Genomic DNA, 72,089 nt, shown 5'->3' with positions numbered 1-72,089 from the left:
GGTCTTAAAAGTGCACACCGGTGCATGAGCATACTGACCTAAGGTAGGTGAAAGAAAAGACAGAGTTTAACACAAAGGTTGGTTCACGAGAGTAGGATCCAAATGATCCTAGAACAATTTCGGACTGCAGGATATACCTCCTGCGCGTGCAGCTGCGAGCGCTGCGGCAACTCGCTCGTTGATCAAAGCCGTCAACTGGGCTTGTGTCATGTTAACGCGTCCAGACATGGTTCTTCATAATAAAAGCAATACGTGTGAGAGAGGTTCGCGAAAGCACGATAGTAGGACAGAGTAAGTACGCATGTGTTCAAACAACAGTAGTTATACTAGTCAAGCATACCATGAGCAATGTACTACGCAACTAACAAGTAGGCCATATACATACATTATATTACCTAGAACGTCGAGCCTTGCATGAGGAGCGAAGTGTCGTTGTGGACCGTTGAGCACTAAACCGGTTATAGTCTGGTTTTAACAAAAACGTTTCTCCTTTATTAAAACCAAGTTCACTATAACCAATGGCTCTGATACCAATCTGTCACACCCCCAAAATCCCACCTGCGGAGTACTACCGCTTGGAGGCGTGACTGACCAGGATCCAGCCACCAATCATACTGAACAAGCATATAAGTAATTATAAAAGTTTAACCAATACGATTGGTGTTCCAAAACAAATAAGTTTAAGTTGTAAGCGGAAGCATAAGTTTAAAGTTGTAACATAAGTTCCAAAAGTTTCAAGTTTAACATAGTCTTGTAGCAATCCCTGTCCCACAACGATCCTCCTCCATGCAAGCTCCCACTGAGTACCTATGGTCCTGCAAAGCATGTAGTAACGAGTCAACAACTAGTTGAGTGAGTTCACGGGTGGGCGTTCGTTTTAGTTGTTTCGAAAACAGTTTACATTATCTGGCATCCTGCCGTGGGGGTTACCCCATAGTTTTAAAAACGTGACCAGTTCGTTCCCAGTTACTCCGGCACTCCGGCCGTGGGGGCTACCCCATGTAGTTATCAGGCATTTCGGCCGTGGGGGCTACCCCATGTACATCATCTGGCTCTCCAGCCGTGGGGGCTACCCCATGTGTATACTAGACTCGTTACCGTATCGATTGCTGACTGTAGTCATGTTTATGTGCCCTGAAAACATCAATGTCTATCATCATTGACGTGCCCCAGATCCATTAGTTCACGCCCGTCCTCTGCGGCACGGTGTGAGGCTTGTCAGACCTAAATAGCGCTATCTAACTAATGACCCGCTCGCCATTGGCCCGGCGATTAGTCGATACAAAAAGGAGGGACTTCGTGATAGAGTTTTAGTCTAGTACGTTTATCCGTCCATCCGGACGAGGAATCACATTCCTGAACCACTGACGTCCTACCCAAAGGTAGACGAGGAACCCACGTTCCTGAATCCCGTTCCCAACCCAGGGAATCCCATGCTTTGTAAAGGGTGTGAACTCACCTCGGTTTGCTCGGCAGTTAATCACAGAAAGTCAATCAAGTCGCAAGTAGTCAATAACGTCCTATCACGGTTATCACGTATAATCAGATTCGAACCAAGTAGTGCACAAATGTTCAACACGTATGGCAGACACGTTTAATCAGTAGCAGTTCATAGGTAACAGTTAATCACATGTTCAAAGTCCAAACAGTTGGGCTCGTGATAACAGGCCCAAATAACTCATCAACAGTAGCACAGAAGTTCATAAGTCCGGCCCACTAACTAAGGCCCAAAGTGTGGTCTCGAGTCGCAACCGGACTCGCAAGCATGGTCTCGAGTCATGCTGTGTGTTGATCATGGATGGTTGCGAGTCGCAACCGGTGTCGCAACCGTAGTCTCGGTTCATCATGCTAAGGTCTCGAGTCGCAACCGGACTCGTAACCTGTGGTTTCGGCTTGTCCTGTTATGGTTGCGAGTCGCAACCGCGTGGTCTCGAGTCATCACGCCGTGGTTGCGAGTCGCAACGGGTGATTGCGAGTCGGTAAGCTGTCATTTTCACGTTCACGTGTTGATGCAGATGTAGTCAGATTAGTGGTACAGTATAATCAGGCCCAAATCCGGAAATAACCAATAGAATTCCACTAACATATTTCCTAATCAGGTTATTAGTCAAAGATGGATCAAAATCACAAGGGTTTTCAATCTTCAACTATCATTCAAAGTGTTCTTCCTATGTTCAAACCCATCTTCATCAAGTTCATAACATTTTAACCACTTATTCAATCAACACTATGAACAAGCATCAAAACACTAAGCATAACACATAACCCGGTTTTCATACAAGTCCGATTTCATGAGAAATGCAAATCCGATTTCATGTATCATCAAGATCTAGTAGTTTAACTCTATTTAACACAAGATGTCATGAGTTCTTTAGCAACACATTCCAACACTATAACTTGTTAACATACATAAAACTTCATCTCATTCATGCATCCATTTAAACACAAACATAACATAAACTAATCAATAATCATCAAGAAATACTAACAATAAACATCATCTCATGCATTTTATCATTTAACATGATTAACATAAATCCATAAACATTAAAAGCACTAACCGGTTAATGAAGTGTGTGTGTGTGTCGATCCGAAGTTCCAAGCCCGAGAGTTCTTGTGCTAACCGATTAGATCCGAGAGTCTTGGAGGTGGGTTTGTGTGCTTAAGGCTTAGAGAGAAAAGTAGGAGAGTGTGTGTGTTGTATTGTTCAACAAATGGCAAAAACTAACTAAGGGTAGTTTATATAGTCAAGTTCCAAGAGTGTGCACCCTTAGTGGGTTTCGAGTGGGGGTTCACGGCCCAATGGCCCAACCGGCCACAAAGTTCTCGGCCCAAAGGCCTATTCGGTCACTATTCACTCGAGACCTCTTGGTCTCGAGTCGGGTCCGTTGTTTCGTGTCGGGTTCTCGGTTCACATATAACACGTACACATATATATATAATACACACGCAACAAAGCACTTATCATATAAAAAGGTTCACGTTATCATTTTAACTAGTCACATAACGTACAAGCAAGTTACAACGAAAGGTTCTAAATTTCGAGTTGTCACAGCACGTAGGTTTCTAACACGTATTGATCATGGCAATTCACACATATTTCATAGCAGTCCAATAACAATCAGTTAAACAAGGTCCAAGTGTTCGGCCCAAATCAGTTGGGCTTGCAACAGTGAAAATCCAAAAACATAAAGTCCGTCTCGAGTCGCAACGAGAAGGTCCCGAGTCGCAACGGGACTCGCAACTGGGGTGTTCCCGAGTGGCAACTAATGATCTTGAGTCGCAACCGGGTTACGAGTCGCAACAGGTGGTTACGGCTCATCATGGCCTGGTTACGAGTCGCAACGGGACTCGCAACTGTGATTGCGGCTCGTGCTGTTGTGCCGGTGTGAGGTTTCGAGTCGCAATTGGTGATACCGACTCGCAACCGTGTCCAAACTATCAATTTGTAACTGATTTCCTGATTTCATGCAGAATGGTTATAATCCATTATCCGTTACATAGTTTCCATATTTTGGCAATTATCAATTAACACAATCTCAACTATCCAACTAGCAAACCATCGATCAAACAGGGTTTTTAGCACTAAATCCGTATGAACCCTAATTCACAACCACATGAACAACATATCAAAACCTTGAATAATTATCCTTATTTAACAACATGAAGCCGGTTTAAAAACATCACAACAATCAACATCATATCCAATTCAAGTGACAGAACATATTAGCCGATTAACATCAATTAATCCGATTTACTAAGCACATGAACCCACTAGGATCCGATTAAGTGAACACACACATGGCCGGTTATCATGAGTACTACCAATTAGTATCACATCGTACGATCATGCAAACCATACATCATTCAATCATAATAACCAAACAAACATACTAACCGATTACGAGTAAAGGGGTGACTCGAACTAGGAGGTGATCGCCGGTCGCTTGGTGCCTTTGCCGTCGGGTTTGCGTGAGAAAGAGAGAAGGTCTAGGGTTGTGTGTGTTATGAAAATTGTAACAACAATGAGAAACAAAGCCTCCATACTTGGTTTAGGTGTTTGCGAGTGGGGAGTGGGCCAAGCCCACTCGGTTGCCTAGTGGATCCGATTTCCACGTGTGGCCCAAATGGGCTTGTGTGACCGGTTAGCCTTGTGCGATCGGGTTTTAGTGTGTGGTTTGGGCTCGTGCAACACATAACATACATACACACATAATGCACATAAACATAACGTACCAAGTATTCATTCAATCAATAACGTTCTCGTAAACACGTATCGTTACACAAAGTAAGTCTAAAGTTCGAGTTGTCACAGGTGTTGTTGGGTTGCGTGATCTCCTAGTCCTCCATTGCATTCACACCCGTACCAACCTCGATGTTCCATACCTGCTACTCCGAAACATGCACTTGAACCAACTTGCTACTCCCCCGACTCCTATTCTGTTTGGAGGGTGGATTTACCGCCTTTTCAAACACTTTGTGCCAAGGATGCCGAGGTCCTTTCAAAAGGGACCGTGGTCATTTGCCGCTCCATGAACTTGATCTATGAAGCGGATGACGGGACGGTCAGATTCCAAACGGTTCAAGGGCATGCATGGAACCCTCAAGAAGCTCTCGTCTTACATGCTCCACACATCCATCCTCCTCCCCAGTACCACTACCAGCACCAGGGTGATCCGGGTCAATCCTCCTCTCAAGGAGGTGGTTTTCCTAACTTTCAAAGCTTACATGACTTATTGCAGGAAAACCTTATGTGCACCAGGAACACCTACAACATGGCCAGCAACACATATGTCCGGGTCGGAGTGATAGAGAGAAATATCTCCGACATGCAGGTTATACATTACATGATTTACATCTTGACATAAACATTTTGATATATTATTCAATACATTTGGCAATTGGTTTAAACATAGACATCTTACATTGGTGGTTTGTTTGGGTAAGTGATTTAAGTAACGAGGCGCGTGTAATATGATACAAGCACGGTGGATACGCCGCTGGTACTTCCTATATATAAGTGTTTGTATGATATTACATATCGCAGCGTTGTTTAAATCATTTCAGTTTAGACATATAACATATTTTTCAGAAGACATTGTTTTACAAACAACTTATTTTATACAAACTCATTTTTACTTGGTTATTCATTTAACCTTACATTACTCTTTTACATATCATCTACCTTATCATCGCTTTTCAAATGATTTATAAAACAAAAAACATTTTACAAGGATCATGACTGACTTTTGTTAAACAACTTTTTTTTTCTAAACTTATAAGTCATGAATCCTAAATCAATAAAACTTATGTACTCGCCGGCATTTTTATGCTGACGTACCTATTTTCACATGTGTTTCAGGAGATGATGCATAGGATTGGTCAAGATACACATAGGCGGACTTGGGCCTTAGTGACAATAACAGACGCAAGACTAGTTAATTATGTTATACTTCTTTGTTTGTTAAGACATTGTAACTCATTTAATCAATAAAACAAAATTTCAATTTTTCCATGTGTTATGAAACAATGATTCTGTTACAACACTCCCCGACGATTCCGCCACGTTTTGTTGTTTTACGTGGTCGGGGTGTGACAGAAAAGTTGGTATCAGAGCTCATGGTTATAGGGAATTAGGTTATTAGTAATGCTTTGACCTAGTCTATAACCTTCCTAGGACCCTAAGGCGAGTTTACTTGCGTTTAGTCATAAAACAATACCGTCACCTATCCTTAGGCGACAACCACAACAAGAACATAATTTCAAACCACTTTGAAAAGCAATCATCTCTTCTAGGATGATTGATTATAAGGTTTTGAACCCTCTAAGTCTTCAAATCTCGTCAAAGTTTGGGTCTTATAATGTGAACACGTGCAAACTGGAAGGGTGAACGCCTGTACTCTGAGTTTTCTGTCTAAGGCTAGAGTGTTCGTACAAATCCGCAGTATCGGACCAGTCACTCTTACATGGGAACTCTTGGGGTGAGTGTTCACTTATAGGCAAGCATGTCTTCAGCGATACATTATTATGACCCGCTTGCTTTGATTTGTCACCGTCTCATTTGTTTGCCTTAGGTAACAAACAAATGATTGCAATTTGTATGCATTGCCTTTCTGTTTGTTTATCCGATAACATTTCATTTGTTGCTTCCTATGTCTTTCATTTTCTTCTAGAATGTCTCTTCATCTCAACAACGGTCAAATGTCCGAGCAAACAGCCAAATTTGCCCAGCAAATAGGCGAAGTGATACTGAAGTCTGTGGATCTAGGCATTGCCATGTCTCGTCTCAAAAATGGAGCCACTCAAGAGTCACCGAAGGAAGCAGAAGTCAGGCCTGCACCAAAATCAAGAAAGCGTAAGGCTTCAAAGAAACCCATAGCAGTTACACCTAATCAAGCGGGACCTAGCCAGGTAGTGACGCCACCAGCTAGGAAGCCGTACTTGGGAGCTGCCCCATGGTGCAAGCGATGAAACCGTCATCATTTACACCTCATACCCTGCTCCAAATGTACCTACTGTGGACGGTTGGGACATTTGATTAACATATGCCGCTTTGCTATCCAAAACAAAGCTGTTGCAAACCTTGCTGCTACCCAACTCCAAGTCAACCCTACTCAAGCTCGTTTCCCGTCTGGTACTTGCTATAACTGTGGTGAGACGAGCCATTTCAGGAACAAATGCCCGAAGATTGTCAATGCAAATCCAACCCTTGGATAAGCATTTGGCCGAGCAAAAGATGTTGCTGTCTTATGCCTTTGTTTCTTTTGTTTTCTTGTATTGTGAAACAATCTGTTTTGTTCATAAATGAAAGTCGTTGTTCGCAATTCTGATATACAAATGTAGTTACATGTGTATATGGCATTTCCCTATGATACCTACATCAAGGAACTATGCTCTTTACAAACTACTCTTGTGATTCTCCCTTTCAAGTGATCGCTCATGATTTCCTTGAAAAATTTAAGTACTCGTTTCATTCTAGGAGACAAAGTACAAGAAATAAAGTGAAATTTTGAGTAATCGTGCTTTTTGCGCATCTGTGCCTTTGAATCCTTGGTTAGATAACTAAGGGTATTTTCAAATCTCATACCCATTACGTTCTGATTTATTAACATGCATAACATAAGTTTTCAAAACAACCTTCATGATTTCAAAAACATTTTATATATAGTTAAAAACATTTTTAATATAGTGTATTTACTTAACATATCAAATGCATGATTTCAAAAACATTGCCTATATTTTCAAAAACAACCTTCATGAATTCAAAATGTTATTTGTCAGACCCCCAAAATCCACACGCGGAGTACCACCGCTTGGAGGCGTGACATGACCAGGATCAAGCCATCAATCATATTGAACATGGTGTATAATAATTAATGTAGTTCGTAAAACCCAATTCAATACAATTGATGTTCAAACCAAACTTTGTTTAAGTAGCGGAAGCAAGTAAGTAAACCCAACATAAATAATAGTTTGAGATGTCATAAGTGTTCAACATAGTATTCACGACCCATGTCCCACAACGACCTGCTCCTCCCTGTGCAAGCTCCATATGTACCTAAGGTCCTGCAAGGAATGCAGCAGAGAGTCAACAACTAGTTGAGCAAGTTCACAGTAAGTAAGTTCGTAATAACAAATCGTATATTCATTTAGTGGGGGCTTCCCATGTATGTATGTACTACTAGGGGGGGGGGTTCCCTGATTATATGTACTACTAGAGGGGGGTTTTCCCTAATTATATGTATTACTAGCGGGGGTTTCCCATGATTACATTTATTTCCAGTGGGGGATTCCCACGTTTATCTTTACTATTGGGGGCTTCCCATGTTTATACTTACTAGACTATTTGCAACCATGTGTTCTTCTTAGCCCGAGAACAGGAATACGTACAAGGTCACGTAGGTTTTACGTGAGTGCCCTTCCCCGAGGACAGTGGTACGCGTGGGGTTTACGTAGGTTTTACGTAAGTGTCCTTCCGACCCGGAAGACAGTAGTAGGTATGAGTTTACGTAGGTTTTACGTAAGTGTCCTCCTGACCCGGGAGACAGTGGTAGATACTAATTTACGTAGGTTTTACGTAAGTGTCCTGACTAACCTGAGGACGATGGTATATAGTCTAGCAATAGCGTAAGTACGAGTAATTATCCATTTCAAATCTTCCAACCCATTCCCAACCCGGGAATCCCATGCCTTGGCTGTGTGAACTCACCTTGGTTTGCTCGACAGATACCCAAGAAGGTCACTTGAACTAAGAGTGGTCAACCACGTCCTACCATGGTTACCATACAAGTCAGGTTCTAAATCAAATGGTGCACTTATGTTCTACACGTATTGTACACAAGTAGTGATCATATCATACACGTATAATCATGGCATATCAATCAACATATCATTCACGTAAACAAGTCCGAGTATGCGGCCCAAAAGGTTGGGCTCGTAACAGTGTGCGAAGTCCAAAATAGTGTGCACGTGTTCCCGGTCTCGAGTCGAGACTAGAGATCTCGAGTCGAGACTAGGCGGTCTCGAGTTGTGCTGGCCTCCAGGTCTCGAGTCGCAACAAGGGGGTCTCGGGTCATCATGCACTAGTCGAGACTTCACGGTCTCGAGTCGCAACCGGACCCGCAACCGTGGTCTCGGGTTGTGCTGTTTGTGTCGGTGCTGTGGTCTCGAGTCGAGACTATGAGTTCTCGACTCGCAACCCGTGTCGAGACTATGCATGTGTAACAGATTTCCTTAATTGCAGCACATGATTTCCGTAACAATTGCTAACAGTTTTGGCAGTTTCACAATCAGATCAAATCACAATCATTCAACATTTAAACATGTTCATATCACCGCAAACATCATCAATCCAAGAACAGTAAGACAATATCATAAGGGACACGTAATCTCGGATCATATGATTAATGAATTTGAAGACTATCATGCAACCCTAAGTCATGTGTACAATAAACCAATTAATACCACAAGTCATAACATCACAGCCGATTAACAAGTATTCGGTCCTAGTTCATCATGTAATCAATTCGAAAGCAAGCTATGGTAACCGATTATCATCATCACACACATCCGATTCACAAGAATATAATCATGTAGTACATTATTGTTCATCATACATGCAACCCTAATCATTTAATCAAAGCATAGAATCATAACATCATTCAACAAGAAATCAATAACAAAACACTAACTGATTTGTAGGTGAAACAAGGAAGGCAAATCCGAATGAAAACAAGGTCTTCGATTGCCAAGGAGTGTTGCCGTCGGGTTCGTGAGTGAGAGAAAGAGCTAGGGTTTTGTGTGTGTTGTGATTTTTGATAAAAGTGAGAGGTGGTTACTACCCCTAAGTGTTATGTGAACATCAAGATAGGCCGAGCTCCACTCGGATGCCTATTGGTTTCGGTTACAAGCAATACGGCCCAAATGGGCTTGTGTGATCGAGTGATGGTTGTTGTGCGATCGGATCAAACAAGCATATACACATAACATAACATTCGTACATTACACAATTTACACAAGGCACGTATAACATGTTATTCAAATAAAATTCACATAATCACGTAACGTTACACAAAGTAGGTTCGAATTACGAGTTGTCACATTATCCCCATCTTAAAAGAAATTTCGTCCTGAAATTTGGTACGTACTATCGTTTACTGGTTTTCCTGGGGTGTCACATCCTCCCCCCGTTGATCTGGAATTTCGTCCCGAAATTCCGTGGTAGCTTCAGCCTCAGTAGTGTCTGTACCGTTCGCGAAAAATTGGGGTACTTTTCTTTCATCTGATCTTCGCGTTCCCATGTGAACTCTGGGCCACGACGGGAGTTCCAACGAACTCGAACAAGAGGGATTCTCTTGTTCTTGAGGACCTTGACATCCCGGTCCGTGATTTCAACTGGTTCTTCGACGAAATGCAACTGCTCGTCGATAGTGAGCTCCTTCAGAGGAACTATGAGGGCCTCATCTGACAGGCACTTCTTCAGATTCGACACGTGGAAAACGTTGTGAACTGCACCGAGTTCAGCTGGTAGGTTTAGTCTGTAGGCTACTTTGCCTATTCTTTCTATGATTTCGAACGGTCCGACATACCGCGGATTGAGCTTGCCCCGTTTGCCAAAACGAACCACACCCTTCCAGGGTGAGACTTTGAGTAAAACCCGGTCCCCGACCTGAAATTCCAATGGCTTCCTACGCTTATCAGCGTAACTTTTCTGACGGTTGCGACCTGCCGCCATGCATTGTCGTATTTGTGCAATCTTTTCCGTGGTGTCCACTATAAGTTCTGGACCCGTGATCTGACTATCCCCCACCTCTGCCCAAAAGAGAGGTGACCGGCATTTACGCCCGTACAATGCCTCGAATGGAGCGGCTTGGATGCTGGTGTGGTAACTGTTATTGTATGAGAACTCCACCAAAGGGAGATGCTTTTCCCAGCTGTTGCCGAAATCGATAACACATGCCCGAAGCATGTCTTCTAGAGTTTGAATCGTGCGCTCAGACTGCCCATCCGTCTGAGGGTGATAAGCTGTGCTCATATCTAACCGAGAGCCAAAAGCCTTGTGCATTGCTTGCCATAGTTCTGAAGTGAATCGTGCATCGCGATCCGAAATAATAGAGGTGGGCACCCCGTGCCTCGAGACCACTTCCTTCAAATAGATGTCTGCTAATGTGGAGAACTTGTCCGTTTCTTTGATTTCCAAGAAATGAGCAGACTTGGTGAGTCGATCCACGATCACCCAAATAGTATCGTTCCCACGCTGGGATCTAGGTAGGCTTGTAACAAAATCCATGGAAATTTCCTCCCATTTTCACTGTGGTATCTTTGGTTGCTGAAGTAAGCCTGCTGGTTTCTGATGCTCTGCCTTGACTTTTGCACAAGTCAAGCATTTGCCAACATAAGTGGCAATGTGGGCCTTCATGCTAGGCCACCAATACGTAGTCCTGATGTCGTGGTACATTTTATCCGACCCTGGATGTACCGAGTAGCGAGACTTGTGTGCTTCATCCATCACGAGTTCTCGTAAACCACCATATAATGGGACCCAAATACGCCCCGTTACATAGTAGGTGCCGTCTTCCTTCTGTTCCAATCGTTGCCTCGAGCCACGTAAGGCTTCAGCCCTTACGTTTTCTGGTTTCAGTGCTTCTACCTGAGCATCTCGTATCTGTGCAGGAAGACTGGATTGATAATGTTTAAAGTACCAAATGAAATCCACGGAATGGATTCCTAGTGTGCTTTAAATACTTGTGCGCAATTAGCAAAATGATAACAAATTTAAAATCAAGTTAAACAATTATGTGATTATGTGTTTATGCATTTTGTGTTTTCTTTTATGCATTTTGTGTTTTTATATACTCTGGATATTCGTTATCCAAATCCTCGTAGAACCTTTCATATCTTTATATGAGGGATTCGTAGTAGGATATTCAAAAAGGTACTACCTTAAATCCTTATTGGGCTTCTACGTGATAGTCAAGAGACCCTTCGAGTGGTCTAGTCAAAAGATTGATTCAGAATCTGGTTAAGAATGATATGTGATGATATAAGCTAAAAATACTCCTTGGTGGTCTAGAGATCATTTATTGACTCAATTAAAAAGGACCCCAGTATAGTCTAGTCATACTCATCACAAGTTTGTTCATTTGGTTTCCCCTACACATTATAAAATATACTGTGCAAACTATGCAAGGAATTACGTAATTATGGACGCGTACATAATTATGAAATTCAGTGCACAGAAACCACGGTAAGACTTATTATGTGTAAGAACCGATAGTGACAACCATAACAAAATGTGAACAATGTAATAGAGGTACGGTGGACGCACCAATAACACTTTATATACTTGTATATAAGTGTCCCTCTCACATTTCAAGCATGATGTTATTTAAAGTTACTAGAAGTTCAGGACTCTAACCAGTGTTGTTCGATCTTTTCAACCTCATATTTCAAGCTCTCACAAGTTTCCCCTAAGATAAATTTCGGGACGAAATTTCCTGAAGTAGGGGAGACTGTGACACCTGTGTCACTTCAACCATCAAACAAATACCAAACCAATGAAATATTGTGTTTCATACTTGGGATTTGTATAAATATGTGTATCATTTGCACATATCAATTCTTGTTCGATTTCGGGCTCTAAATCGCTTTCTGGAAGGTTATACGCGCACTGATTCGTAAATACAACTAGTTTAATGCAACAAACACTCGGGAATAGTGACAAAGGCTTAACATACCTCAAATAACCTTTACACAACTTAGAAATAAGTTTTGGAAGGTTTGGTGTGCCGAAATCAAGTTAATTCGCTTACAGGGACTAAAATTGACAAACTGCAAAAGTATGTCGATTCGTACTGTAACGAACATTCCGGAACTTGATCATAAGTTAAACATACCCTAAATATCCTTTACATAGCTTAGAAATAGGCTTTGAGGGGTTCTGTATGCTAAAATAAACTTATTTGATCAATAGAGACTAAAAGCGTCAAAAGTGCATAAGTTTGCATTTTCGCTCATATCTTACGTCCTGAATACATCCGGACATCCAAAAATTTTGGTATGCATTAAAATATTTTATTTTAGTGTTTGTCATAAGAAAAATTCCATTCGTCGCGTAATTTGGATCGTTTTTGTGTTCATTACGATTTCTGTCGTAATTAACCGAACAACACAACCGTACGACCAAACGAACCGACATCCGAGATGTTTTTGAGCATATTTTAAGTTCCCTGTACTTTAAGTTTATTTTAGAGCCTTAAAATGGGGTTAACGGGGCTTAAAAATGCAAAAAAAAATCAAGTTTTACAAGTGCAGGGACCATTTTTGAAATTTCTGGCAGATACATTGAACTTGGTCCACTTTTGAGATTTGATGGTTTTAACCCATGGTTTTGCAATACCATGGGCTAATATTCAATGGTTTTTATTATACCATGGACTCATTCTAGGGGCTCCCATGGTTTTACAAAACCATGGGCACATGTGTACGGTTAAGATTAAAGCACGTTATTCGACGAACGATCTTAACGGTTCCATGAAATCGATAAATACCCCTCCATTCTCATTTGCAAAACCCACATTTGAATCTGATTTTGGCCCTCTAAGTTGGAGTTCATACTTCATACCTGAGGGTAAATCGGATCAAATCTTGTGGGGACCTTCTGTAAGTATTCTTTCGTGCTTTTCTTTCGTTTTAGCGTAAAGTCAAATTGTGTTTGACTTTCTGCATTGACCATTTTATGGTCAATGCGAAGTTCATTTGAACTTCATAACGTGAGCATAATCACGATGGTTATAGTCCCTAGTGACTATACCTACTGATTACCACGTTATCTAGGCTCAGTGACGAGTCGTAGTTTCGGCCAAAATGCGTATTCTTGCGTATTTTGTAACCAAACTACTTTTGGGTATCAAGACCCTTTGTCTTGATACCAAACCTGTTTTTAAAATTTGTTAAACATGTTTTAACATGTTTAACTCGTCACTTTTAGAATTGTGCTTGTCTAGGGTCGTAAAGGTAAGCGATCTAAACAATCGCTTATGCTTTCGAACCCGACCCATTTGGTCGATCATTAGGATCCGACCAAACACTTTAGGTGACCATAGTTGTATAGGGAATAACTTCAGAGGTTATACCTTATGGTCACTTCGTTTAAGTAGTTGTATGATAGGTAGTTTATATGCCTTAGGAAAATTACCAAAATACCCTTTTTGCGCCAAAATTCATTTTGAGCATAAGTAACAAAACTTTTGACATCAAAACTGATTTGGCAACAATATTAAACATGTTAAGGCATATCTTACTTGTCATAGGGCTAGTTAGGCGGTCCAAACGCGTTTTACGCGAACGCCGCGTTAAAGTAGTATAAGCTACCTAAACGGGTCGTAACGGGTCAAAAGCACTTAGGATAGGTTTCGTTTTAGTATATAGGCTTTGTTAAACCATATTACATAAGTTCCCACACTTATTTGGTTTACAAACCCTCGTACTACCCGATCCTCCGATAGGTCCGTTTATTAATGTAGATACCTATATTAGGTGCCGTTTGAATCCGTGATCTTCTAGCTTTGCTTGGTGGATATCTAAAGTCTATTGAGCAATCTCAAGTGAGTACATAGTCCCCTCTTTTACTGTTTTTCAAACGTTTTGGGGTGAAACCCATGTGCCTACTTGTTACTTTCGTGCTTTCCATGTTTTCATATCATATACTTGCTATGTTCATTAGTACACTATTAGTACATGATTTCATTATGTTTTTGCTATGTATGTCCGTTGTGTGTATACTTAGTACATTGTTTTACATGACATTTCACGCTATGTGTGTACATTTGATTACATACTTAGTGCATTGTTTTCACATGCTTACATTTTGGTATGACATTTGGTTTGTTTAAATGGGACTTATATACATTCATTAACTTTGATCACGCCGCTCGTTAGTAGGTAATAGTACCATAGGAATTGACAACTCCCGTTCCTGACATCCTCAGTATGTTTGGATGGAAGGAATGACCGAATTCGATATACATTTACTCAGATAAACTATAATTCGTTAGGGGTTTATCGCCACAGTCGCAAGGCTTGAATGTATGCATTTTCACAACACCGCATAGATGTTTGTATCAGTATAGCATGCATTTCCGCAGAACATAACTTTGATTTAAACCAAGTTTTACTTCAATACTTTGTTTTGTGCATTTTACCTATGGTTTACTTGATGCATTTCACTAGCCATACATCTCATTTTGGTTACACATTACACGATTTACATTTGACACATAAACATTTTTTACATTGGTTATACATTACATGATTTACATCTTGACATAAATATTTTGACATATTATTCAATACATCTGGCAATTCGTTTAAACATAGACATCTTACATTGGTGGTTTGTTTGGGTAAGTGATTTAAGTAACGAGGCGTGTGTAATATGATACAAGCATGGTGGATATGCAACTGGTACTTCCTACATATAAGTGTTTGTATGATATTACATATCGCAGCGTTGTTTAAATCATTTCAGTTTAGACATATAACATATTTTTCACAAGACATTGTTTTACAAACAACTTATTTTATACAAACTCATTTTTACTTGGTTATTCATTTAACCTTACATTACTCTTTTACATATCATCTACCTTATCATCGCTTTTCAAATGATTTATAAAACAAAAACATTTTACAAGGATCATGACTGACTTTTGTTAAACAACTTTTTTTCTAAACTTATAAGTCATGAATCCTAAATCAATAAAACCTATGTACTCGCCGGCATTTTTATGCTGACGTACCTATTTTCACATGTGTTTCAGGAGATGATGCATAGGATTGGTCAAGATACACATAGGCGGACTTGGGCCTTAGTGACAATAACAGACGCAAGACTAGTTAATTATGTTATACTTCTTTGTTCGTTAAGACATTGTAACTCATTTAATCAATAAAACAAAATTTCAATTTTTCCATGTGTTATGAAACAATGATTCTGTTACAACACCCCCCGACGATTCTGCCACGTTTTGTTGTTTTACGTGGTCGGGGTGTGACATAGCGATCTCAAACATTCATAGTACTCAGTTATAGATATGTTTTACAAGTTACATTCAAACATTTATACATTCTACAAGTTACATACCATGTTTTCATTCAATTAATTAAACAATCAACACAAACACTGCATGAATTCACACCAACATTATGTTGACGTTTTTCCAAAACTCACATGTATTTCAGGTAACTAAAAGTGGATACGCGCGCGGTCCTACTCATGCTTTTGGATGTCGTTTATGTTTTTCGTTGAATAAAGTTGTAAACTTTCAGACAATATGTTGCCTCGTGATGTAAACACTTAATCTATGATAAATGTAATGGGTATTTGAAGTTATTTTTTTAAGCATGTAGTATGTTTACCTTTCGTATGCAATGAGAACCTTTCATGATCACACCTCATGCTTCCGCTGCAGAAAGGGGTGTGACACTCAAGGCTAGGGATGATCAAGAGAAGTTTTGAGATGGATAAAAGCAAATGAACAAGGTCCTTGAACTTCCGTAAGCTCCTAGCTCCTTTGTGTAACCTCTAACACACTTGTATATGCTTGGAATGGTTATAAGGTGGATGAATGATGGTGATGATGGTGGTGGTGGTGGTGAGGTCGGCCGAGAGCACAAGGGGAGGAGGGAGGAGTTTGTGTGTGTTTTGGTATGTGTAGAAATGAAGTGATGATCTTTCAAGTTTACTTATAATCCATGTTAAGTGTTTAACTCTTGGTTTCTATGTTTAGGAAAGTATAAACATAATCCATTATAATATTTAAACAAATCAAAGTGTGAGGCTGATGTGTGTAAAATGCAACATTTAAATTACATCAATTGAGGCATAAAACTAACCTTTTTTTAGTACTAATGTTGGAAAAAGTGTGCTTTTGTCTTCCTTTTGTGTTTTCAGGGTTAAAAGAGCTTAAATGAACGAAAGAAGCAAAAACACAGCAAAATCTAACATAAATACAAGAAAAGGAATAAACGTGGCATGCCCGACCCCTCGACGGCATCTTCCCAAGCAAAAACAAGATTTCAGAAGGCTGAAAACGCCCCGCGCCCAGCAGACACGGGGGTGTGCCCAAGTGTCTGCAGAAAGGACAAAAGAGTAGAAGTTCTATTCCCCAACACGGGGGCGTGCCCATGTTGGTGCATCCGTCTGTCGCCTACGTCTTGTATCGAGTCTTACGTGGTATAGGATAGAACAGGGCACGAAAATCAAGAAACTTGTATTAGGAAGTGATTTTGCCCCAAATGACATGTGGTCATTTGGAGCGAAACCTTATGATCATGATTTCGCTCATGTGTGTCCATTGAGTCCTGATTTCGCTTATTTGGTAACTTGTAATTTCGCTTATATGAACAATGTATGTAGGGGCGAAATCTGATCCCTATAAATAGGGTATCATGAGCGAAATCAAACACATAGTTATAGGTGTTTTCTTCCGGTGAACCACGAAGTGCTGCCGAAGTGTTGTCAGAGCTTGTAATTGCATCCGTGATCAATACAACAACAGTTTAAAGTGAATACTGCTGAAATCGCACCAAAGCATTAGTATCCGCCTCTTGTTTTGGATAGGAATTCTTCTGATCGACTCATTCAGGGCCGAAAACGATCCTACAAGTGGTATCAGAGCTCAGGAGGAAGAGTTCTTGCCATTTCAGCTGCATATTCTGATTTTCTACACCTTCTTTGTCATTTTTGAAAATTTTTCTCAGTAAAACCGGCTCAATTTCACACACAACACTCGTAATCATGCATTAATAAACCCTTGAAAGTTTCAAAGCTAAAATCAACTTAAAACTTAGTATTTTTGAGGTTTCGCTCGTAGTGACTCGTGTAAAAAGTGACGTCATGCCTGATTTCACTCATGGAACATAGGTGATTTCGCTTTTAAAGACCAAAAGATCTTATTTCGCTCCTGGAACATAGCTGATTTCGCTTTTGAGAAACAAAAGATCTAATTTCGCTCATAGGAAACTCCCTGATTTCGCTCTTGTGGACCAGTAAATCAGATTTCACTCTTGTGGACATTCAAGTGTGATTTCGCTCCAACGACTAAGTGTGATTTCGCTCATAATTACACACTACATCTGATTTCGCTCAAAGATCGATCTGGGATTTCGCTCCAAGGTCAATTTTGCCTAAGCTTGGAAATTTGTGAATTTTTGATATTTGAACAATGGACAATGAATTTTATAACGCTTTTGCTAGTCCGATTACAATCACACAGAATGCTTTACATGAAAATGAAACCGGGACGTCTCAGAAACCGCCTAAACTCATGGATATTGATGATTACAATGCATGGTCCGAACGGTTTGGAAATTGGGTTGAGGCGTATCATTTGGATACGTGGGAACACACTGAAGAGCCGTATGTTAGGCCCACAAGAAATAATACTCAGTTAACAATTAGAGAAATGAGTAATGAAGATAAAAAGAAATATAGGGATGATAAATTGATGGTGAGTCTGCTTCAGCAAGCGATAAAAGAAGATATCTTGATACTGCTTCAACATGATGGAACTGCTTATTCAATCTAGACAGAATTGGAAGCAAAATTGGTTGGAAGTGATGATATGCTAAAAAACAAAATGTCTCTCATAAAGAAAGAATTTGATTTGTTTCGTGGTTTGAAATCCGAGAACACCAAGCAAATTATCGAGAGATATTGTAACTTGGTGAGAAATATGTCGAAACTTGGTATTAAAAAGGATACTGATGAATTGATTGAAAAACTTGCAGATGCGCTACCTCATGAAATCTGGAGAACATTTCTGATGATGCTGAGATCTAACAGAAAAGACTATAAAAGTATGACACTGGGAGATTTCATCAAACACCTGGAAGCTCAAGAGATGGAACAGAGGAAGATCGCCAGGATGAAGAACTATGATGGAGAACAGGACATCAGCTTGTACTACAAGATTGGTGTTACTGGAACAACAAATCATTCTCCAAAAATTGAAACTGCTTTCAGTGTGAAAGACTCTTCTGAAAAGAAATCTCAGGGATCAAGCAGCACAAGATTTTCATCATTCGATCCAAACATTTCAGCAACAAAGAACGGAAGAACACTTCAATGCAATATTGTATTAAATCTTGAAAGTGATCAAGATTATTCTAAAGAAGTAGCTAAAAATCAAATGTCTTTGTTGGGGATGGTGTTGGAATCCTATAGTAGTTTTGTGGCCGGAAAGATCGGTAATCCAATGCTCACGAAAGAGGATTACGATCAAATCGATGTTGAGGAAATGGAATTGATGGATATTAAATGGTGCATGGCCAGTGTGTTGAGAAGAGCTGAAAAGTTTAAACAAATTACAGGCCGAGATGATTTTCGTGAGGCTCATGTTTCTCCTTTAGGTTTTGATAAATCTAAAGTTACTTGTTTCCGTTGCAGGGAAAAGGGGCATTTCAAGAGGGAGTGCACAAATCGAGAAGCAAGTGGAGCTCAAAACCCTTTCGGAAACAACGGTTATCACAAAAAGGCGATCTATCATCAAATCACACCACAAGCATCGCATCAGGCACAAACTACACACGGGAGAGATGTGATTGAAGGATCAAAAAGAGCATGTCTAGTTAATCAGGGCAAATATGATAATTTTAGCAGGGATAAATATCTTCCAACAAACAGCAAAGTGTGTTTGGCAGAACAAGATGATGAAAAACTGGCTGAAGGTTTCTGTTGGGATAATTTTTGCCCAGATCAAGAATTCATGGTCAAAGAGATGTCCAAAGACACTTCAAATGTTAAAGCTTTCATTGTAAATGCCTACGATCTGAAATGGGCAGAAAAGTGCAGAAAAGTCATGGAAGCTGCAGAGGAAAAACGGAGAAAGCTTGAAGAAGAGGAAGAAGAGGAAGAGAGATTAAAAGCTGAAGCTGAAGCCGAGAAAAAGAGAAGAGCTGAATTTTTACGATCAAACAGAACAGTCAAGGATGTTCCTGAATTTGAAGTCAAAGTTGATGCAGAACCTGTCAAAGTTCCTGAAAAGTGCATGAACTATGATTCTTTAATCAAACAGAACAATGAGTTGCTGCACAACATAAACAGATTGAAAGAATCCTATGATACAATGAATAGAGAAATCAACAAGTATACTGATTCAAACAGTGAACAAGCTGTGGCAATGAATACACTGAAGAGAGCTTACATAGGACAGCTTGATAATGTCAATTTTCACATAAAGAAGTGTGCTGAGCTGGAATTAAAGCTGGAAACAAAAAGAATCGAAACTGAAAGAGTCAACAAGTTATTAGAAAGTTACTCATGTTCTACTTTTGTTGTTGACAGGATTTATCCGGTTGTGGAGAATTTGAAGACTTTTGACGAATTAAAGACTTCAGAAGAAGAGAAATCTGTGATAGAAGACGAAGATAAAGTGAAGATTTCTGGTAAGAAACCAAGTGTGGTCTACAATAGATGTCCACCCCCGGTCGAAAATGGATATTCTCCTCGAAATCCAAATTCCGAAAGAGTCAATAAGGCAATTAACTTACAATGCGAGTCTGGGCCATCAGATAACTTGCCAGAAAATATTGATGTCACGTACACGTCGTCCGACACTGATCATGAGTCAAAGTTGATAAAAAGTGTTGTCGATCAGGTGTTAGATAAAGATGACTGTGAGGAGTCAAAACCGGAGTCCAAATCCAAGTCAAAATCTGAGTCCGATGCGTCAAAGTCAACAGTCAAAAAGGACAAACGGGTTTATGATAAAGAGTTTTTGTTATCAAAATCTAATTTGAATGATGAATCATTCAAAGTGGCATATACTTTGAAAGATTCTGACAAATTATATTCTGATGAAGCTTTTCCAATAAGAAGTGTCAGATTTGAAATGATTCAAAAGGTTTTCAAAATTACGGAAATTAATATTTCTGAAATAAAAGATTTAAATCTTATTGGAAAACCTAAACAATACACTTCAAGAGAACAACAAAGAATTAACAAGAAAATGGGTTACAATTGTGGTTACAGTTTCCAAAAGAAACCAAACCATAATCGTAATTTCAAAAAGAAAGGTCTTGGTTTTATTCAACCGAAAAATTATAAAAATGAAAAAGTTTATAAACCAAAAACTGTGTTTGTTTCAGGGAAAACATCAGAGGCTGAGAAAGAACAAATGTTCAGAAAGCAGACAAATCGAGAATTCCTTGCCAAGAAGCAAGAAGAGTTGAAGAAGAATGATGTTCAGAAAAGGATTGAAAAGAGAACCTGTTTTCAGTGTAAAACTGTTGGTCATGTTGCTAGGAATTGTCCGAAGACTTTCAAACCAAAACAGGAAGTCTCTAGTAAACTGAAAGAGAAAGTAGTTGAGAACACTGAACTGAAAACCCGAAAGTTTACTGGCTTTGAAAATTCAACCTTTGAGAAGGGAGAATGTTCAAAGAGTGATTTAAAAAGAAAAGAAAATGTAATAAATCAAAAATGGGTTGTGAAGGGTTCAGGTAACAATTCTGGTAACGAATCTGATTCCACAAAAGCAGAGGAGCCACGTGTTGAGAAAAAGGTTGAAAAATCAGTTCCAACTATGAACGATGAAAATTTTCCACCTTTGCGTGCTGAAAATTTTATGAAGAAAGTTGGAAAAGTTGAAATTTCAAATCAATTTTATTCTGACAAGAAGAAATTTGATGTTGAAAAGACTTTCAACGGAAATGTGAAACGTATCTTTGGACAAATGGTCAATGGTAAGGCCAAAAGTGTCAAAGAATTTTATGCTTCCAAAAGACGTGTTCACAAGTCTGTTGAAAGAAAAGGTGAAGAAGAAAATGTTGTTACACCCAAGGAAGGTCAGGCTTGGGTGGATATATTTTTCAAAGAGTAAATATCTGACTTGCTGGAGATCCCAAGTTGGTAATCGTGGATCATGAATCGGCATCATTCTTTAAAATGCTTATAAAATATGTTTTTGAAAAGCAGGATTTGCCGGAACTCCCATGTTTGTAAGCGAGGAGTAGGAATCGGCACCTTGAGAATTCAACCAACAGATGGTAATTGGTTGAAAAGCAGGTTTGATATGTTTATGTGTAATTGATACAAATGGTTCAGAGTATGAAACAGGTTGATCCTACAAGTGGTTAATCAAGGTCATTAAATTGAACTTGAGTTAACTATCATTCAAAATATTGGCAAACAAATTGATGATGTGGTCCCCAAACTTTACAAGTGGTAAAATCAACAAAACTTATTTTCCGGAAAAACCATTCTGATTAAAACAAACTTAAGTGTTTTGAAATCTTAATGGAAAAATAGTTTGTTATGAGGGGGAGTTCTGATTGTTTATGCCAAGCGATTGGAGAATTGAGGCAATTCGATATCAGTTGTCATGTTCTGTATAGTTTGTTTTAAATTTCTTTGAATGTTTTTGAATTTTAGGGGGAGTAAGAAATTTTCAGAAAATCCAAAAACATTAGAAAATTTGAAAAAGCCAAAAAACATGATAACATTGAAAAATGAGTTTTTGTTCCATAAAAGAGGAGATGATAGTACATTAGTGGACTATCACAACACGCTAAAGAAATGCAAAGATAAAATATGATAAACAATCTCACTGCGGATGTGTCAGTAGGTTTTTACACATTTAGTAAACTAAGAGGAGATGATAGTACATCAGTGGACTATCACAACACGCTAAAGAAATGCAAAGATAAAATGTGATAAACAATCTCACTGCGGATGTGTCAGTAGGTTTTTACACATTTAGTAAACTGTAACGAGATATAAACCTAAATTCAAACTTGCTTATTCTGTGGGTTAACAACTTCTTGAATATATAGGTAACCCCTGAAATCTTGTTTGAAAGGTCCCGTATTCTGAGATACTAGGTCTTTATGCTCAGTGATATCTGGGGTATTATCCCGGGACTTCTGCTGTATGGAAATACTGACCTAGTCCCCGGATAATGCTTTCTGCAAAAAGCTTTGAAATATAAGTTCGCCCTCAGCAAGCTGATGAAACAATAAAATTGATAGTCGCTGCTGTTGTAGTAAAAGATCCTCTAAAGGGGACACACCGAAAGTCGAAGCCATCATCTCTTTGCGTATACGGAAGTATCGACCTGAGCTCTCACGGCCCTCGCACATAATCCCTTTACAGATATCATCTGTGGTATACTCACCTGTAAGACTGAATTTTGGACCTGGATACGGGAGTATATTCAAGTGGTGGGACACACGAATGAGTTTAAGTAATTAAGACACTAATTGCGTATCTCGAAACAGTTGAACTTTGTGTGAAAATTTAAGTGGACAAACATACTGACAATCTAGGTGAATTGTTTAGAACTTAAAATGAAATCTAGCTTAACGGTGTTGGTGATATGTCTCAAAAACTGATATGATCCTCTTGCACGAACTCACAAAAATATTGTCTGTAAATATTTCGTTTCTGCATTTACTTTCTTTCAAAAAATCCAAAATGATTTTAGTGTATTTTAGCATAAATTTTGAAAAATTCAAAAAGATTTTCGACGAATGATGTTGAGAAGCTGATTATCGAAATTCTAAGGGCTAAACATGAAGAACAGGTTTGGGAGAGAGTGTGAAAATGTTTTATATTTGCAAGTGGTTTTTCAAAGAACAAATCTTTTTATAAGATTGTTTGACATAGTTTTTAAATTGTTAAAAGATTTAATCTTTAAGAAACTTATGTGTTGGGTAGAGATTATGCAGGAGTAAATTTGTGCCAGGTGAAGATTCTGAGCTGGAAAAGAGCCAAGTAAAGATCTTGGAATGAATTTTGAAGCTGTGAATTCCAGACTACGATCCCAGCAGAATGAGAGGGGGAGTCTGAAGACAAAGTTGAGCTGATGAAGTTTAAAGATTCAACATCTGAGGGAGAGGAGTTTGTTGATGATAAAGTTTGAGGAAGGATTCTTGCAATGACTAACACTTCAGAGGAAGATCTAAGACTGATAAAGACAAAAGGTTGACAATCGAAGACTCGACACTGAAGACTCCGTCAACATCCGAGGGGGAGTTTGTTGGTGCATCCGTCTGTCGCCTACGTCTTGTATCGAGTCTTACGTGGTATAGGATAGAACAGGGCACGAAAATCAAGAAACTTGTATTAGGAAGTGATTTCTCCCCAAATGACATGTGGTCATTTGGAGCGAAACCTTATGATCATGATTTCGTTCATGTGTGTCCATTGAGTCGTGATTTCGCTTATTTGGTAACTTGTAATTTCGCTTATATGAACAATGTATGTAGGGGCGAAATCTGATCCCTATAAATAGGGTATCATGAGCGAAATCAAACACATAGTTATAGGTGTTTTCTTCCGGTGAGCCACGAAGTGCTGCTGAAGTGTTGTCAGAGCTTGTAATTGCATCCGTGATCAATACAACAACAGTTTAAAGTGAATACTGCTGAAATCGCACCAAAGCATTAGTTTCCGCCTCTTGTTTTGGATAGGAATTCTTCTGATCGACTCATTCAGGGCCGAAAACGATCCTACAAGTGGTATCAGAGCTCAGGAGGAAGAGTTCTTGCCATTTCAGCTGCATATTCTGATTTTCTACACCTTCTTTGTCATTTTTGAAAATTTTTCTCAGTAAAACCGGCTCAATTTCACACACAATACTCGTAATCATGCATTAATAAACCCTTGAAAGTTTCAAAGCTAAAATCGACCTGAAACTTAGTATTTTTGAGGTTTCGCTCGTAGTGACTCGTGTAAAAAGTGACGTCATGCCTGATTTCGCTTATGGAACATCGGTGATTTCGCTTTTAAAGACCAAAAGATCTTATTTCGCTCCTGGAACATAGCTGATTTCGCTTTTGAGAAACAAAAGATCTAATTTCGCTCATAGGAAACTCCCTGATTTCGCTCTTGTGGACCAGTAAATCAGATTTCGCTCTTGTGGACATTCAAGTGTGATTTCGCTCCAACGACTAAGTGTGATTTCGCTCATAAGTACACACTACATCTGATTTCGCTCAAAGATCGATCTGGGATTTCGCTCCAAGGTCAATTTTGCCTAAGCTTGGAAATTTGTGAATTTTTTATATTTGAACAATGGACAACGAATTTTATAACGCTTTTGCTAGTCCGATTACAATCACACAGAATGCTTTACTTGAAAATGAAACCGGGGCGTCTCAGAAACCGCCTAAACTCATGGATATTGATGATACAATGCATGGTCCGAACGGTTTGGAAATTGGGTTGAGGCGTATCATTTGGATGCGTGGGAATACACTGAAGAGCCGTATGTTAGGCCCACAAGAAATAATACTCAGTTAACAATTAGAGAAATGAGTACTGAAGATAAAAAGAAATATAGGGATGAGAAATTGATGGTGAGTCTGCTTCAGCAAGCGATAAAAGAAGATATCTTGATACTGCTTCAACATGATGGAACTGCTTATTCAATCTGGACAGAATTGGAAGCAAAATTTGTTGGAAGTGATGATATGCTAAAAAACAAAATGTCTCTCATGAAGAAAGAATTTGATTTGTTTCGTGGTTTGAAATCCGAGAACACCAAGCAAGTTATCGAGAGATATTGTAACTTGGTGAGAAATATGTCGAAACTTGGTATTAAAAAGGATACTGATGAATTGATTGAAAAACTTGCAGATGCGCTACCTCATGAAATCTGGAGAACGTTTCTGATGATGCTGAGATCTAACAGAAAAGACTATAAAAGTATGACACTGGGAGATTTCATCAAACACCTGGAAGATCAAGAGATGGAACAAAGGAAGATCGCCAGGATGAAGAACTATGATGGAGAACAGGACATCAGCTTGTACTACAAGAGTGGTGTTACTGGAACAACAAATCATTCTCCAAAATATGAAACTGCTTTCAGTGTGAAAGACTCTTCTGAAAAGAAATCTCAGGGATCAAGAGTGTGTGTAGTAGTCTCGGGATCCATCATAGAGTGTGTGTAGTAGTCTCGGGATCCAAGATTGATAGTAAGAGTTCTTGACAATCAAAGGCCATGTTTGTCTAAGTCTCTTACATCACTTGGTGAAGACAAGCATTTAGTGTAATACTTTTGTTTTTTAATCTTTTCGCACTTTTTATTTGGTTTTGTATTAATGACTTTAATAACTAGTTTCTTATGTTGAAGGTGAAACTTCCTTATCATTTGTCTGTGGTGTCTTGGCGTTATTTTACTGTTTATATAAAATAAAAGATTTACACCATTCATATCTCTACGGTCTATATAGAGATATGTTGGCTACCTGGTCGGGGGTTAAGGGAATGGTTTGGTAAGGTTCTTGCCTTGTTCAGTGTATAGATCCTGCAAGAACCTGGGTTAAGCTTACTAGGACCTCCTTCAATACCCACTGGTATTGGATGGCGGGGGTGCGAATAGCTTGATCCCCTCATATGTAAACTACTATTAATACATTAACCCGGCTACTTGGGATTGTATCCCTGCTGACTCAAACCACTTAGCCGAGGGTAACGTCACCTTCCAAAGAGGGGCCTACCACATTACGCATTAATAACTTAATTAATTATCTTCCAATAATCCAACCCTTTAGGATTGTATCCTTGCTGACTCAAACTACTGGGTTGAGCGTAACGTCACCTTCAAAAGAGGGGCCTACTACTATAACTAAGATAATCTCTTAAAAAGTGCAAAAGTGCGAAAATCATTAAAGGTTACATTAAAGGCGAGTCGGATCCCAGTGATTCATCTTGTCTATCTGTTTTTATTTTATTTTATTTTTCAGCATTTTTAGTTTTTATTTTCATGTTTAAAAACTTTTTTTCTAAGCTTCTGATTTGATTAGACATTGAGAAGAAACTGGTACTAAAAGCTCTTGTGTCCTTGGACGACCTCGGTATCTTACCAACACTATACTACGCTCACGATGGGTGCACTTGCCCATATGTGTGTTTAGTGTTAGTAGAATATCGTGTTTTATAAATTTAAAACTTGACTAAACTGTTAAAAAGGGCTAAAAATATACATAAATATATATACACACCAACACACATCAAGTTTTTGGCGCCGTTGCCGGGGACACAAGGATTTTAAGAAAGCTTAACATCGACGGCCTAATCAGTTTTTCAAAACTTTTTTTAAAAAACGTGCGCACATTATTCTGCATTTTAGTTAGTTTTTAATTTACAGTAAGTTGAACACGGGGCTGTGTTCACTGAACACTGGGCCGTGCTGCACATTTTTTTATTAACTCCCAGATACAGAGTCTGAACACGGGGTCGTGCTCACTGAACACGCCCCCGTGCTGCACAAAACCAGTTACTTTTATTAAAATGCCCAAATACAGAATCTGAACACGGGTCGTGCTCACCGAACACGGGGCCGTGTCCAGCCTCTGTTTCCGTTTAAATTTTGTTTTCTGGTCCCGAGACTCTATTGTGATCTACTGAGTGATTCTTATGGATCAATACTCAGGAGATTACAACTACACCTATGATGAGGATGATTATAGGGAAGACTATTGCACCATTTGTGGTAACCCTCACTCGGTACAATATTGTGATCTCTTCGAACCATCTACTTCATACACCTACTATGAGGAGCCCAGGTACGAGCCATCAACTTCATATACACCCTATGAAGACCAAAGGTATGAACCTTCTCCCTTATACTCATATTTTGATGAACCAAGGTATGAGTCTTCATTCTCATACTTTGAGGAACCAAGATATGAGCCTCCACCTTCATATGCTTATTATGAGGAACCATGGTGTGAACAACCCACCTCATATGAGTATTATGAAGAACAAAGTTACGACCCTTATCCCTCATATACTTACAATGAGGAACAATGGTGTGAACCATCTACCTCATATGAGTATCATGAGGAACCAAGGATCGAACTTCCGAATTCAAGCTTTGAGGATCCAGATCCTTATTCTATCACCCACATAAACGATAAGATAATAGAACACATTAAAACTATCGAACGTTGCATAAAAGAATCCTGCGCAAGGGAAGAGGAGTCCCACGCAAGGGAAGAATTAACTTGTAATAAAGAAGATATAGTTGAAAATGTGAAAATGGAAGAACAAATAAGTGAAAAGCCGACACATGAGTTAAACAACGAAAAAGGTGAGTGCGACAACGTTAAAATTCAAAAAGAGTTTAATTTTAAAGAAACTAATCTCTTGTCACCTTCTTTCGAAAATCATTATTTAGTACCCACTCATGATAAGTTTTTAAAAGAGTTAAACACTAACACTAAAATTGACAAAACGGTAAGCATTAAGTTAACAAATGATCAAACTACGCTAATAAAAGATCCATTTGAAATTAACATTACACCGGTTCCATGTTTTTTTCAAAACTCCTTTATTAGTAATATTACAATTGATAAAGATCTTTGTGTTAATATAATGCCCAATTACATTTTCGAAAAAATTAAGTATTGGCGATTTTTCTCAACTTCAAATACCCATTTTTCTATCTAATCGGAAAGTAATAAAATCAATAGGGGTAGTTGAGGATGTCTTGGTCCAAACAAATCAAATGGTAATCCCAACCGACTTTGTCATCCTTGATGACGCTCCTCTAGTGTTGGGACGACCTTTTGTAAAGACCCACGAAGCTTTGAAAAATTGGAAGTACAACAATCTATCTATTCAACTAGGGGCATTTAAAAAAAGTGTCGATCTTGAGCGTTCACTGAAATATCCATTCGGCAATAATGACCCCCTAATTGAAGATGAAGATGAACCACTCGATACAAGAGAAGAAATTGACCACTTTGTTGAAGAAGAGGTCGCCATAGAACAAACCTTTATGGTTCTTAATCAAAATGAGCAACTAAATAAGGAGTCTCCAAAAGACCCACTTCTTGAGCTCAAAGCACTTCCGAAAGGTTTGAAACATGCTTTTCTAGACAAAGATGGTAAATCACCTGTAATTATTTCATCTAAATTATCTAGTTTAGAAAAAGAAAAATTAATTACACATTTGAAAAAAAACATAAAAATACGATCGCTTGGAAGCTTGTAGATATTAAAGGAATAAGTCCTTCCATGTGCACACACAGAATTTTAATGAATGATGACTACAAATCGGTAACACAACCACAACATAGAGTAAATCCAAATGTCCAAGAAGTGGTTAAAAACGAGGTCATCAAATTACTTAACGCCGGACTTAATTACCCAATCTCCGATAGTCCTTGGGTAAGTCCCGTCCAAGTAGTTCCAAAGAAAGAAGGTATGACGGTAATAACTAACGAGAAAAATGAATTAATACCAACAAGAACAGTCACAGGATGGAGAGTTTGTATAGATTATCGTAGATTAAATGAAGCAACAAGGAAAGATCACTTTCCTTTACCCTTCATTGATCAAATGTTAGAAAGATTATCCGCTCATAAATTTTATTGTTTCTTGGATGGTTTTTCAGGTTACTTTCAAATACCGATAGCACCCGAAGACCAAGAAAAGACAACATTCACATGTCCCTATGGAACTTTTGCTTATCGACGCATGCCATTTGGTCTATGCAATGCCCCCCGCAACCTTCCAACGTTGCATGGTGGCCATCTTCCATGACATGATAGAAAAGACTATGGATGTCTTCATGGATGACTTTTCTATCTTTGGAGATTCATACGACCAATGCCTCGATAACCATGAACGAATGCTATCCCGATGTGAGGAAACCAACCTCGCCCTTAACTGGGAAAAATGCCATTTTATGGTAACGAAGGGAATAGTACTCAGTCACAAAATCTCAAGCGAAGGAATGGAGGTTGATCGAGCAAAAATAGACACTATTTCTCGATTACCACCCCCATCCTCCGTTAGGGCTATCAGAAGTTTCCTAGGGTATGCCGGATTTTATAGGCGATTTATCAAAGACTTTTCAAAAATCTCAAGGCCTCTAACAAAATTACTTGAAAAAGATGCCCCTTTCATCTTTGACAAGGATTGAAATCAAGCATTTCGAACACTAAAGGAAATCTAGTCAATGCACCTATCATGATAGCGCCTGATTGGAAGTTACCTTTCGAAATCATGTGTGATGCAAGTGACTTTGCAGTCGGAGCCGTCTTAGGACAAAGAAAAGAAAAGCATTTTCACCCAATTTATTACGCTAGTAAAACACTTAACGATGCACAAGAAAATTATACAACAATAGAAAAGGAATTACTAGCCGTCGTATTTGCTTTTGATAAATTTCGTTCTTATCTTGTTCTTTCTAAAAAATGGTTTATACAGACCATGCAGCCATTCGATATCTCTTTAAGAAACAGGATGTTAAACCACGTTTGATTCGGTGGATTCTACTCCTCCAAGAATTCGACATTGAAATAAAAGACAAAAGAGGAGCAGAAAACACCGCAGCAGATCATCTTTCCCGCTTGGAAGATCCAGATTTGGAGGCAACCAGGGATGAGCAAATCAATGAAAAATTCCCAACAGAGTCCCTCGAAATGGTGGATAACAGAGAAGAGCCATGGTATGCCGACTATGCCAACTACCTAGCTAGCGATATAGTCGCAAAAGGATGGCCACATCATCAAAGAAAAAAGTTCTTTGCTGATGTGAAGCATTATTTTTGGGAAGATCCTTATCTTTTCAAAATGTGTGTTGATCAACTCATCCGTCGATGCGTACATGGTAGTGAAGCAAGAAGAATTCTCCGCCATTGTCATGAGGGTCCATACGGAGGACATCATGGTGCCACTAGTACCGCACGAAAGGTATTTGATTCAGGATTTTATTGGCCAACCATTTACAAAGACGCACAATGTCTTATAAAGACATGTGACGCTTGCCAAAGATCAGGTAATACTTCTTTCAAAAACGAAATGCCACAAAATGGCATTCCTGTTTGTGAAATTTTTGATGTGTGGGGACTCGACTTTATGGGACCTTTCCCACCGTCAAAAGGAAATAAATATATACTTGTGGCGGTAGATTACTTGTCTAAATGGGCCGAGGCCGAGGCACTTCCAACAAACGATGGAAGAGTCGTGGTAAGATTTCTGAAACAATTTTATTCTCTCGTTTTGGGACACCAAAAGCATTAATAAGTGATAGAGGTACCCATTTTTGTAACCATCAACTTGAAAATTTTTTAACAAGGTATGAGGTCTATCACCGGGTCTCAACGGTATATCACCCTCAAACAAATGGACAAGCCGAAGTGACTAATAGAGGTTTGAAAAGAATACTCGAAAAAATCGTAGGGTTAAATAAGAAAGAATGGGCCGACAAATTAGATGATGCTTTATGGGCTTTTCGAACAACATATAAAACAATCACAGGTACAACCCCATATAAGCTCGTCTATGGAAAAAGTTGTCACTTGCCGGTAGAAATAGCACATAAAGCCTACTGGGCAATTAAAAACGTAAACTTAGACTTAGAAATTGCCGGTAAAAATCGATTTTGCCAGTTAAATGAATTAGACGAATTAAGGAATTATGCATACTATAACTTCGAAATTTATAAGGAAAGAATGAAAATTTTGCATGATAAACACATTAAACCTAATGAATTTCGAGTAGGAGATCAAGTTCTATTATTTAATTCACGACTTCGATTATTTCCTGGTAAACTAAAGTCTAGGTGGTCGGGTCCTTTTTCCATCACCCATATTTTCCCACACGGTGCAGTCGAAATTAAATCTCGGAATGGAATTCCATTCAAAGTCAATGGCCAACGGCTAAAGCTTTATCAAGGATTCATTGAAGACGAAGAGGAAGAAATCTTGCTTCAAACAGTCGAAGAATGAAACAAAGGTTCAAGCATCAACATCGTACCTTGTAAGTTACAAGCATCGGGAAAACATTTGAATCGATAAGTTTTCTAAAACCAAGTTTTGGGAAACAGGGCACTCGCACGAGCACTTAAAAAAATTAATTTTGCCCGCCCACGGGGCCATGTTCGCGCAACTGTCGGGATAAAACCCCTTTTCCAAACAGTTTCTTCGTTCCACACGCCCCGTTTCCCTAAAAACTCTCTGGTTCCGGCGAATTTTTCTACAGATTTTGACGTTTCCCTTCCTTCTAACAACATCAAGGTATGATTCTATCATCATAAGTAGTTAGATTAGGCACTTGCATGTAGTTTAACATCAAAAATTTGGGGAAAAATCTAGGGTTCTTGAACTTGAACCGGATCGAACCTCAATTTTTTGCTTAAATCTGTTAGCTTTAGTATAGATACATGTTATAGGAAGTAAATCAACTTGTATTGTTTGTAGATTTGCCCGATTTCTCACAAAAACCCCAAACCCTTGTTTTTGAACCGAAAAAGATGAAATTGAAGGGGTAAACGGTTTTTTTTGGGAAAAACGGCACTTGGGGTTTCATTTTCGGGGAAAACCGCCCCTACTGGACCAAAAAAAATCATGTTTTCAGGACCGGGTCGAAAAATGGGATTTTTGGGAAACAGACGTTTGGACACGGGGTCGTGCTCAGCGAGCACGGGGGCATGTCCAGCCAAACTCAGGCGAACTCGGGGCGTGTCCACTGAACACGGGTCGTGTTCAGCTGGCTGTTTTCAGTTTTCTTCGAAATTTTCACTGTTTCGTGCTAATTGTTTGGTGTTTTCTTTTAGATGGCCAAGAAAAAGATTCAACGCAAGTGAGTTGGCTGCTCAAGCGCATTATGATTTGCTAAGGACTAGGCCCGAGGAGAATCCCCGACAAGTGTGCATGGACACACTTGAAGCAGTGAACCAAATAGACCGCTTCAACAACATTGTCATCGGCCCACTACGAGCTGCTCTTTGCACTCGGCTTCACTCCGTGCATGAATACAACATGGATTACAGCACGTGATTCTTCAAGACAAGAGCAGAACCGTTTGACAACGAAGGGGTAGAGTTCCGTTGTGGAGGAACCATGTACTCGATCTCAATCGCACAATTCGAGGCACTTGTTGGGTTGTACTCGGAAGATGATGCTGAAGAAGAAGAGAACACTAGAGGACTTCACGAAATTCTGGAAAGCCAACGCCAAGCCGCTTGGGCTCAAATCAGGGAGGGTAACTACAACCCGAGCCGAACCAAGAGCACAATGTTGAGGGATCCTCTCTACCGTTACATCCACCGGGTCCTCAGCTACTCTCTGTGCCAGAGACACGACAGTGGCGGTGTTGTCACACCCCCAAAATCCACACGCGGAGTACCACCGCTTGGGAGCGTGACGTGACCAGGATCAAGCCATCAATCATATCAAACATAGCATTTAATAATAATAAAAGTCATTAAAATAATTCATCATGACATGATCGATGTTTCAAAACCAAGCGTTGTTTAAGTAGCGGAAGCATTGTTGTAAACCCAAGTTGAAAATACTGAAATGTCATAAGTGTCTAACAAAGTAATATGATCCTTGTCCACAACGACCGGCTCCTCTTTGTGCAAGCTCCAAGTACCTAACGATCTGCAAGGCATGAAACAGAATGATCAACAAACTAGTTGAGCGAGTTCACAGTAAGTAAGTGCGTAACAGTAAGTAACGGGTGGCTCTACTGGGCCGATAGTAAGTTGTATAGGTGGGGGCTTCCCATGTTATGTGACCACTAGACTATTCGTATCAACTACTGGTATCATCCCTGTTCTTCTTCCGAGAACAGTAGCGCGTATGGGGTGTACGTAGGTTTTACGCACGTATCCTTCACAACCGAGGATAGGAGACGCGGGGGTGTACGTGGGTTTCACGTACGTATCCTTTGTACCGAGGATAGAAGTAAGTGATGCGTACACGTAGGTTTTACGTGCGTGCCTGACATCCGAGGCAGTAATTGGCATATGACCACGTAGGTGTTATCCTAACCTACGGAACCGTCCTGACATCCGAGGATCATGGTAGGTGATAGTCTAGGAAAAGCATATGTACGTTCTTAGTCAATTGTAACCTTTATCCCATTCCCACGACCCGGGAATCCCATGCCTTAGTAGGAGTGTGAACTCACCTGGGTTTGCTCGGCAGACAATAAAATGCTCAAGTATACAAGTAAGGGATCAACCACGTCCTATCATGGTTACTTATGCAAGTTAGGTTCGTATAAAGCACGTAGGTTTCTAACACGTATTGATCATGGCAATTCACACATATTTCATAGCAGTCCAATAACAATCAGTTAAACAGGGTCCAAGTGTTCGGCCCAAATCAGTTGGGCTTGCAACAGTGAAAATCCAAAAACATAAAGTCCGTCTCGAGTCGCAACGAGAAGGTCCCGAGTCGCAACGGGACTCGCAACTGGGGTGTTCCCGAGTGGCAACTAATGATCTTGAGTCGCAACCGGGTTACGAGTCGCAACAGGTGGTTACGGCTCATCATGGCCTGGTTACGAGTCGCAACGGGACTCGCAACTGTGATTGCGGCTCGTGCTGTTGTGCCGGTGTGAGGTTTCGAGTCGCAATTGGTGATACCGACTCGCAACCGTGTCCAAACTATCAATTTGTAACTGATTTCCTGATTTCATGCAGAATGGTTACAATCCATTATCCGTTACATAGTTTCCATATTTTGGCAATTATCAATTAACACAATCTCAACTATCCAACTAGCAAACCATCGATCAAACAGGGTTTTTAGCACTAAATCCGTATGAACCCTAATTCACAACCACATGAACAACATATCAAAACCTTGAATAATTATCCTTATTTAACAACATGAAGCCGGTTTAAAAACATCACAACAATCAACATCATATCCAATTCAAGTGACAGAACATATTAGCTGATTAACATCAATTAATCCGATTTACTAAGCACATGAACCCACTAGGATCCGATTAAGTGAACACACACATGGCCGGTTATCATGAGTACTACCAATTAGTATCACATCGTACGATCATGCAAACCATACATCATTCAATCATAATAACCAAACAAACATACTAACCGATTACGAGTAAAGGGGTGACTCGAACTAGGAGGTGATCGCCGGTCGCTTGGTGCCTTTGCCGCCGGGTTTGCATGAGAGAGAGAGAAGGTCTAGGGTTGTGTGTGTTATGAAAATTGTAACAACAATGAGAAACAAAGCCTCCATACTTGGTTTAGGTGTTTGCGAGTGGGGAGTGGGCCAAGCCCACTCGGTTGCCTAATGGATCCGATTTCCACGTGTGGCCCAAATGGGCTTGTGTGACCGGTTAGCCTTGTGCGATCGGGTTTTAGTGTGTGGTTTGGGCTCGTGCAACACATAACATACATACACACATAATGCACATAAACATAACGTACCAAGTATTCATTCAATCAATAACGTTCTCGTAAACACGTATCGTTACACAAAGTAAGTCTAAAGTTCGAGTTGTCACATTATCCCCAACTAATTGGAAATTTCGTCCCGAAATTTGGTATACACTCACTAAGGAAGCTAGGTAAGTTATAGCGTTCACTGGTTTTCCTGGGGTGTCACATCCTCCCCCCGTTGATCTGGAATTTCGTCCCGAAATTCCGAAGTAGTAGCTTCAGCCTCAGTAGTGGTAGCATTGGTTTCGAATAACTGGGGGTACTTTTCTGTCATCCTGTCTTCACGTTCCCAGGTGTACTCTGGGCCACGTTTGGAGTTCCAACGAACTCAGACAAGAGGGATTCTCTTGTTTTTGAGGACCTTCACATCCCGGTCCGTGATTTCTACTGGTTCCTCGACGAACTGCAACCGCTCGTCGATAGTGAGTTCCTTAAAAGGAATGATGAGGGTTTCATCTGATAAGCACTTCTTTAGGTTCGACACATGAAAGACATTGTGAACTGCTCCGAGTTCAGCTGGTAGGTTCAGCTTGTAGGCTACCTTGCCAATCTTTTCTAAGATTTCGAATGGTCCGACGTACCGCGGATTCAGTTTGCCCCTTTTTCCAAAACGTACCACACCCTTCCAGGGTGAGACTTTCAATAATACCCGGTCCCCGACCTGAAATTCCAAAGGCTTTCTACGCTTGTCCGCGTAGGCTTTCTGACGGTCGCGTGCTGCCGCCATGCGTTGTCGTATTTGTGCTATCTTTTCTGTGGCGTCCACTACAATCTCTGGACCCGTGATTTGACTATCCCCCACCTCTGCCCAACAGAGAGGTGACCGGCATTTACGCCCGTACAATGCCTCGAATGGAGCGGCTTGAATGCTGGTGTGATAACTGTTATTATACGAGAACTCCACCAAAGGGAGGTGTTTTTCCCAGCCGTTGCCGAAATCGATAACGCATGCCCTAAGCATGTCTTCAAGTGTTTGGATCGTTCGCTCAGACTGCCCATCTGTCTGAGGATGATATGCTGTGCTCATGTCTAATCGTGAGCCGAAAGATTTATGCATTGCTTGCCATAACTCTGACGTGAATCGTGCATCGCGATCCGAAATAATAGAGGTGGGCACTCCGTGCCTCGAAACAACTTCTTTAAGATAGACGTCTGCGAGAGTGGAGAACTTGTCCGTTTCCTTAATCGGCAGGAAGTGTGCAGACTTGGTGAGTCGATCAACTATGACCCATATTGTATCGTTCCCACGCTGAGATCTAGGTAAGCCTGTAACAAAATCCATGGAAATTTCTTCCCATTTCCATTGAGGTATCTTAGGCTGCTGAAGTAGACCAGCTGGCTTCTGATATTCGACCTTGACTCTCGCACAGGTCAAACATTTTCCAACGTACGTAGCGATGTGGGCCTTCATGCTAGGCCACCAATAAGTAGTGCTGATGTCGTGGTACATTTTATCTGACCCTGGATGTACCAAGTAGCGAGACTTGTGAGCTTCATCCATTACAAGTTCGCGTAAACCGCCATAGAGAGGGACCCAAATCCGGCCCGTTACATAGTAGGCGTCGTCTTCCTTTTGTTCCATTTGTTGTCGTGAGCCGCGTAAGGCTTCAGCCTTGACGTTTTCGGGCTTCAATGCTTCTACCTGAGCATTTCGTATCTGTGCAGGAAGACTGGACTGAATCGTAAGCTGTAGCGCTCGCACGCGCTTCGGTAAGGTGTCCTTTCGACTTAGAGCTTTCAGCCACAACATTGGCTTTGCCTGGATGGTACTTGATGGCGCATTGGTAGTCGTTAAGTAACTCGACCCATCGTCGTTGACGCATGTTCAAATCCTTCTGCTTAAGGATATGCTCGAGACTCCTGTGATCGGTGTAAATCGTGCACCTGGTACCGTACAGGTAGTGTCGCCATATCTTAAGCGCGAAAACAACAGCTCCCAGCTCTAAATCGTGCGTCGTGTAGTTTCGTTCGTGAACCTTGAGTTGACGAGAAGCGTAGGCTATCACTTTATCACGTTGCATCAACACACATCCAAGACCCTGGATGGATGCATCACAATATACTACGAAGTCTTCTGTGCCTTCTGGCAATGAAAGAATAGGTGCGCTGCAAAGCCTATCCTTTAGATACTGAAAAGCAGTTTCCTGCGTGTTGCCCCAACGGTAGGTGACACCCTTCTGTGTCAGTAGCGTAAGTGGTTGCGCGATCTTTGAAAAGTCTTTAATAAACCGTCTGTAGTAGCCTGCCAAACCCAAGAATTGGCGTATTTCTGTCGGTGTACGCGGTGCAGGCCAGTTTCTGATCGAATCTACCTTGGATGGATCGACGTGAATCCCATCCTTGTTTACCACGTGGCCTAAGAAGTGGACTTCACGAAGCCAGAAGTTGCATTTTGAAAGCTTGGCGTACAACTGTTCCTTTTGAAGGAGTTCCAAAATGAGGCGTAGATGCTGCTCGTGCTCCTCCTGACTCTTGGAGTAAATCAGGATGTCGTCGATGAAAACAATGACGAACTTGTCGAGATAGGGTTTGCACACCCTGTTCATAAGATCCATGAATACTGCAGGTGCGTTCGTAAGTCCGAACGGCATAACCAAGAACTCGTAGTGACCATAGCGAGTTCTGAATGCTGTCTTAGAGACGTCCTCCTCGCGGACTCTCAGTTGATGATATCCTGACCGTAGGTCGATCTTGGAATAGTAACACGACCCCTGTAACTGGTCGAATAAGTCGTCTATGCGTGGAAGAGGATAACGGTTCTTCACCGTCACCTTGTTTAGTTCACGGTAGTCGATGCACATCCTGAACGTACCGTCTTTCTTTTTCACGAAAAGCACTGGAGCTCCCCAGGGCGAAGAGCTTGGACGAATGAAGCCCTTTTCCAAGAGCTCTTGTAGCTGCTTTGACAATTCTTCCAATTCTGATGGAGCTAGACGATATGGTGCGCGAGCTATGGGTGCTGCTCCTGGAGCGAGCTCGATCTGAAATTCAACCTGACGATGAGGCGGTAAGCCAGGTAAATCTTCAGGAAACACCTGAGGGAAGTCACGTACGACTGGTATATCCTCCAATTTCTTTTCCTTTACTGATGCGTCTGAAACAAGAGCCAAAATGGCTGTGTGACCTTTACATAAGCACTTCTGAGCCTTTAAGAATGAGATGATGCCAACCACAGCACCACTCTTGTCGCCTTGGACTTCGAGAGGTTCTTGACCAGAACGTGGAATACGAATGATCTCCTCACTGCATAAGATTTCTGCCTGGTGTTGGGATAACCAATCCATCCCAATCACGACGTCGAAACTTCCCAAAACTATGGGAATGAGATCAATAGAGAAGGCTTGACCAGCTAGGATAAGATTACAACCCTGAACTACGTGCGTGGCTTCTAGACTTTTACCGTTAGCTAACTCTACTACATGTTTGGTGAGTAAAAGTGTTGGTGCACGTTTTAGCAGTTGACACATTTTCACAGACATATAGCTTGTATCCGCACCCGAATCAAACAAAACAGTAACGTAAATATTGTCGAGGAGAAACTTACCCATAACAACGTTAGGATCGTTCACTGCGTCACCTCGACCTAGCACAAAAGCACGACCCCGAGCTTCGTTGCCGTTGTTATTTCCTCCGTTGTTGTTGCCGTTGCCCTGGTTGTTGTTGTTGTTGTTGTTCTGGTTCCTGTTGAGCTGTGGGCAGTGTCTCTTGATGTGGCCTTCAGCACCACAATTGTAGCATCCTTTGTTGCCCTGTTGTTGGTTAGGCTGAGCGTGAGGCTGCTGCTGATTTTGGTTCGCAGGACGAAGGCTTCTACAGTCTTTGGCCTCGTGACCCATCTTGAGGCATCTTTGACAACGACCCTTGGTACACTGACCGTTGTGGTGCCTGTTGCAGTTGTTGCACTTTGGAAGATTTCCGCGATATCCACCCTGCCTGTGGCTACCTGACGACTGCTGGTTAGGGCTTTGATAGTTGTCAGTCTTTCGCTGCTGATTCTGGGACTGAACCGAAACTGATGCTTTGCTTGAATCCCCCTCCCATTTCCTCTTGTTGTCACTGAGGGTAACGGGAGTAGCTGAAGGAGTGACTGTAGCAGTAGCGCTGACACGCTTAGGCAGTTTATTCTGATCCACTGCCTGATCGGTGATGCGATGAGCGAGACGTTGGATTTCCTGGATGTTGTCGAGGTTAGCCGAGGTAACGTGGCTCTGGATTTCTGGTGCCAACCCCTTGAGATACATCTCGATACGCTTGTATGGAGGGTCTACCATAGTTGGACACAGCACGGCCAGCTCGTTTGACCGCTTGGTATACGCTTCAATCTCCGACCCAACCATTTTCAGATTATACAGCTCGTCTTCTAGCTTGTGAATATCTTCACGCGTACAATACTCTCTCTTGATAAGTTCCTTAAAATCGTTCCAGGGTGTGGCGTTAGCAGCTGCCAACCCCAGAATTTGCACCTGCGCGTTCCACCAGGTTAACGCGATTCCTTCTAAAGTGCCGGTGGCGTATTTCACTCTGCGTGCCTCAGGGCATTCACACATTTCGAATACTGATTCTAGCTTCTCGAACCAGTGGAGGAGTCCAACCGCTCCTTCTGTGCCGCTGAACGTGCCGGGACGGTAGTCCATAAAGTTCTTGAATGTGCAGACAGGCTGCTGCGCGTGTTGACCTATTGTGTATGAATAGGACGAAGTTAAATACGAGAGTTAATGTAGGATCTAAAGATCCTAGTGTGTGCCTATACTGCAGGATATACTACCTGCTTGAGCTGCTGCAACTGCCGCAGCAACTTGGGCTTGAACAAGAGCCTCTAACTGGGCTTGTGTCATGTTGATTCTTCCAGACATGATCTTCATTGTAACAAGTAGCATGGGTAAGAATGGTTCGCGAATAGGGCGATGACAGAAAAGTGTAAGCACGTAAGGGTTCTTAAGCAATAGCAAATAGTGAGCATTGTAGTCTAAGCATACCACGAGCAAAGTTCTAAGTAATTCTAGCAAGTAGGCAATAAACATAAACCTTATTACCTAAAATGTCGAGTCTTGCACGTGGAGCGAAGCGTCGTTGTGGATCGTTGAGAGCACTGTTCGGGTTATAGTCTGGTTTTAATAAAAACGTTTTCCCACATTAAAACCAAGTTCTCTATAACCAATGGCTCTGATACCAATCTGTCACACCCCCAAAATCCACACGCGGAGTACCACCGCTTGGGAGCGTGACGTGACCAGGATCAAGCCATCAATCATATCAAACATAGCATTTAATAATAATAAAAGTCATTAAAATAATTCATCATGACATGATCGATGTTTCAAAACCAAGCGTTGTTTAAGTAGCGGAAGCATTGTTGTAAACCCAAGTTGAAAATACTGAAATGTCATAAGTGTCTAACAAAGTAATATGATCCTTGTCCACAACGACCGGCTCCTCTTTGTGCAAGCTCCAAGTACCTAACGATCTGCAAGGCATGAAACAGAATGATCAACAAACTAGTTGAGCGAGTTCACAGTAAGTAAGTGCGTAACAGTAAGTAACGGGTGGCTCAACTGGGCCGATAGTAAGTTGTATAGGTGGGGGCTTCCCATGTTATGTGACCACTAGACTATTCGTATCAACTACTGGTATCATCCCTGTTCTTCTTCCGAGAACAGTAGCGCGTATGGGGTGTACGTAGGTTTTACGCACGTATCCTTCACAACCGAGGATAGGAGACGCGGGGGTGTACGTGGGTTTCACGTACGTATCCTTTGTACCGAGGATAGAAGTAAGTGATGCGTACACGTAGGTTTTACGTGCGTGCCTGACATCCGAGGCAGTAATTGGCATATGACCACGTAGGTGTTATCCTAACCTACGGAACCGTCCTGACATCCGAGGATCATGGTAGGTGATAGTCTAGGAAAAGCATATGTACGTTCTTAGTCAATTGTAACCTTTATCCCATTCCCATGACTCGGGAATCCCATGCCTTAGTAGGAGTGTGAACTCACCTGGGTTTGCTCGGCAGACAATAAAATGCTCAAGTATACAAGTAAGGGATCAACCACGTCCTATCATGGTTACTTATGCAAGTTAGGTTCGTATAAAGCACGTAGGTTTCTAACACGTATTGATCATGGCAATTCACACATATTTCATAGCAGTCCAATAACAATCAGTTAAACAGGGTCCAAGTGTTCGGCCCAAATCAGTTGGGCTTGCAACAGTGAAAATCCAAAAACATAAAGTCCGTCTCGAGTCGCAACGAGAAGGTCCCGAGTCGCAACGGGACTCGCAACTGGGGTGTTCCCGAGTGGCAACTAATGATCTTGAGTCGCAACCGGGTTACGAGTCGCAACAGGTGGTTACGGCTCATCATGGCCTGGTTACGAGTCGCAACGGGACTCGCAACTGTGATTGCGGCTCGTGCTGTTGTGCCGGTGTGAGGTTTCGAGTCGCAATTGGTGATACCGACTCGCAACCGTGTCCAAACTATCAATTTGTAACTGATTTCCTGATTTCATGCAGAATGGTTATAATCCATTATCCGTTACATAGTTTCCATATTTTGGCAATTATCAATTAACACAATCTCAACTATCCAACTAGCAAACCATCGATCAAACAGGGTTTTTAGCACTAAATCCGTATGAACCCTAATTCACAACCACATGAACAACATATCAAAACCTTGAATAATTATCCTTATTTAACAACATGAAGCCGGTTTAAAAACATCACAACAATCAACATCATATCCAATTCAAGTGACAGAACATATTAGCCGATTAACATCAATTAATCCGATTTACTAAGCACATGAACCCACTAGGATCCGATTAAGTGAACACACACATGGCCGGTTATCATGAGTACTACCAATTAGTATCACATCGTACGATCATGCAAACCATACATCATTCAATCATAATAACCAAACAAACATACTAACCGATTACGAGTAAAGGGGTGACTCGAACTAGGAGGTGATCGCCGGTCGCTTGGTGCCTTTGCCGCCGGGTTTGCGTGAGAAAGAGAGAAGGTCTAGGGTTGTGTGTGTTATGAAAATTGTAACAACAATGAGAAACAAAGCCTCCATACTTGGTTTAGGTGTTTGCGAGTGGGGAGTGGGCCAAGCCCACTCGGTTGCCTAGTGGATCCGATTTCCACGTGTGGCCCAAATGGGCTTGTGTGACCGGTTAGCCTTGTGCGATCGGGTTTTAGTGTGTGGTTTGGGCTCGTGCAACACATAACATACATACACACATAATGCACATAAACATAACGTACCAAGTATTCATTCAATCAATAACGTTCTCGTAAACACGTATCGTTACACAAAGTAAGTCTAAAGTTCGAGTTGTCACAGGTGTTGTTGGGTTGCGTGATCTCCTAGTCCTCCATTGCATTCACACCCGTACCAACCTCGATGTTCCATACCTGCTACTCCGAAACATGCACTTGAACCAACTTGCTACTCCCCCGACTCCTATTCTGTTTGGAGGGTGGATTTACCGCCTTTTCAAACACTTTGTGCCAAGGATGCCGAGGTCCTTTCAAAAGGGACCGTGGTCATTTGCCGCTCCATGAACTTGATCTATGAAGCGGATGACGGGACGGTCAGATTCCAAACGGTTCAAGGGCATGCATGGAACCCTCAAGAAGCTCTCGTCTTACATGCTCCACACATCCATCCTCCTCCCAGTACCACTACCAGCACCAGGGTGATCCGGGTCAATCCTCCTCTCAAGGAGGTGGTTTTCCTAACTTTCAAAGCTTACATGACTTATTGCAGGAAAACCTTATGTGCACCAGGAACACCTACAACATGGCCAGCAACACATATGTCCGGGTCGGAGTGATAGAGAGAAATATCTCCGACATGCAGGATGATATTGGAAACATCCGGGAGTATATGGCGGGCCACGGAGGGGAGGATGATGATGAAGACGAGGACATGGATTGAGCGGGAGAAGTTGGAGGTTGGATCACCCGGTTGAAGGTCTATCAGGTTAACCCTTTTATCTCATGAACAATTGCATGGCATGCGTGCCATTTTTTGAACAATTTACTTATCTTAACACTTTTTACTTTTTTTGCATTTCTTTTCTTTTATTTTGTGATGTGGATGGTTAAACTTTGGTAAATTAGGTTGTTTGTTATTGTTGGTGTGGTATTTATTAGTAAAACAGGTACATACAAGGCTTAAAGTACTAAACATTAGTGCTACCAAAGCCGGGACAGCGGAACCGAAGGCAGAAACCTGTTTTACACTTTTGCTGTTTGTCCACACGGGGTCGTGCCCAGCCGACACGCCCCCGTGCCCATCGCCCAGACCTGCTGTTTGTCTAAATTATGCAGACTTTTGCCAGACACGGGGTCGTGTTCACCGGACACGCCCCCGTGTCCACCTTCTGTAAGGTCTCGTTACTGGCGATCTGACCACGGGGTCGTGTCCAGACGCCCAGTAACATAAATTTTTGTTTTTACACACCTTTTTACACATTCAGTCAACTTAAAAACTTATTTTTGGGACACATGGAGGACAATGTGTAATTTAAGTGTGGGGGGGGGATGCGAAACCTTGAATTTTGCAAGTCCTAATTACAAGCCTTACACAAAACTCTATTGGAACTGCTAAACACCCCAAATTTTTTCAAAAACTTTTTGTTTTTTTTTTACTTGTCTTGGTTTAAATTGGGAATAACAAGTTCTAAAAAGGTTATATTTTTAGAAATTTACAACCGATAGCGTCGTGATAAAAAGAACCAACATAAGAAAATTATGAAACGGCATGACAAACCTAGTTAAAATTTGATTATATACTTGATCACATTAAAAACCCGTTCCCACAAAAAAGTGAGTTTTGAGCCTTTAATTGAGCATATAAATACACATCTTTTAAACTATTGAGCATATAAATACACATCTTTTAAACTAAATGTTCATCTTTCATTTCTTGTGCGAATAGCCGCTTGGTTTCTTACGACTCTAGAACTTGCCATGACGATACATTCCCGGTCCTTACCAACTTAAACCCAAGTAAGTAAATGATGGAGGCATTAGGACTAACCTTTTTTCTTTCAACACCATTATTTTTCTTTTTTTTACCACCTACCCAAAATCCCCCTAGTTAACCCCTTTGAGCCTAAACTTTTTCATTTCTAAACCCACAAAACAAACACCCTTTACCCACCAAAACCCTTTTTATTTTAAACCCTTTTATTTTAGTAAAAAGCTCGGTTTTTTCATGTGACATTCCTTATCAAAAAAAATGCTATGAAGCCTAGCAATAAATAAACAAGTTCATCAAAAAGAAACTTTGTTTGAAAAAAAAGCTTCATTTGAATAAAAATTCACAAAAACAAAAAGTTTTACGAAAACCGATGCTTTTTACGACTTTCGCCATTTTCTACTAACCACTAACCCACAACCACCTACCTTTAACCCAAGCCTAACCCTTCCCCAAAGTCCTCTTGATATTTACGAAGGCTTATAGTTAAAAAGGAGGAGGATTGATTGCTTGGCAAGCATATGGTAGAAGTAAGTTCCATGCCGGTCTCGAGTGTTTCACAAAAATACATATTCGGACGAGTGTTGAGTGATCTCCCGTGAGCTATGTGAACTTGTATATAAATGGAATTTTAAAGAAGCATGTTATGCCCAAATAAGTAATTTCTCTTATGTAACGTTCTAAATAAATCATAACGAATACGATTGTAAATAACATAAAAATAAAGCCTAATAAAAATCTTGGAATCCCGACAGTCAAGACAAGCCCAAAACTTTCTCTTCTACCCATTCAATTTGGGAGTGTAAGCCATATTATAAAGAGTATTGCTTGAGGACAAGCAAAAGATTCAAGTGTGGGGATATTGGATGTGTGCAAAATGCAACATATAAATTACATCAGTTGAGGCATAAAACTAACCTTTTTTAGTACTAATGTTGGAAAAAGTGTGCTTTTGTCTTCCTTTTGTATTTTCAGGGTTAAAAGAGCTTAAATGAACGAAAGAAGCAAAAACACAGCAAAATCTAACATAAATACAAGAAAAGGAATAAACGTGGCATACCCGACCCCTCGACAGCATCTTCCCAAGCAAAAACAAGACTTCAGAAGGCTGAACACGCCCCGTGCCCAGCGGACACGGGGGCGTGCCCAAGTGTCTGCAGAAAGGACAAAAGAGTAGAAGCTTCTATTCCCCGACATGGGGGCGTGCCCAGCTCCACACGGTCGTGGTCAACGCTAAGATTCACAGAATCCAAGTAAATCTTGATAGTACAGATACGCTTCTTCACACGGGGCCGTGCCCAGCGAACACGGGGGTGTGGTCAACTAATGCAGACAAACTGCAATTAATGAAGAAAAGAGAAAGTGGGTGGACACAGGGCCATTCCTAATGGACACGGGGCCGTGTTCGGGCTTCTGTACAGGCTAGAAATAGGGGTGCTTGGTTCACTTCAAAGGCATCCCTTGACAAACCACCTCTCTCCCACTTCACCCACACTCGCCTTGGGAGGAAGGCGCTTACGCAGTTGATCGGATCAGATAGCCCTTCGGGCAACCAACCAAACCCGGCATAGTAGTCTCGGGATCCAAGATTGATAGTAAGGGTTCTTGACAATCAAAGGCCATGTTTGCCTAAGTCTCCTACATCACTTGGTGAAGACAAGCATTTAGTGTAATACTTTTGTTTTTTAATCTTTTCGCACTTTTTATTTGGTTTTGTATTAATGACTTTAATAACTAGTTTCTTATGTTGAAGGTGAAACTTCCTTATCATTTGTCCGTGGTGTCTTGGCGTTATTTTACTGTCTATATAAAATAAAAGATTTACACCATTCATATCTCTACGGTCTATATAGAGATATGTTGGCTACCTGGTCGGGGGTTAAGGGAATGGTTTGGTAAGGTTCTTGCCTTGTTCAGTGTATAGATTCTGCAAAGACCTGGGTCAAGCTTACTAGGACCTCCTTCAATACCCACTGGTATTGGATGGCGGGGGTGCGAATAGCTTGATCCCCTCATATGTAAACTACTATTAATACATTAACCCGGCTACTTGGGATTGTGTCCCTGCTGACTCAAACCATTTAGCCGAGGGTAACGTCACCTTCAAAAGAGGGGCCTACCACATTACGCATTAATAACTTAATTAATTATCTTCCAATAATCCAGCCCTTTAGGATTGTATCCTTGCTGACTCAAACTACTGGGTTGAGGGTAACGTCACCTTCAAAAGAGGGGCCTACTACTATAACTAAGATAATCTCTTAAAAAGTGAAAAAGTGCGGAAACATCAAAGGTTACACTAAAGGCGAGTTGGATCCAAGTGATTCATCTTGTCTATCTGTTTTATTTTTATTTTATTTTTCAGCATTTTTAGTTTTTATTTTCTGTTAAAACCTTTTTCTAAAATTTTGATCTAATTAGACGTTGAGGATAAACCGGTACTAAAAGCTCTTGTGTCCTGGACGACCTCGGTATCTTACCAACACTATACTACGCTCACGATGGGTGCACTTGCCCATATGTGTGTTTAGTTTTAGTAGAATATCGTGTTTTGTAATTAAAACTTGACTAAAGTGTTAAAAAGGGCTAAAAATATACATAAATATATATACACACCAACACACATTAGGGGCCCTTGTTGGGGCCGTAGATGGGGGGGGGGTCTAGACATAGGTTAAGCTAAACTAGTTAGTTACTAGTTGAAATCCAAGTGTAAGTTAAGTGTTCTAGTTATTAGATATTTGTATGGTGTGTTATGATGTTCGAGGACCATAACTAGCTTGTAAATGTTAAAACAGTGCTTCTAGTGTAAGTTTGGTGTTTCGGGTAGTGTCCGATTGTTCGGTTGGTTACCGGTTCGTTAAGGTGCTAAACTATGCAGTTTAGTGTGCTTTATGTACCCTTTTGTGACAATTTTGATTCCCGACACTTAGGAAAGCATTCAGGATCATTTAACCATTTTTCTGCATAATATTAGATTGTTTAAATGCTGATTTTTGCTGAATTCAGCACTTTATGTGAGTTTTAGGCACTTTCCGGCATTAAAACTATCTCTACAAAGGCAGTCTTGTGATCCTTACTTTCCTATACACTATACTAGTGTAAGAATTGGTTTCTAGCTCATTTTGTATCTCAACACACTGTCTGTCTATGTACTGAACTCCGTTAGCATATTTCTGATTTATCTGATAACTGTGCTGTGTTTCGTGCATCATTTGAATCAAATAAGCTTTCATGCAATAATGATATGACATTAAGCAATATGTGATGCACATGTATGTATATGGCAATAATCAGTAAGCAGTTAACTGCAATCAGCACAATCATTAAGCACTAATCATGGTTTAATAATTGTACGGATACCCGAAATTTTGACAGTTGTCAGAGTTTTGCTTATTTGTATTGGAACCAAAACACTTTGAACCAAAACCTTCTTGGTAGATCCAATCGCCACTCCCTTTAACCCACTGTAATCAACATTGAAACCCTAGCCACCACTTGAATTGGGGTTGTTGACCGCCGGTGCAGTGACCGGACAACCCTGTATAACAATCGTTGTTGCAAATTAGGCCGGCACTCCAATTTCTACATCATCTAATAACTCAGATCTGGAATAGGAACCATCTCACTTTGTTTCTCTCTCTAAAATCCCGTCATTGTCTCTCTCTACAAACTACGACCGTGTAGGGTTTGGAACAGGAACAAGTACAGATTCGCCACTGTAGGCGGCTAGGGTTAGAGTTTGGAACAGGAAGGAGGTGGTGGCTGAGTTGATGGTGGCGATGGTGAGAAAGGGGAAGCAGGTGGTGGCTGAGTTGATGGTGGCGGTGGTCAGAAGAGGAGAAGGAGGTGGTGGTGGTGGTGATGAGCTTGAGAGTATGAATCTGGGAATGAAGAATGAACTGATGATGATGATGATGAACTTGATGTAATGGATTTGGTTGATTCTTGATTTTTTATATAATTATAATAAGATAGGGGCAAAAACGACTTTTCACACGTTATTAATAGTCAAACAAACGTTGACTTGACAGAGTTGGGTGCCAGGGGTAAGAGTGCAGCGTTTCCCATTGGTTGGGGGGGGCAAATTGAAATTTTTTACAGGGAGGGGGTCAGAGTGCCAATTGGCTTAAACCCCAGGGGGTAAAATTGCAGTTTACTCTATAAAATAAAACCCATACTTTTTTGGGAAATTGGCCTGTAATAATCTCACTAGACCTTATTGGCCATTAATAATGGGTCGTGTTATTGGCACACCTGGCCTCTTAAATCGACACCCTCAATACGCATCGTATAGGCCTATACGATGCGTATTACTTTTTCAATTTTCAATAAAGACTGATGTGTCAGATTTTGTCTTTTTGACTAGACCTATACGGGTCGTATAGGCCTATACGGGTCGTATTGGTTAAGTTTTTTTTTACAATTTTTTTTATATATTTGTTTATGGTTTTAACAAAGTTTTCTAAAAAAATATTTATTTTTTTTAAATAAAAGCTTCCTCAATTTTTTTTAAGAATACCATGTACAATGTAGTATACTATAGATAAGGTATAGGTCATGTATGAGCATGGGTCGTATTGGTTAAGTCTTTTTTTTTTACAATTTTTTTATACATTTGTTTATGGTTTTAACATAGTTTTCTAAACAATATTTATTTTTTTAAATAAAAACTTCCTTAATTTTTTATAAGAATACCATGTATAATGTAGTATAGTATAGATAGATGAGGTATAAGTCCTGTATGAGCACGGGTCATATTGGTTAAGTCTTTTTTTTTTACAGTTTTTTATACATTTGTTTATGGTTTTAACAAAGTTTTCTAAAAAATATTTATTTTTTTTAAATAAAAACTTTAATTTTTTTTTAAATACCATGTACAATGTAGTATAGTATAGATGAGGTATAGGTCCTATATGAGCATATATAGGTGCAGTAAATGTTCCGTATATTTTTTTTATTTTTTTTTAAAATACCATTTACAACATGTAATCCAGAGATCGGTCTCGGGTGGGCTTAAGATCCATGGAAGATGTGATTAAGGTAAGTGTGCTGTACAGTTGCAGTTACGGCAGTCCAATGACTTGCTTCCCACATGTCTGCACCGTGATCTTCATATTCTTGGTTCAATACCAACTCATCTTTAGTAGTGTTTGTTTGAGAACCTAATTCAGATACACAACGGTTCTCCAATTCCAGATCAGTAAGCAAATACACAACGGCTCTCCAATTATAGATTAGTAATGTAAGGAGAAGCGTTGAGATAACGGACATCCATCATTCTCAAAAACAAAACTTGTGTTTCGCATAGTCACAAATGATTGCGGTTTGTATTTCGCATAGCTACCATTTCCGTAGTAAAAACGGTTACGGTTATCCTTCAACATAAGCTAAAATACTCTAAAATACGAAAAAAAAAACTCTAAAATACGAAAAAATACTCTAAAATACAAAAAATACTCTAAAATACAAAAAATACTCTAAAATACAAAAAATACTCTAAAATACGCAAAAATACGGTAAAATACGATAAAGTACGCTAAAATACGATAAAATACATGAAAATATGCTAAAATACGTTGCAATATGTTAATATACGTCATATTATGAAAAAATACATGAAAATACGTTAAAATACGCCGAAATACCTAAAAATACCCTAAAATAGGTTAAAGTAAGCTAAAATACGTTAGAATACGTTCAAATACGTCAAAAATACTATAAAATAGGCAACAATAAATTAGAATATGTCAAAATACACGACTAATGATATTTCCACACACGTATACATATAACACGACATTATGCAGTACAAGTGGATTTCAAACAAAACTGTACGTAATCATAGAATACGATATTCGCACGCAACCGAGCGGCACCGAAACGACGTATGTTGAAGGTATACATCATAAAACGACAAAATATGCGAAAGTTCGGCAAAAAGACAACACGTATACGCGTCGAACTGAGGGAAACATGATAAAACTAAATTTGAAATTATGACATATACGATCGTATAGGCCTATGTTGTATCGTATATCGGCTTAATACGCATCGTATAGGTCTATACGATGCGCATTAAACTTTAAATTTTCTCAAAAATACCCATGAATTTATCAGAAAAACAGGGGTATTTCAGTAAATTCATCTGTTAATACGTAACGAATAGGCCTATATGATGCGTATTAAACTATAAATTTCTCAAAAACGTGTTTCAAATCAAGGGTTCCATCAACGGGGATGTAATGCAATAATTCCTCTCAATTGAATAGACAAACCCTTGCTTCATAGGACTCACTTGAATCGTCTCGGAAGTACTGAACAACTGAAATAACAGCTTTGGTTTCATCAGCTGCATCGTTTACGATAAAATATGTTAAAATACGCTGAAATACGTTAAAATACGCCAAAATACGCTAAAATAACCTAAAAATATGTTAAAATAAGCTAAAATACGTCAGAATACGCTCAAATATGTCAAAATACTCTAAAATACGCAACAATATGATAAAATACGTCAAAATACGCAAAAATACGTCAAAATACGCAACTAATGATATTTTCACGCGCGTATACATATAACACAGCACTACACAATACAAATGGTTTTCAAACAAAATTGTACGTAATCATAGAATACGATAATCGCACGCAACCGAACGCCACCGAAACGACGCATGTTGAAGGTATACGTCATAAAATGACAAAATATGCGAAAGTTCGACAAAAAACGACACGTATACGCGTCGAACCGAGGAAAACACGATAAAAACAAATTTTCTTATTATGCCATATACGATCGTATAGGCCTATGTTGTATCGTATAGTAGATTAGTAAACATCGTATAGGCCTATATGATGCGTATTAAACTCTGAATTTCTCAAAAATACCCCTGAATTTATCAAAAAAGCAGGGGTATTTCAGTAATTTGGGGGATATAATACACATCGTAGAGGCCTATACGGGTCCTATTGGTTAAGGTTTTTTTTTCACAAATTTTTTTACACCATTGTTTATGGTTTTAACAAAGTTTTCTAAAAAAATTCTTTTTTTAAATAAAAATTTCCTTAATTTTTTTAAGAATACCATTTATAATGTAGTACAGTATAGATAGATGAGGTATAAAAACTTCAAAATTCATATTTTTTTCTGTTTTATAAAGTATAAAAAATGTTTTATATCTTAGTTTTTTAAATGTTTTACTTGTAAGTAGAAATTAAAAAAAGTGTAGTATATAATACGGTTATAACATAGATAGTATAGTATAATAAACATGTACCAAACCTATACGCATGATAAATTTTTAAAAATGTTTTTTGTTTAAAAAATAAAAGAATTCTTTTATTTAACTTTGTTAAAAATATGATTAAATGTTTACAAAAATATGTAAAAAAGTGTAGTATATAATACGGTTATAACATAGATAGTTTAGTATAATAAACATGTACCAAACCTATACGACATGATAAATTTTTAAAAATGTTTTTTTGTTTAAAAACTAAAAGAATTCTTTTAGGGTAAATTACTTTTTGAGTCCCTGTGTTTTAGTGATTTTAACTAGTTGAGTCCAAAAGCAAAAAGTTTAACGACCTGAGTCCCTATAAGCATTTTCATTAACCATTTGAGTCCTTTTGAATCCAAATTTTAACCTTTTGAGTTCAATTTTTTGGACTCAAATCATTATAAAATAAACAAAATTGGACTCAAAACGTTATAAAATAAATGTCTAGGGACTCAGGGCGTTAAACTTTTTGATTTTGGACTCAAGCAGTTAAAACCACTAAAACACAGGGACTCAAAAAGTAATTTACTCATTCTTTTATTAAACTTTACTAAAACTATGATTAAATATATGCAAAAAAATTGTAAAAAAAAGTAAAGCAATACGACCCGTATAGGCCTATACGATGCGTATTGAAAAAGTCAGCCGCCAGACAAGAACTGACACATACAGATTTGACTTTTGACTTTTTAACCAATACGCATCGTATAGGCCTATACGATGCGTATTGAAAAAGACAAGGTGTACAGATAGATAAGAAGGTGTGGGAATAGAATTCCCCTTATTAATCCCACCTCAGAATATTTCCCCCACCAGTCCCACCTTTCACCTATTTTTCCTACAATGGTCCCCCGTTAAAAAAACTTAAGAGTTAAGCTTTTTTCCAAACTACAAACAGATTTTTTAAGGCTTTTGATTAGAACAACGATACGAGTCCATTAATGAAAAACTTGCCTCGTAAAGGTGATCCAAACGATGAAAACGGCGCTTCAATTCGGGTGTTTAAATTTCCAATTAATCAAAATCAAGTCACGTGGAGCACCATTTCGAAGTAAGTATTACATCAATGGACTCGTATCATTGTTCTGATCAAAAGCCCTAAAAGATTTGTTTGTAATTTGGAAAAAAAGCTTAACTCTGTTAAGTTTTTTTAACGGGGGACCATTGTAGGAAAAATATGTGAAAGGTGGGACTGGTGGGGGGAATATTCTGAGGTGGGATTATTAATGGCCAATAGGCCAATTCCCCTACTTTTTTTCCATTACCGGGCTGTTTGGTTGGGCTCTTAGCGGTTCAGACATCTTACTAGTTTGGACTATTTATTTCGCAAGCAGATGTCTGAATGGTTCAGACATTTGCCTCTTAATGGTTAAGCATTATATTGAGTCTAAATGGTTAAAACATATAATCTAAATTGGTCAGACATTTGCATCTGAACGGTTAAGCATTATAGTGGCTCTTAATGGTTCAGACATCTTACTTATTCAGCACTTAATGGTTCAGACCTCTTATTGGTTCAGCACTTAACCATTCAGAAGTTTCCAAACAGCCCCTAATTTTGTTTTGTAATTTACTAATTTTTGCCCCACCCGCGTTGCAGGACACTAAACCGAATATTTCTCTCTCATAACATGTACATCTGTCTTTCGGTTACTTATTGTAGGATCGGGGATTCGATCAAACGAGTCAATCAGAAGAGCTCTCGATCAATACGAAAGGCGGAATCAGACGTATTGATGTTATATCAGCTAGATTCACACTTAGAATCACTTTAACTGTCGATTGTATTGATTTGAAACTGATTACAGATCATTCGACACTTCGGCAGCACTTCGTCTCCGGAATTAGAAAGTTACAAATCAAATCCAAGACTCACCTATTTATAGGAGATCCAGATCGCACGAACCAGTCCACACGATCTGGTCCAGGTTGCGAGGTCGCACGAACTGGTCACTTCGTGTGAAGTGGCTGGTTCAGACCTGTTTCCCGTTTCTCTCGAACAACGTGTCCTGGTTTATCTATTCTATTACATGACTCGATACAAGACGAAGTCAACAGACATATGCACCAACTAACTCCCCCTTGGATGTTGACGAGTCTTCAGTGTATTTGAGTCTTCAGTCTTGATCGGTCTTCTCGTTCTTTCCAAAGTATCTTTCTCTGTAAGCATCCTTCAATCTTTCTCTTCTTCTATCAGAATCTCAACCTAGCTCTATTCTCTCTCTAATTCTCTTTATCAGGTCTCTTGATTCCTTAAACTCATCAGCAATCTGAAATCTTTCAGTCAACAGACTCCCCTTTGCTAACAGACTCCCCCTTAAGTTGTTCTGGGATCGCAATCTGACATAGCACTCGTTCTAAGATCGTGTCCTGGCTCAAACTCTGCTCAGGCTTTAGACACGGGAATCTTGCTCTATAGCTTTCACAAGTTCAAGAACGTCTCCTGGCTCTCCGTAGGAACAGGATCAGAAACCTGGTAACCTGCACAATTCTCTACCCAAAAGTAAATTTCACAATTGTTAAGATTTAACAAATTTAGAATCCTCTTGCAGATATTATTCATCATCAACAATAGTTATATCAAGTTCAAATTAATGACCTTGATCAACTAACAGTAAAATCAGCCTCAAAACATTTCATGTAAGATTATTTTATAACATTTCTCAAATATCTCAAACTTTAACTTCATTTTTCATTTCAAACACATTCTCCCAATCTACTGTTGTTCATCATGTTTGGCACTCTGAATTTTGAAAATCAACTTTTCAACATCAGTTGTTGAAAATAAGATGAAATAAAATCTTTTTGATTTTTCAAAATTTTATGCTAAAACACATTCTTTTTGGGTTTTTTTCTAAGATTTTCAGTGTGTTAAAATGCTATAAAGAAATATTTATAGACATATTTTTGTGAGTTTCTGTAAGAGGATCATATCAGTTTTTGACAAATCACTAGCACCGTTGAGCTATAAACACTTTAAGTTCTAAATGATTCACTTAGATTGTCAGTATACTGATCCATTTAAATTTTCACACAAAGTTCAATTGTTTCGAGATACGAGATTAGTGTTTTAAGCACTTAACTTATTCGAGTGTCCCACCTCTGAATATACTCACGTATCCAGAATCCTATATTCAGTCTTACAGGTGAATGTACACTAATGATATCTGTAGATGGGTAATGCGAGACCATGAGAGCTCAGGTTAGAACTTCCGTTCAGACAAAGAGATGATGGCTCGACTTTTAGGTGTGTCCCATTTGGGGATCTTTTTTTCAACAGCACATGATTAGCATTTTTCAATGTTTCATCATTTTTTATGCTGAGGGTGAGCTTTATGATTAAAGCAGTGCAGAGTATTATACGAGGACTAGGCTATTGCTTCCGCAAAATCAGAAGTCCCGATATAATACCCTAGATATCATCACGCACAAAGACCTAGTATGTCAGAAATAGAAAGCCCTTCAAACAAGATTTCAGGGGTTACCTATATATCCGAGAGATGTTCCCCACGAGATTAGAAAGCTATTCAATATTTAGGTTTATATCTCGAAGTCAATCTACTGAATGTGTAAAAACCTACTGGCATATCATCAGTGAGACCATTTATCACATATTTAACTTTCCAATTCGTTAGCATGTTGTGATTGTTTAATGATGTACTATCATTTCCTCTTTTTCACAACAAAACTCATTTTTAATTTTTCGATGTTTTTGTATTTTTTTTTTATTTTATCATGTTTTTGGCTTTTTAGATTTTATCATGTTTTTTTATTTTTCAAATTTTCAAAATTTCTAAATTTTTTTACTCCCCCTAAAATCAAAAATATGTTTCAATTTTTTATTTTCAGGGAAAATTTGAAAGTAAAAGCAATAAACTGTACAAATAAAATGACAAACTGAAGTGAATTGTTTCAATTCTCCATTCTCTTGGCTCAAACAATCAGAACTCCCCTGGACAACAAACTATTTTCCCATTATGATTTCAAAACACTTAAGTTTGTTTTAATCAAAATGGTTTTTCTGGAAAATTAGTTTTGTTGATTTCACACATCATGGGGTTTAATTCATCATTTTGTTCTTTCAACAGCTTATGAATGAATCCTTTTTTTTTTCTTTTAACCACTTATACAGACTATCACTTGTAGATTTTTCACACAAAAACATTTTTCAAGAATGATGCCGATTCATGCTCCACGATTACCAACTTGGGAGCTCCGGCAAGTCAGGATTTTATTTTTTAAAGAATCTCACCCATGCCTGATCAATCATGGGTGAACCATCCTCATTTGGTTTAACAACTTTTGATCCATAAAATTTTTCACTCCCTTCACCTTCCCATCATCCATCTTTCCAAAAATATGTAGCATTTTACTATTAAATGCCTTTTCAGCATCAAATTCTTCCTTATCAGAGAAGAATTGATATGAAATCTCAATCTTATCAACTTTTGATTTCAAGTTTCCGTTTGACAATTGTCACACCCCGACCACGTAAAACAACAAAACGTGGCGGAAACGTCGGGGAGTGTTGTAACAGAATCATTGTTTCACAACCATGGATTAAACAAATTTCGTTTTATTGAATTAAATGAGTTACAATGTCTTAACAATAAAGAAACATAACAAAAATTAACTAGTCTTGCATCTTTTAATGTCACTAAGGTATCGTCCAATCCTATGTGAGCATGCATCAATATCATCATCAAATATCATCAACTATTGTACCTGAAACACATGTGAAAATACGTCAGCATAAAAATGCCGGCGAGTACATAGGTTTTATGAAAAATAGGATCCATGACTTAGGTTTAAGAAAATGTTTAACCAAAAACTTGTCATGAATCCAGTTTAAGTGTTTGCTTTTATAAAATGTTTGAAAATCGATGATAGATATGTATAGTTAAAAGAAAGATGTAAGGTTAAATGAATAACCAAGTAAAAATGAGTTTGTATAAAACAAACTGTTTTGTAAAACAATGTCTTGTGAAAAATATGTTATTTGTGTAAAAATGTATAAATCCAAATGAATGATTTAAATAACGCTACGCCATGTAATATAATACAAGCACTTATATATAGGAAGTACCAGCGGCGTATCCACCATGCTTGTATCACATTACACACGTCTCGTTACTCAAATCACTTACCCACATAAACCACCAATGTAAATTGCCCATGTCTAAACCGTTGTCAAATGTCAATCAAGTAATGTGTAAACAAAATGTCATGTATGGCAAGTGAATTATGTAATAACCGAACCATAGGTAAGAATGCACAAACAATGTACTAAGTATGCGACGGATGGACATACATAGCATGATACCAAGTATAAGATGTCTTGTAAAACAATGTACTTAGTATGCACACAACGGGCATACATAGCATGTGATGTAAAATGTACTAAGTATGATGAACATACATAGCATGAAATGTTATGTAAAACGATGTACTAAGTATGCACACAATGGGCATATATAGCAAAAACATAATGAAATCATGTACTAATAGTGTACTAGTGAACATAGCAAGTATATGATATAAAAGCATGAAATCATGAAAGTAACAAGTAGGCACATGTGTTTCACCCCAAAATGTTTGGAAAACAGTAAAAGAGGGGTCTATGTACTCACTTGAGAGTGCTTAGAAGTCCTAGGATAACCACCAAGCAAAGCTAGAAGATCACGGAATCAAACGGCACCTATATAGGTATCTACATTAATAAACGGACCTATCGGAGGATCGGGTAGTACAAGGGTTCGTAAACCAAATAAGTATGGGCACTTATGTAATATGGTTTAACAAAGCCTACGTACTAAAACGAAACCTATCCTAAGTGCTTTTGACCCATTACGACCCGTTTAGGTAGCTCACGCCACTTTAACGCGTCGTTTGCGTAAAACGCGTTTGGAATGCCTAACTAGTCCTATGACAAGCAAGATATGCCTTAACATGTTTAATATTGTTGTTAAATCAGTTTAGATGTCAAAAATTTCGTTACATAGACTTAAAATAAATTTATGCGTAAAAAGGACATTTTGGTAATTTACCTAAGGCATATAAACTACCTATCATATAACTAACTAAACGTCATGACCATAAGGTATAACCTCGGAAGGTTATTCCCTATACAACTATGGTCACCTAATGTGTTTGGTCGGATCCTAAAGATCGACCAATGGGTCTGGTTCGTAAGCATAAACGATTGATTAGATCGCTTACCTTTACGACCCTAAACAAGCACAAATCTAAAAGCGACGAGCTAAACATGCTAGAACATGTTTAGTAAAGTTAGAAAACAGGTTTGGTATTAAAACAAACGGTTTTAATACCCTAGAGTAGTTTGGTTACAAAATACGCGAGAAAACGCATTTTGGCCGAAACTACGACTCGTCACTGAGCCTAGATAACGTGGTAATCAGTAGGTATAGTTACTAGGGACTATAACCATCGTGATTACGCTCACGTTATAAAGTTCAAACGAACTTCGCATTGACCATAAACTGGTTAATGCAGAAAGTCAAACGCAGTTTGACTTTAACGCTAAAACGAATGAAAAACGCGAAAGAATACTTACAGAAGGTCCCCGCAAGATTCGAACCCGATTCACTCTCAGGTAGGAAGCATATACTTCCACTTAGAGTGTAACACCCCAAAAACGGGTTTGGTAATCAAATCGCGTTAATATTAAAAGACGGGTAAAGCACCGTTGGTAGTAAAATTTACCCGACGAATATTAGGATTTAAATAAATAAACTTGATGTTAATTCAAAGAAGGGTAAATACTTTGAGGAAAACAAAGTATATAAAAGGCCCGAGTTGACGGGACTCGAAATATAAAGGATAGGGAAACACCCCAAAGATATATATAGGTTTCGTACATATATATTAAATATCGGTTATGAACAAGATAAAATAATTAGGAAGTAAATAACCTAGTTAAATTACAAGTCTTGTAGTAATAAAGAAATTGGTTAAAATACACTCAATGTAACTTGGGTGAATTAGAGGGGCCATAAGGGACAAACTAGAAACAAGTTTTAATTAAATAAAACTCTCTACACCAAAACACACACCTTGAGTGTGTGTTCTGGTCGATGTCTTCCACAGGAGCAAAGGAGTTCCTTTGTTCAACCCTAACTTGCCTAAATCCAAGAAATTGAGAGGCCAAATCAGTCCCAAATCGAAATCCAAGCTCGTATTCATGAACACCAAGTTGAAAGGATCACAAGGTATGTAAAATTGTGACGTTTTGATCCATCTCAAATTCTAGGTTATTTGTAAGAAACTGAAATTGAGCTTGATTATGTCATGCATGAGTGAATCTTGAAGTAATATGATGTCTAGGAGTAAACCCTAGTCAATAACATGTTAGATTGTTGGAAAAACTATGAGATTCATGATGATCCATTGATAAGCTAAGTGGGTTTTATGTTAATATGATGAACACTAGGAAATAGATTGTTGATCTAGTGTAAATTGACGATTTTGAAGTGAATTCAGAAATTATAGAAGTTAACCACTTTGTAAGATGGTTGATTTATGTGAAATTTGGGGTAAGAGATAAGCTAGAGACATGATAAATAAACATGTAAAATTCTGCCCTTAAGGTGTTTGTTGAAATGCCTCAAAGAAGGCTCGAAACTAGAATTTTGTAGTTAAAACACCTAGTTGTGATGTTTCGACTATTATGCAAAAAGTGATTAAAGAGAGTTCTAAATGTGTTAAACGCGATTAGAACTTTGGTTAAAACGGAGGTCTAAAGATAACGCCTACCGAGTAGTTAAAGAGTGCTAAAACTAGTTGATAACTCGAAAATGCAAATTAGTATACTAATGGGCATTTGACTATTAAAAAGGTCAAACTGGCCTATAATACGATAAATAGCAATTTTGATATGAAATGCATAAGGTGGAATAATCGTATTCGAGTATGATTAAACTAACCACCTTGAAAACGATGATGATAGTTTGACGCGTAACAAGCTAGGTGGAAGCTTGGAGTGAAAGCGGGTCAAACAAGTCAAGCATGGAAGAAAAGCGTAGCTCGGATGCAAGGTAAGTGAAACTTACATAATTGTGTAGATTGCTTGTTCATTCTATACGTTATAGATGTAATAATGCTAATATTGAAAATATGGATTTCCGACGTGATTAATACGAGTCGGAACATATAAAGATGATAAAAACCATGGTTTATGGCAAAAAGGGCAAAACGGTAAATTAATTATGTAAAGACTAGGAAATTACGAATTTCCGTCAAAGTCACCTTGTAATATAACCTAATAATGATAGAAAGGGTAAAATGGAAATTGGTCAAGTATTGACTAATGTAAACCGAAGCCTAAAGGAAACTTTTGGGCGTAAGCCGAAACGGGTTGAAATTGCAAGAAAAGAAATTAAGAGAAAGTGGGATTCGGTAATGAAATCCGGGACGGGATGGATGTATGAATTAGAAGTCAAAAACCATGTTTTTGATTTAATAGGCAACGTTGGGCATATAGGCCGAACGGGTCAAATGGTGGTGATAACACTATTTGACAATATCGACTAATGTGATTGTCAAGTCTTGTGTTAACAGGAGCGATTAGCGATTCAGTTAATTTCGCCCACACTAAATGTGATAATAAAAGCGAGGTATAAATTGGGTCTATATGTTGACCCTAGCCAGGTACGTATGCATACGATTATAGTTAACATACAAACTTGGTCAAATATGTAGTGAAAGCCCCTCGTAGTAAATGAGGGGCTAATGTCGACTAAAATGCCCTTGAAGGGTAAATTGAGCAAACAACTTATAAAGGTTGTTTAGGAACTTATCTTACGATCTTGTAACCTTTAGACGCGCATGAAAGTTGTAGACATAAACTTTCAAGAGTTAAATGCTTAAATTGTGTTGCCGCAAAAATAACACATCCGTAGGATTAAACTCGGAATAAATAGTCCATTTCGTTAAATCCACCACATTCATAGTTGTGGTGGAAGACTAGCTAATAACAAATTGGTGGAACTATGAGGTACATGAGAAATGAGCACTGTTCGTGCTAAAATGGTCGTAAATACCCTTGACGGGTCAAAATAAGATTTTAAACAAAAACGGGTAAATAATTGCGTAGAAACCCGTGTTCAGTACTTATTATGATTGACAATATTAGAATTTAAGGGTTCATGATGAATGGTGGTCAAACAAACATGTTTGTTTGATAATCACATAGTCGGGTCGAAAATTGTTGAAAAGATAATAAGCCGAAGGCTTAAAAGTCTCAATTTTATTTAATCCGGATGTCAGATCTTAACTCCATATAATGGAGAATTAAATTACAAACATGTAGGAAGAAACGGTAGGTCAAACGGATAAGCGGTTTGAAAGATACGAAAGATTTCGTGTCAAATTACGGCAAAATGGAAAGGCTGAACCCAGTGTCCACCGTAAATTACGGTCCCACCGTAATTTACGGTGGAGATGATTTGTTTACGGTGAAGGTCTACTGTTTTACGGTAGAAAAGCTTGAACCCAGGTGCCACCGTAAATTACGGTCCCACCGTAATTTACGGTGGAGATTTTTTATATATTTTGTTTTTCATTTGAAAATCAATTGTTTCTCGGACATCGTTCGGACATGATTTAAACCCCGTATGACTAAAGCATTTCATGTTTATGAAATGTAGGTACACCTTGGATGCCGGAAGACGATCAAACTCAGCGAAGAACCGAATACGATAATGATACACGCTTCCGCACTTTGCTACGTTGTAATTTTTAAACATCGAATTCGATCACGTTATGTACAATAACTTATGATTTATAAAAGTTTTAATAAACCCGTATTTCCAAATGTTTATGTAATCTTAATTACATGATTGTTTTACGTAAAATTTACGTTAAACCTTGAAATAAAAGACCGGGTGTTACATAGAGAGTGTAGAATCAGATTCAAATGTGAGGAAGAATGAAATGGGTGAGGGGTATTTATAGATTTCCTTGAACCGTTAAGATCGTTCGTCGAAAAACGTGATTTGATCTAGACCTTACATGTGGGCATATGGTTTTCAAAAACCATGGGAGGCCCTAATGTGGACTATGTTTATAGAATACCATCCCATGGTTTTGCAAAACCATGGGTGAAAACCATTAACACTTCAAAATGGACTAGGTTCATTGAATCTGCCAGAAATTTCAAAAATGGTCCCTACACTTGTAAAACTTGATTTTTTTGGCACTTTTAAACCCCTTTAATCTCATTTCAAGGCTCTAAAATGATATTAAAGTATAGGGAACTTAAAATATGCTCAAAGACATCACGGATGTTGGTTCGTTTGGTCGTACGGTTGCGTTATTCGCTTAATTACGACGGGAGTCGTAACGAACGCAAAAACGATCCAAATTAAGCGACGAATGGAATTTATCATACCAAACACTAAAATAAAATATTTTAATGCTTACATAAATTTTTGGAAGTCCGGAAGTATTCAGAACGTAAAATATGCGCGAAAATGCAAACTTATGCACTTTTTGACGCTTTTAGTCCCTGAATGAGCATAAAGTTTATTTTTGCGCACCAAACACCTCAAAGCCCATTTCTAAGCTATGTAAAGAATATTTAGGGCATACTTAACTTATGATCAAGTTCCGGAAGGCTGTTACAGTACAAATTGACATACCTTCGCAGTTTGTCGAATTGAGTCCCTATAAGCGAATAAACTTGATTTCGACATACCAAACCATCCAAAACTTATTTCTAAGTTATGTAATGGTTATTTAAGGTATGTTAAGCCTATTTCACTATTCCGGAGTGTTTGTTGCATTAAACTGGTTATATTTACGCATCAGATCGCGTATAACCTTCCAGAAAGCGATTTAAAGCCCGAAATCGAACAAGAATTGATACGTGCAAAAGATACACATATTTATACAGATCCCAAGTATGAAATACAATATTTCATTGGCTTGGTATTTGTTTGATGGTTGAAGTGACACAGGTGTCACAGTCTCCCCTACTGTAGGAAATTTCGTCCCGAAATTTATTCGTAGGAGTCTGTCCGTGACTTTGTGTCAAATAACCACCAGAGATATGCAAGGGATAATCCTATAATTTCCTTAACGGACATTCTTCAGAAACGAAAATGAATGGACGGAGTCATTTTCAACAGATGCTTCCTCAGAAACAGAAATGAAAGGATAATCAAACGGATATTCATTTCCTTAACGGATATTCTTCAGAAACGAAAATGAACAAACGGAGTCATTTCCAACGGTTGCTTCCTCAGAAACGGAAATGAAGGGATAATCAAACGGATATTCATTTCCTTAACGGATAATCTTCAGAAACGAAAATGAACAAACAGAGTCATTTCCAACGGTTGCTTCTTCAGAAATGGAAATGAAAGATAATCAAACGGATATTCATTTCCTTAACGGATATTCTTCAGAAACGAAAATGAACAAACGGAGTCATTTCCAACGGTTGCTTCCTCAGAAACGGAAATGAAGGGATAATCAAACGGATATTCATTTCCTTAACGGATAATCTTCAGAAACGAAAATGAACAAACGGAGTCATTTCCAACGGTTGCTTCTTCAGAAATGGAAATGAAAGATAATCAAACGGATATTCATTTCCATCAACGGATATTCTTTCAGAAGTGAAAAAATGAATAGCTAGTTCATTTTTCTTCAACGGGTGCTTCATCAGAATTGGAAATGAACGGGGTTCACTCTAGACTCATGACAAAACTCGCTGTGGTTTCTGTGCACTAAATTCCATAATTATGTACGCGTCCATAATTACGTAATTCCTTGCACAGTCCACACAGTTTGTTTTGTAATGTTTTGGGGAAGAATATCAAACTTGTGATGAGGGTGACTAGACTACCATAGGGTCCTTTTAACTAGATCAATAAATGATCTCTTCAATTAGACCACCTATGGAGTCCTTTCAGCTATATCATCACATGATATTCCTAACTGGATTTTTGGATCAATCTGTTTAACTAGGCCACTCAGGGGGTCTAATTATGGAATAGTACCGTATAATCCATGGGTCTTAACTATCACGTAAAAGCCCATTGAGGATATAGTACCTTTGGATATCCTACTATGAATCCCTTATACGAAGATATGGAAGATTCTACGAGGATTTGGATAACAAAAATTGGATCACAAAAACATAAAAGGGAACACATAAGCACATAATCACATAATTGTTTAACTTGGTTATTAATTTGTTATCTTTGGACGCGGATACTTAAAGCACACCAGGAATCCAATCCGTGGATTTCATTTGGCACTTAAATCATTTTCAAGAATCTATCTATGAAGATAGAAAAATCTTAATAGGAATTCTGCTTTGTCCTTATTGAATTGTAATGTACGTATTGAATCATACAGAGAATTTAATTAAGGACTCCGATGAATGTTACTCACCCACAAGGATCTAATTATGAGGATAGAAAGATCCTATATGGATTTTGGAGTTTGTGTAACGAGAGGTGTTCCGACACCCTGCACTAGGCGTGCTTACGTCGATACACAAGGTAGAAAGTTCATGAGGTTGAGGCGCTAGATATGCCAAGGCGACATATGAAGCAGAAATTGAAGGTTAAGCAGCAGCAAGATTGTAACAGCTTTGCTTTGGATTGCAAAGCGGCACATGTTAACCAAATGTCCCCATCGTCCACTGTGGGTACACTTAAAACAGGGTATTTGATTCGGATGATGACGGTGGCATTGATTGCACCAAGGAGCAGTTCCCTTATACAGCTTCATCCCTGAGGCGAGTCATGGTGGTAGCTAAATCTACGGTCCTCTTGAGTACGACGCCTATTCGCTGGGTAATTGCAGCACCAGGTTTAGACATTTGAGTATTGTTGTGATGAAGAGGCATCTTGAAGACAATGGAAGGCATAGGAGGAAACAAGCAAAAGATAGTCAAAAGAGAATGACAACGCATAAAGATTGTGACCATTTGTTTGTTACCAAAGGCAAACAAATGAGATAGTGACTAATCAAAGTAAGCGGGTCAATATAATGTATCGCGAAGACATGCTCGCCTATAAGTGGACACTCACCCCAAGAGTTCCCAGGTAAGAGTGACTGGTCGGATACTGCGGATTTGTACGAACACTCTAGCCTTAGACAGAAAACTCAGGGTACAGGCACCCACTCTTCCAGTTTGCACGTGTTCACATTATTTAGACCCAAACTTTGATGAAATTTTGAAAACTTAAAGGGTTCGAAACCTTATAACAAATGGATCAAAACCTAGTAATCAATCATCCTAGAACAGATGATTAGTTTTCAAAGCAGATCAAATTTATGTTCTTGTTGTGGTTGTCACCTAAGGATAAGTGACGGTATTGTTTTATGACTAAACGCAAGTAAACTCGCGTTAGGGTCCTAGGAAGGTTATAGTCTAGGTCAAAGCATTACTAATAACCTAATTCTCTATAACCATTGGCTCTGATACCAACTTTTCTGTGACACCCCGACCACGTAAAACAACAAAACGTGGCGGAAACGTCGGGGAGTGTTGTAACAGAATCATTGTTTCACAACCATGGATTAAACAAATTTCGTTTTATTGAATTAAATGAGTTACAATGTCTTAACAATAAAGAAACATAACAAAAATTAACTAGTCTTGCATCTTTTAATGTCACTAAGGTCTCGTCCAATCCTATGTGAGCATGCATCAATATCATCATCAAATATCATCAACTATTGTACCTGAAACACATGTGAAAATACGTCAGCATAAAAATGCCGGCGAGTACATAGGTTTTATGAAAAATAGGATCCATGACTTAGGTTTAAGAAAATGTTTAACCAAAAACTTGTCATGAATCCAGTTTAAGTGTTTGCTTTTATAAAACGTTTGAAAATCGATGATAGATATGTATAGTTAAAAGAAAGATGTAAGGTTAAATGAATAACCAAGTAAAAATGAGTTTGTATAAAACAAACTGTTTTGTAAAACAATGTCTTGTGAAAAATATGTTATTTGTGTAAAAATGTATAAATCCAAATGAATGATTTAAATAACGCTACGCCATGTAATATAATACAAGCACTTATATATAGGAAGTACCAGCGGCGTATCCACCATGCTTGTATCACATTACACACGTCTCGTTACTCAAATCACTTACCCACATAAACCACCAATGTAAATTGCCCATGTCTAAACCGTTGTCAAATGTCAATCAAGTAATGTGTAAACAAAATGTCATGTATGGCAAGTGAATTATGTAATAACCAAACCATAGGTAAGAATGCACAAACAATGTACTAAGTATGCGACGGATGGACATACATAGCATGATACCAAGTATAAGATGTCTTGTAAAACAATGTACTAAGTATGCACACAATGGGCATACATAGCATGTGATGTAAAATGTACTAAGTATGATGAACATACATAGCATGAAATGTTATGTAAAACGATGTACTAAGTATGCACACAATGGGCATATATAGCAAAAACATAATGAAATCATGTACTAATAGTGTACTAGTGAACATAGCAAGTATATGATATAAAAGCATGAAATCATGAAAGTAACAAGTAGGCACATGTGTTTCACCCCAAAATCTTTGGAAAACAGTAAAAGAGGGGTCTATGTACTCACTTGAGAGTGCTTAGAAGTCCTAGGATAACCACCAAGCAAAGCTAGAAGATCACGGAATCAAACGGCACCTATATAGGTATCTACATTAATAAACGGACCTATCGGAGGATCGGGTAGTACAAGGGTTCGTAAGCCAAATAAGTATGGGAACTTATGTAATATGGTTTAACAAAGCCTACGTACTAAAACGAAACCTATCCTAAGTGCTTTTGACCCATTACGACCCGTTTAGGTAGCTCACGCCACTTTAACGCGTCGTTTGCGTAAAACGCGTTTGGAATGCCTAACTAGTCCTATGACAAGCAAGATATGCCTTAACATGTTTAATATTGTTTTTAAATCAGTTTAGATGTCAAAAATTTCGTTACATAGACTTAAAATGAATTTATGCGTAAAAAAGACATTTTGGTAATTTACCTAAGGCATATAAACTACCTATCATATAACCAACTAAGCGTCATGACCATAAGGTATAACCTCGGAAGGTTATTCCCTATACAACTATGGTCACCTAATGTGTTTGGTCGGATCCTAAAGATCGACCTATGGGTCGGGTTCGTAAGCATAAACGATTGATTAGATCGCTTACCTTTACGACCCTAAACAAGCACAAATCTAAAAGCGACGAGCTAAACATGCTAGAACATGTTTAGTAAAGTTAGAAAACAGGTTTGGTATTAAAACAAATGGTTTTAATACCCTAGAGTAGTTTGGTTACAAAATACGCGAGAAAACGCATTTTGGCCGAAACTACGACTCGTCACTGAGCCTAGATAACGTGGTAATCAGTAGGTATAGTTACTAGGGACTATAACCATCGTGATTACACTCACGTTATGAAGTTCAAACGAACTTCGCATTGACCATAAACTGGTTAATGCAGAAAGTCAAACGCAGTTTGACTTTAACGCTAAAACGAATGAAAAACGCGAAAGAATACTTACAGAAGGTCCCCGCAAGATTCGAACCCGATTCACTCTTAGGTAGGAAGCATATACTTCCACTTAGAGAGTGTAGAATCAGATTCAAATGTGAGGAAGAATGAAATGGGTGAGGGGTATTTATAGATTTCCTTGAACCGTTAAGATCGTTCGTCGAAAAACGTGATTTGATCTAGACCTTACATGTGGGCATATGGTTTTCAAAAACCATGGGAGGCCCTAATGTGGAATATGTTCATAGAATACCATCCCATGGTTTTGCAAAACCATGGGTGAAAACCATTAACACTTCAAAATGGACTAGGTTCATTGAATCTGCCAGAAATTTCAAAAATGGTCCCTACACTTGTAAAACTTGATTTTTTTGGCACTTTTAAACCCCTTTAACCTCATTTCAAGGCTCTAAAATGATATTAAAGTATAGGGAACTTAAAATATGCTCAAAGACATCACGGATGTTGGTTCGTTTGGTCGTACGGTTGCGTTATTCGCTTAATTACGACGGGAGTCGTAACGAACGCAAAAACGATCCAAACTAAGCGACGAATGGAATTTATCATACCAAACACTAAAATAAAATATTTTAATGCTTACATAAATTTTTGGTAGTCCGGAAGTATTCAGAACGTAAAATATGCGCGAAAATGCAAACTTATGCACTTTTTGACGCTTTTAGTCCCTGAATGAGCATAAAGTTTATTTTTGCGCACCAAACACCTCAAAGCCTATTTCTAAGCTATGTAAAGAATATTTAGGGCATACTTAACTTATGATCAAGTTCCGGAAGGTCTGTTACAGTACAAATTGACATGCCTTCGCAGTTTCTCGAATTTAGTCCTTGTAAGCGAATAAACTTGATTTCGGCATACCAAACCATCCAAAACTTATTTCTAAGTTATGTAATGGTTATTTAAGGTATGTTAAGCCTATTTCACTGTTCCGGAGTGTTTGTTGCATTAAACTGGTTATATTTACGCATCAGATCGCGTATAACCTTCCAGAAAGCGATTTAAAGCCCGAAATCGAACAAGAATTGATACGTGCAAAAGATACACATATTTATACAGATCCCAAGTATGAAATACAATATTTCATTGGCTTGGTATTTGTTTGATGGTTGAAGTGACACAGGTGTCACAGTCTCCCCTACTTTAGGAAATTTCGTCCCGAAATTTATTCGTAGGAGTCTGTCCGTGACTTTGTGTCAAATAACCACCAGAGATATGCAAGGGATAATCTTATAATTTCCTTAACGGACATTCTTCAGAAACGAAAATGAATGGACGGAGTCATTTTCAACAGATGCTTCCTCAGAAACAGAAATGAAAGGATAATCAAACGGATATTCATTTCCTTAACGGATATTCTTCAGAAACGAAAATGAACAAACGAAGTCATTTCCAACGGTTGCTTCCTCAGAAACGGAAATGAAGGGATAATCAAACGGATATTCATTTCCTTAACGGATAATCTTCAGAAACGAAAATGAACAAACAGAGTCATTTCCAACGGTTGCTTCTTCAGAAATGGAAATGAAAGATAATCAAACGGATATTCATTTCCTTAACGGATATTCTTCAGAAACGAAAATGAACAAACGGAGTCATTTCCAACAGTTGCTTCCTCAGAAACGGAAATGAAGGGATAATCAAACGGATATTCATTTCCTTAACGGATAATCTTCAGAAACGAAAATGAACAAACGGAGTCATTTCCAACGGTTGCTTCTTCAGAAATGGAAATGAAAGATAATCAAACGGATATTCATTTCCATCAACGGATATTCTTTCAGAAGTGAAAAAATGAATAGCTAGTTCATTTTTCTTCAACGGGTGCTTCATCAGAATTGGAAATGAACGGGGTTCACTCTAGACTCATGAAAAAACTCGCTGTGGTTTCTGTGCACTAAATTCCATAATTATGTACGCGTCCATAATTACGTAATTCCTTGCACAGTCTGCACAGTTTGTTTTGTAATGTTTTGGGGAAGAATATCAAACTTGTGATGAGGGTGACTAGACTACCATAGGGTCCTTTTAACTAGATCAATAAATGATTTCTTCAATTAGACCACCTATGGAGTCCTTTCAGCTATATCATCACATGATATTCCTAACTGGATTTTTGGATCAATCTGTTTAACTAGGCTACTCAGGGGGTCTAATTATGGAATAGTACCGTATAATCCATGGGTCTTAACTATCACGTAAAAGCCCATTGAGGATATAGTACCTTTGGATATCCTACTATGAATCCCTTATACGAAGATATGGAAGATTCTACGAGGATTTGGATAACAAAAATTGGATCACAAAAACATAAAAGGGAACACATAAGCACATAATCACATAATTGTTTAACTTGGTTATTAATTTGTTATCTTTGGACGCGGATACTTAAAGCACACCAGGAATCCAATCTGTGGATTTCATTTGGCACTTTAATCATTTTCAAGAATCTGTCTATGAAGATAGAAAAATCTTAATAGGAATTCGGCTTTGTCCATATTGAATTGTAATGTACGTATTGAATCATACAGAGAATTTAATTAAGGTCTCCGATGAATGTTACTCACCCACAAGGATCTAATTATGAGGATAGAAAGATCCTATATGGATTTTGGAGTTTGTGTAACGAGAGGTGTTCCGACACCCTGCACTAGGCGTGCTTACGTCGATACACAAGGTAGAAATTTCATGAGGTTGAGGCGCTAGATATGCCAAGGCGACATATGAAGCAGAAATTGAAGGTTAAGCAGCAGCAAGATTGTAACAGCTTTGCTTTGGATTGCAAAGCGGCACATGTAAACCAAATGTCCCCATCGTCCACAGTGGGTACACTTAAAACAGGGTATTTGATTCGGATGATGACGGTGGCATTGATTGCACCAAGGAGCAGTTCCGTTATACAGCTTCATCCCTGAGGCGAGTCATGGTGGTAGCTAAATCAACGGTCCTCTTAAGTACGACGCCTATTCGCTGGGTAATTGCAGCACCAGGTTTAGACATTTGAGTATTGTTGCGATGAAGAGGCATCTTGAAGACAATGGAAGGCATAGGAGGAAACAAGCAAAAGATAGTCAAAAGAGAATGACAACGCATGAAGATTGTGACCATTTGTTTGTTACCAAAGGCAAACAAATGAGATAGTGACTAATCAAAGTAAGCGGGTCAATATAATGTATCGCGAAGACATGCTCGCCTATAAGTGGACACTCACCCCAAGAGTTCCCAGGTAAGAGTGACTGGTCGGATACTGCGGATTTGTACGAACACTCTAGCCTTAGACAGAAAACTCAGGGTACAGGCACCCACTCTTCCAGTTTGCACGTGTTCACATTATTTAGACCCAAACTTTGACGAAATTTTGAAAACTTAAAGGGTTCGAAACCTTATAACAAAGGGTTCAAAACCTAGTAATCGATCATCCTAGAACAGATGATTAGTTTTCAAAGCAGATCAAATTTATGTTCTTGTTGTGGTTGTCACCTAAGGATAAGTGACGGTATTGTTTTATGACTAAACGCAAGTAAACTCGCGTTAGGGTCCTAGGAAGGTTATAGTCTAGGTTAAAGCATTACTAATAACCTAATTCTCTATAACCATTGGCTCTGATACCAACTTTTCTGTCACACCCCGACCACGTAAAACAACAAAACGTGGCGGAAACGTCGGGGAGTGTTGTAACAGAATCATTGTTTCACAACCATGGATTAAACAAATTTCATTTTATTGAATTAAATGAGTTACAATGTCTTAACAATAAAGAAACATAACAAAAATTAACTAATCTTGCATCTTTTAATGTCACTAAGGTCTCGTCCAATCCTATGTGAGCATGCATCAATATCATCATTTTGTTCTTTCAACAGCTTATGAATGAATCCTTTTTTTTTTTCTTTTAACCACTTATACAGACTATCACTTGTAGATTTTCACACAAAAACATTTTTCAAGAATGATGCCGATTCATGCTCCACGATTACCAATTTGGGAGCTCCGGCAAGTCAGGATTTTATTTTTTAAAGAATCTCACCCATGCCTGATCAATCATGGGTGAACCATCCTCATTTGGTTTAACAACTTTTGATCCATAAAATTTTTTCACTCCCTTCACCTTCCCATCATCCATCTTTCCAAAAATATGTAGCATTTTACTATTAAATGCCTTTTCAGCATCAAATTCTTCCTTATCAGAGAAGAATTGATCTGAAATCTCAATCTTATCAACTTTTGATTTCAAGTTTCCGTTTGACAATTGTCACACCCCGACCACGTAAAACAACAAAACGTGGCGGAAACGTCGGGGAGTGTTGTAACAGAATCATTGTTTCACAACCATGGATTAAACAAATTTCGTTTTATTGAATTAAATGAGTTACAATGTCTTAACAATAAAGAAACATAACAAAAATTAACTAGTCTTGCATCTTTTAATGTCACTAAGGTCTCGTCCAATCCTATGTGAGCATGCATCAATATCATCATCAAATATCATCAACTATTGTACCTGAAACACATGTGAAAATACGTCAGCATAAAAATGCCGGCGAGTACATAGGTTTTATGAAAAATAGGATCCATGACTTAGGTTTAAGAAAATGTTTAACCAAAAACTTGTCATGAATCCAGTTTAAGTGTTTGCTTTTATAAAACGTTTGAAAATCGATGATAGATATGTATAGTTAAAAGAAAGATGCAAGGTTAAATGAATAACCAAGTAAAAATGAGTTTGTATAAAACAAACTGTTTTGTAAAACAATGTCTTGTGAAAAATATGTTATTTGTGTAAAAATGTATAAATCCAAATGAATGATTTAAATAACGCTACGCCATGTAATATAATACAAGCACTTATATATAGGAAGTACCAGCGGCGTATCCACCATGCTTGTATCACATTACACACGTCTCGTTACTCAAATCACTTACCCACATAAACCACCAATGTAAATTGCCCATGTCTAAACCGTTGTCAAATGTCAATCAAGTAATGTGTAAACAAAATGTCATGTATGGCAAGTGAATTATGTAATAACCAAACCATAGGTAAGAATGCACAAACAATGTACTAAGTATGCGACGGATGGACATACATAGCATGATACCAAGTATAAGATGTCTTGTAAAACAATGTACTAAGTATGCACACAATGGGCATACATAGCATGTGATGTAAAATGTACTAAGTATGATGAACATACATAGCATGAAATGTTATGTAAAACGATGTACTAAGTATGCACACAATGGGCATATATAGCAAAAACATAATGAAATCATGTACTAATAGTGTACTAGTGAACATAGCAAGTATATGATATAAAAGCATGAAATCATGAAAGTAACAAGTAGGCACATGTGTTTCACCCCAAAATGTTTGGAAAACAGTAAAAGAGGGGTCTATGTACTCACTTGAGAGTGTTAGAAGTCCTAGGATAACCACCAAGCAAAGCTAGAAGATCACGGAATCAAACGGCACCTATATAGGTATCTACATTAATAAACGGAC

Source organism: Helianthus annuus, chromosome 16, assembly GCF_002127325.2.
Source record: "Helianthus annuus cultivar XRQ/B chromosome 16, HanXRQr2.0-SUNRISE, whole genome shotgun sequence".
NCBI lineage: Eukaryota > Viridiplantae > Streptophyta > Magnoliopsida > Asterales > Asteraceae > Helianthus > Helianthus annuus.
The sequence above is the reverse complement of the archived record's forward strand: the minus strand, read 5'-3'. Positions refer to the sequence as shown.